Consider the following 72,089-nt stretch of genomic DNA (forward strand, 5'->3'; position numbering starts at 1 on the left):
ATAAGCGGTCGCTACAAATTTATGGCGATTCCAACCCAAAAAGAAACGCTTTTCAATCAAGTGCTAATTCTTGACACCCTTCAAATTTAAGACGCTATTTTAATCTAGCGATAAAACAATTATGTTTAAAAGAATAAAGGGATACAATAGAGCCTCCCGGCTTCCGCCTCAGGAGGGTGAATGGGAATGGTAGCATGCTAAGGAGCCACGGGCAGAAAGCCCTTTTATACCAGACTAGAGCGCCTCAGAGCACTTCCCTACCCCCAAGATGGCCGCTGTGGAGGCTTTGTATCCCTGGGAACACACCCTCAGTGTCTACACTCAGCTGAGGGTGAGCCCAGGCAGTAATAAGCGGTCGCTACAAATTTATGGCGATTCCAACCCAAAAAGAAACGCTTTTCAATCAAGCGCTAATTCTTGACACCCTTCTAATTTAAGACGCTATTTTAATCTAGCGATAAAACAATTATGTTTAAAAGAATAAAGGAATACAATAGAGCCTCCCGGCTTCCGCCTCAGGAGGGTGAATGGGAATGGTAGCGTTCCTCCCTATAAATGGAAGCAGCGTGGACTGGTCAAATGTACGCCACTCCAGCATAGGAGTGTGAATAAATAGGCCTGGTTGTGGGTGTGGTTCACTTGTGGGAAGGCCAACATGTCTGCCAGAATGGCAACTCTGACTCTGCCACTAGGCCACTGCTGTGACCGCCGACCTCCTCGACACAGGCCCCCTGCGAACCCAGCAGCACAGTACCGTTGAGTCATATCTGTACAGACTAATGCCTTTGATTTACACTGTGGACAACAGGTCTCACACTTCAGATCGAGTCGCTATTAAAGATGACGCAGTCCAGTAGGCAAGAGACATTCCTCCCAGTGCTGCCCACCGAGACCACGCATCATCGCAGGGTGCCCACATGCTGAGTGCTTCAGGTGCCACTAACTCAGTGCACCACAAGTCATCACCACGTAGCCTTATTAAGGCAGAAATCAGTAGGCAAAAGACATTGCTACCAGTGCGGCCCGCCAGGACCACACATCATTGCAGGGTGCGCACACGCTGAGTGCTTCAGGTGCCACTAACTGTGCAGCTCAACTCAACGCCATGTGGCTGTGGGCCCATCCTGACCGCTGCCTCTGGCCTACACTAGGGTTAGCATGGCTCACAATTCAAGATTACTACAGATGCAAATTGTGTAAGAGACTATAATAGGTTAAGAAGACCAAATGCTCCCAATCTGTGCAGCTCAAGTGAACGCCATGTGGATGTGGGCCCTTGCTGACTGCTGCCTCCTGCCTACACTGCGGACAGCAGGGCTCATAAATCAGATCGAGTCGCTATTGCAGATTACGCAGTCCAGTAGGCAACAGACATGGCTACCAGCGAGGCTTGCCCGTACTACGTTTCATTGCTGGCTGCGAACACACTGAGTGCTTCAGGTGCCACTAACTCAGTGCACCACAACTCATCACCACGTAGCCTTATTAAGGCAGAATTCAGTAGACAAAAGACATGGTTAGCTTTGCGGCCCGCCCCGACCATGCATCATCGCAGGCTCAGCACATGCTGGTTGCTTCAGCTGCCACTGTTAAAGATTGCAGGAATCTGTTAGCATGAGCTGAAAGCCATTTTGTTCTTGGCAGCCATCTTAGTTAACCATGTGCTTGCCATGTGCTTTTTCCTTCTTCCACAGCCTTGCACATGCTCAGAAAGCCAAGCTATTAGAATGCACCTGCTCCTAGTATACAACTGTCAAGCTATTCTTGCTGATGTAATGAGAAATGTCTCTCCTCCCACTTTGTTGAGCAAGCAAAATTTCTATACCCATATTAATCATTTTTTGCTGACTATGTAGCCTATGCATATATAAGGCCCCTGTTCTCTGTACTCCTTAGAATGCCTCCTACAGTCGCCTGAGGGTACTGTGTGACGCAATCCCCCTCATCTGAGGTTAATAAATGTGTTATTTTTATATTACAGCTTCTGTGCCAATCTCTCCTTTTTTTGTTAAAACGACCCAGGTGTATCAGTGAACCCCAATAGGAGGTTTATATTTCTTCACCACTAACTGTGCAGATCAACTCAACGCCACGTGGCTGTGGGCCCTTGTTGACCCCTGCATCCTGCCTACACTGCGGACAGCAGGGCTCCTAATTCGGATTGAGGCACAATTGCAGATGACAAAGTCCAGTAGGCAACAGACATTGCTACCAGTGCGGCCCACCCCGACCACGCATCATTGCAGGCTGCGCACATGCTGAGTGCTTCAGGTGCTACTAACTCAAGTGCACCACAAGTCATCGCTAAGTAGCCTTACTAAGGCAGAATTCAGTAAACAAAAGACATTGCTACCAGTGCGGCCCGCCCGGACCACACATCATCACTGTCAGGCGAATAACCAATTTCCACGGGAGCGAAGAAGAATCCCTACACCTCCAGGACACAGAAGCAAGAATGCGAATAGATACACACTCCTGTCTACTGTCCCCAAAAAGTATGAGGGAATTACCCAAGGAGTGTCCACCACTCTCCTCATACGAGGGGGTCGGCAGGGTACAGCAGGAGTCACAGGTGTATGTCCAGGCTAGAAAAAAAAATAGGCAATACACATAATATTTCCTTAATTCACTAACCTTCATACAGGAGACATTGACATGCGTGATTCTCCAGGTGTGCTTACCCCAACTGTAGGTCAGGTGGACTTTATCGAAGACTTCAGTAAAGGTAAGCAGGATACTCAGTATCGGGGTATGAGGAGTAGAACTCTCGAAGGACATTCACACCAGACACAAACGAAAACGAAAATGAGGGGATGTGAGGAGCACCGGCCGGCTGTGGTGGGCGGAAACAGCGGAGCAGCAAACACTCACGAGGAGAGACACCCGGCCCTAAAAGAAGGTAAGGGCGGAGCGCTCACTCTCACAGGAGGCACTTAAACAACTAATAATTCTCAAGGTACGTACCATTCATACAGCAGAAGTCAAGAAAAGAAAACGAGCGACCAAACGCCCACAAAATGTGTGAGCAAAGTAAGGGTAGTCGCGATAAACACACTCGCGTACAAACCAAGAATTGCCAAAGCTCGGCAAAAACACTCTCAAAGAGTAACAGCCCAGCTAGCTGCTGCAGGGTCAGGGAATGAAGAAATCAAGGAGGGAAAGGGTCCAAGGAGCCTCGAAGAAATCCGAAGGACGTCACAGAGAACTCGAGCAAGGAACCAGGAAGTGAAGAGGGGGCGTGGTACCGGAACAGTAAGCCAAGCAAAGGCTACGTTCTGCCGTGCCTCTTTTTTCTGTTAAGGGAGCGTCTAAAAATACATAGCTGTTTTTGGTTTTAGGGAACTGGGCAAAAGACCACATCCCAGCAATCTCGCATGTCAAGGTGTTTAATTCCTAACAGTACCCCTCCTCAAAGGTCTATTCAGAGGACCAGGCTTAGCAGGATGAAGTCTGTGGAATTGTTTAATCAATCTCGCTGCATGTATGTTTTCTGCAGGTTCCCATGACCTATCCTCTGGGGGGTATCCTACCCAATCTATGAGGTACTGGAGTTTGCCTCTTGTTTTCCGGGAATCTAGAATCTTTCTCACTTCATATTCAGCTTCTCCATCAATTTGTATCGGTGGAGGAGGGATTTCAGGGACAATAGACGGGATATATTTCTTTAACAATGAGCTGTGGAAAACAGGATGGATTTTTATACAAGGGGGTAGTTGCAACTTCAGGGTGACAGGGGATATGACTTTCTCTATTGGGAAGGGACCTATAAACCTGGGTAGGAGTTTTTTCGATCCTTCCATCTTTAGATTTCTAGTGGACAACCACACTTTCTCTCCTATTGTGTACATGGGTTCTGGTCTTCGGTGTATATCCGCTTGTCTTTTCATTGCTTCTTTGGCTTTACCTAACTCTGTCTTTGCTGTTTCCCATACTAGCTTAATTTGGGCATGGTGTTCATCTAGGGAAGGCACAGAGGAGTCCTTGGGAGGTATTGTAATAGGGATCATCCTAGGGTGTTGTGCCTGCACAAAGAAAAAGGAGAGATATGTGTAGCGGAATGGCTAGAATTATTGTAGGCGAATTCAGCCAAAGGTAAGGCTTGGACCCAGGTAGATGGAAGGGAAGTCAATAAACAACGCAAAAATTGTTCTACGGTTTGATTGGTCCTTTCTGTTTGCCCATCAGTTTGGGGGTGATAAGCAGTGGATAATCTGTGGTCTATACCCAGCATAGAACACAACCCCCTCCAGAACTTTGAGACAAACTGTGGACCTCTGTCTGAGATTATGACTGTGGGTAAACCATGCAATTTGACAATGTCTCTCAAGAAGACAGATGCTAGTTCTTTGGAGGAAGGGACTTTCTTCAGAGGGATGAAATGTCCCATTTTGGACAGTAAATCAACAACCACATAGATCAGGGTAAAACCTTGACAAGGGGGCAAATCCGTCATAAAATCCATGCTAATCGTGTGCCAAGGATGTGGAGGAATGGCTATGTTTTTTAAGAGTCCTGTAGGAGCACAATGCGATGCCTTTTGGCGAGCGCAAGTGGCACAAGCTTGTACATATGCTGCTACCTCTTTGAACATAGAATCCCACCAAAACCACCTGTTACATAAGTCATTGGTTTTCTGAATGCCTGGATGACCAGCCAAGGTGCTACTATGACACCATTCTATGATTTTCAGTCTCAACTCTGAAGCAGGGACAAACAATTTGTTGTCATGATAGAACAACCCTTCTCTAATGGTGTGTAGAGGATCCTTCAACCAGTCTTCAGTTGACAATTCTAAGAGAAGATGTTTGATTTGCTCAAGAAGGTTATGATCTTTTTCCCCCACTCCCAGTATTTTGTTTTCAGGTATTATAGGACGGGGTTGTTCTTGTTCCAAACATTGGTCATGACCCAGCCTTGACAAAGCATCAGCCTGTCCTTGTTGTATCCCTGGGCGATAGGTGAATAAAAAGTCATATTCTCTAAAGAATAACAACCACCGCATTTGCCTGGGCGTGAGAGGTCTAGCTGATTTAAAAAATTGAAGATTCTTGTGGTCCGAATAAATGGTAACAACATGTGGGGATCCTAATAAATGATGCCTCCACTCTTGGAAGGACAACTTGATAGCTAACAATTCTCTTTCACCTATAGTGTAGTTTCTCTTTGCTGGTAATAGGGTTTTAGAGAAATATGCTATAGGATGCATGTGTCCTGTCTCAGGGTCTCTTTGTGAAAGTATGCCTCCCACAGCGTATTGAGAGGCATCCGCCTCCACAAAAAATGGTTGAGTATTATCTGCGTGATGAAGGATAGGAGCGGAAGTGAACTGGGTTTTTAAGTCACAAAAGGCTCTTTCCGCTTCAGTCGACCATTGAAAAGGTACTCCTTTTTTCAGGAGTCGAGTTATTGGTGCTATAGTATCAGAGAAATGATTAATAAACCGCCGATAGAAATTGGCGAATCCTAGGAATGATTGGATTTCCTTCACAGAGTTAGGACTTTTCCAATTCACCAAGGCCTCAATTTTCTTGGGATCCATCTGCAGGCCAGTAGGTTTGATGGTAAAGCTCAAGAAGTCCACTTCAGTAGTGTGAAACATACTTTTGTCCAATTTAGCGTACAACTGATTTTCTTTTAGCTTGGTAAGGATCTTTCGTACGTGTTCCACATGGTCTTTCTCATTCTGCGAGAATATAAGGATGTCGTCAATATAGACGATAACAAAGATGTCGATATATTCACGTAGAATGTCATTGATAAAATACTGGAACGCAGCCGGGGCGTTGCACAGACCGAATGGCATCACGCAAAACTCATAGAGCCCAAAGTTGGTGCAGAATGCGGTTTTCCATTCATCGCCCTGTTTGGCGCGTATTAAATGGTACGCACCTCTGAGATCTATCTTAGTAAAGATTTTTGCTCCTTTTATCTGTTCCATAAGGACTGGAATCAGGGACAGAGGGTATTTGTTTTTTATTGTGATTTTGTTCAAGGCTCTATAATTGAGGCATGCCCTGAGTCCGCCTTCCCTTTTATCAATGAAAAACAAAGGAGAAGTCACGGGGGAAGTAAAATGTCAGATAAAACCTTTCGCTAGCATTTCATCCAGATAGTTTTTCAGATAGTCGTTTTCTGCGGGAGTTAAAGCATAAATCCGACTACAGGGCAAATCTGCGCCTGGTATCAAGTCAATTCTGCAATCGTAACTCCTGTGAGGAGGTAATTTAGTTGCTTCTTGTTCACTGAATACCTCTTCAAATTCTGAATATTGTTCAGGTAATTTCAGGTCTAGTCCTGTTTGGACGGCGCAATATAAGGGGAGTTCAGGTTCTCGGGCTTCTAAGTAGCAATGGGATTTACAATACGGGGACATCAAGGTAACTGTTCTTTTAACCCAGTCTATAACTGGATTGTGCACTTGTAACCAGGGTACTCCCAAAATAACACCAAAATTAGGAGCGTCTATGAGATCAAAAACAAGACTTTCTGAATGCCCATTATTAAAAACAATAACCATAGGCGGGGTTTGATAACTTAGCTTCCCTGAAGACAACTTGGACCCATCCACTGCCCACATGGATTCAGGCTGTGGTTTCGCAACAAAAGACAGTCCCAACTGTTTTGCGAGTTTGATATCAAAGAAGTTTCCTGTTGCTCCAGAATCAAGGAGGACAGACATGGTGAATTGTTTTTTACAACTGTACGTGAGTGTAATGGGTAGGGTGAAATGTTTGACTACATGTATTTTGTTGGTAGAGATCTGATGAGGGATGTAGCTTGAGAAAGTGACCTCTCTATTCCTCAAGCTTGCTAGTTTTCCGAACTAGAAAGACTGCTAGCAGATAGTCTTGGTGACTTAGAACGGACTGGACAGTCTTTAGCATAGTGGCCACCCTTTCCACAATACAAGCATAAGTTTAATTTTCTTCTCTTGTCTTTTTCCTCCGTGGATAAAGGACCGCGTATGCCCCCGATTTGCATGGGTTCAGGGACATCTTTTTGTACTGGTTTCTCAACTTTAGGTAAAAGAAATCTAGGTACAATGTTTCGTGTTCTTTCCCCTTTCCTCTCATGCAATCGATGATCCAATTTCACTACAAAATCAATAAAGGAGGCACAATCTTCCGGGGGGTTCACTATTTGAGAGAGTAAGTCTTTTAAGTCATCACCCAACCCACGATAAAACAAGGAAGTTCGCTTGTCGTCTGGCCAATGAGTTTCCGCCACCAAACAATTGAAACTGGTAATGTAAGACAAGAGATCTTTGGAGCCTTGTTTTAGATTAAGCAGCTCTGCATCACTTGCTTGCATATATGAATGTTTGGCAAAGAGTCTTCTCATTTTTTCCTTAAAGAGATACAAATCATATAGCGCTGAATCATTGTTCTGAACTAAGGGAACCGCCCATTCTGCTGCATTCCCTGCAAGATAGGAAATTATGAAGGCTACTTTGGCAGAGTCATCGGGAAAAGATGCAGTCTTACACAAAAATTGGAATTGGCATTGGTTCATAAATACATTATATTTAGTGCTATCCCCCGTAAATCGTTCAGGCATGGCTAGAGGAACAGGGTTTGGGGTATTTACTGTGACTTGAACAGGGGAGACGTGGGAATCACCGCTAGCCCCTTGGTCTGTTTCTGGGGGAGTTAAAGTGAACCTAGCGGGTTTTATATAGTTTTTTCTGGTTTTGGGTATGGTACCTGTGTTTCTCTCTCCTGTTCTTAACTGATGTATTTCAGCTAAGAGTCTTTGATTCTCTACCCCCAATCTACCCACTTCTGACTGAAGGGCTACTAAGGCTGCAGTAGTTTCTTCCATTGAATGGGCCTGGAGGTCTAGAGGACTTAACGAAGGGTCAGGATCCATCTTCGCTCAGGGGAAGTATAATTCGTGGGCTTGGATTTCTGTCAGGCGAATAACCAATTTCCACGGGAGCGAAGAAGAATCCCTACACCTCGAGGACACAGAAGCAAGAATGCGAATAGATACACACTCCTGTCTACTGTCCCCTAAAAGTATGAGGGAATTACCCAAGGAGTGTCCACCACTCTCCTCATACGAGGTGGTCGGCAGGGTACAGCAGGAGTCACAGGTGTATGTCCAGGCTAGAAAACAAAATAGGCAATACACATAATATTTCCTTAACTCACTAACCTTCATACAGGAGACATTGACATGCGTGATTCTCCAGGTGTGCTTACCCCAACTGTAGGTCAGGTGGACTTTATCGAAGACTTCAGTAAAGGTAAGCAGGATACTCAGTATCGGGATATGAGGAGTAGAACTCTCAAAGGACATTCACACCAGACACAAACGAAAACAAAAATGAGGGGATGTGAGGAGCACCGGCCGGCTGTAGTGGGCGGAAACAGCGGAGCAGCACACACTCACGAGGAGAGACACCCGGCCCTAAAAGAAGGTAAGGGCGGAGCGTTCACTCTCACAGGAGGCACTTAAACAACTAATAATTCGCAAGGTACGTACCATTCATACAGCAGAAGTCAAGAAAAGAAAACAAGCGACCAAACGCCCGCAAAATGCGTGAGCAAAGTAAGGGTAGTCGCGATAAACACACTCGCTTACAAACGAAGAAATGCCGAAGCTCGGCAAAAACACTCTCACAGAGTAACAGCCCAGCTAGCTGCTGCAGGGTCAGGGAATGAAGGAATCAAGGAGGGAAAGGGTCCAAGGAGCCTCGAAGAAATCCAAAGGACGCCACAGAGAACTCGAGCAAGGAACCAGGAAGTGAAGAGGGGGCGTGGAACCGGAACAGTAAGCCAAGCAAAGGCTACGTTCTGCCGTGCCTCTTTTCTCTGTTAAGGGAGCGTCTAAAAATACATAGCTGTTTTTTGTTTTTGGGAACTGGGCAAAAGACCACATCCCAGCAATCTCGCATGTCAAGGTGTTTAATTCCTAACAATCACAGGCTCTGTACGTGCTGGTTGCTTCAGTTGCCACTAACTGTGCAGCTCAACTCAATGCCACATGGCTGTGCGCCCTTGCTGACCACTGCCTCTGGCCTACACTGTGGTCAGCATGGCTCAGAAATCAAATTAAGTCTTCATTAATTGAAGAGTGCAGTAGGCAACTAAGTATAACGTCCCTCAAACCTACACAATATCCTTTTAGTATCCTTGCTTCAAGAACTTGTTTTATATCAGTTACAGCTTTACTACAATGACAAAATTCATCTTGCAAGTCCCAACGAACACTGAATGGCAGTCTACACTGGGGACAGCAGAGCTCACAATTTGAACTAAAATGTCCCTGAAACCTACATATTTCGACAATGTATTCCATACATATTTCATGTTTTCTTCCATACGCCTACACTTCAGTCAGCCGAGCTCACAATTTGAATTCAGTCTTGTTTTATTAAAGGCCGAGAGAATTGCGCTCTATGTCCTCGGATTTTATTAAGAGGATGTGACAAAAAGCATTCATCAATGTCTGTGCTGACTGCTGCTTTCAATCTACACTGCGGAAAGCAGGGCTCACAATTCAGATTGAGTCACAATTGCAGATGACACAGTCCAGAAGGCAACAGACATTGCTCCCAGTGCGGCCTGCCCGGACCACGCATCATCGCTGGCTGCGCACTGTCAGTAAGATTATGAGCTAACTCTTACCACAGCTTGCACAGGAACAGGTTGTTGCCTTTTCCCCAACTCCACCTCCAAGATACCGAGAGTCGTTATATTAAACTTGACCCTCCACGACCTCTGAGGGGGAAGGGGGAATGGATAAAATAACAAACAAGAGGAGACTGCTCCGGAATTTTCAATCTTGACTGATTTTAGGAATCCTAATGCATCGAGAGAAAAGAATCATCAATACCTTCCTTTTTCTTATCTCTTTTTCTATGACTACCCTGACTTGATCTTACCTAACACTCCAGAGATATTGCTGCTCTTCTATCTTTTTCTTCTTACGTTTGTCTCTAGAAATAATATCTGCAAAACATATATATATGTGCGTAAGTATGTTAACCTTGCTCTGCTCTGTGTTCTTTCTATCTTTTATATATATATTCTTTTAACTTTCGCTCTCTTACTTTTTCTAGAGAATGTTATCTAGTTGTATATTATCTAGTCTTTATTCTTAAACTTGTCTTATACGTTTCTTCTTGCTTTGCAGGTATGCACCAGAGGTTATTCTGCCACCTGGGTAAGTATTACTCTAATCTCAAAGTCTCTGATATTTTTTTTGTTGTATACACTCTCGTTGTCTATTAATGCTCTTCTTATTCTCAAAAGTTGTATCAACATTTTTTTTCTTTTAGCACTTATCTGAATGTATTTTCTTCTCCAGGAAACTGAGAACGTCGACCTTTGAACACTCCTGGTAGGATGCCCAACTCTTGACTAAACGGAAAACTTGCGCTTGGTATCTTTGAAGATGTTTTCAAACTGCTCGGCTACGCACTGCAAGGGCGAAAGGGAAAGGGCAGGGGATTTGAAGGAAAAAGTCTGCAATAAACAAACTTAAATTGAGGGAAAAAACGCTACGCTTTGGCCCGCGGGAAAACAAAGGTAACATGACGGACTCAACTGGGAACTCTGGTGAAGTGAGCACTTCAATCAGCGCTCACGCTTCACCTGCTGTCCGTGGACATAGCAATGGCAACAACTAGACCGCCGACTTGTCTTCCGAGTCGGCGGCCATCTTGGAATTCCGCTCGTGAGTAAGCACACTCCAGCGGCGGTTCCGGGATGCATTTCTCTTTCTGGAGTAGCTATTCTTCGTTTCCAACACACAAGCGGAGGGCCTTGGCCTCGTTAACGTTCTGGTAGGTCTGACAGTACCCCCCAACAAAGGAGGACCTTCCTCATTTGGTCTTGTTGGAAATGTTTTGTGAAAAGACTTCACTAAACGAGGAGCATGAACGTCAAAAGCTTTCTCCCATGATCTTTCCTCAGGACCATAGCCCTTCCAGTCAATCAAATAATACAATTTTCCTTTTAATCGCTTTGAATCTAGAATTTCCTTCACCTCAAAGCCACTCCTGATTCTAACAAAATGGGTTTAGGTGGTGAGCCTTTCCGTAATTCTGGTGATGCCTTTTTTAATAAAGAGATGTGAAAAACTGGGTGAACCTTCATCTTGACAGGTAACTTCAGACCATAGGTTACTGGATTTATTTGTTTTTCAACTGGATTGGGCCCTATGAATCTAGGAAAACCTTTCTATTACCCTTCAACCTCAAGTGTTTTGTATTTAACCAAACTTCATCTCCTTCTTTCCAATCTGGGCCATCTCTTGTTCTCTTATCAGCATAGGTTTATAATTCATTTTAGCCTGCTCTAAGTTCGGAGAAGCATCTTGTTGAACCTGTTTTAAGTGCCCAACTAAATCCTTAACTGCTGGGACTGAAAGTTCAGAGTTTTTTACAGTTGAATTTGGGTGTCTACTATAGTTTAAGTAAAACGGGGAATAGCCTGTTGAAACATTCTTTGCAATGTTGTGTCCGAACTCACCAGCCCACAAATAATCTGAACACTCTCCACCTTGCTTCAGTACGAATAATCTCAAATACTGTTCAAGTTCTTGATTAACCCTTTCAGTTTGCCCTTCTGTCTCAGGTTGAAAACTAGTGGAGTATCTAGCCTCTGTTCCTAAACCTCTCAAAAAGGCCTTCCAAAAATGGGACTTAAACTGCCAACCCCAGTCTGTTATAAAAACCTTGGAAATCCCATGCATTCTGACTATGTGTGTACTAAGGTGATCTGCCAACTGTTTTGATGTTGGTATCCCTTTTAATGCTAGGAAATGTGCCATTTTGGTAAATGCATCCACAACCACCCAGATAGTGTTATAACCCTGACTGGAAGGTAAGTCCACTATTAGATCCATTGTGATGGTATGCCATGGGCCTGGAGGGGTGGGAATTGGTTGCAACAACCCTTTTGGAGCCTGCCATTCAGATTTTCCCTGTGCGCAGATTTCGCAGGTTTTCACATAATGTTCTATATCTGCGGTCAGTGTGGGCACCAATAGTGTCGCTTAACTAGTTCCTTAGTTTTAGTCTCTCCTTTGTGGCTGGCCAAGAGGTTATCATGACACTCATACAGAACTTGATTCTGCAACTCTTTTGTCGGTATGTACAAGGCTCCCTGATGATAAGGTAGTTGATGCAGGCTTTCTCTACCCTCTTCTTCCGTTACCCATTTCTGAATGTCTTCAGGACTCATGACTCAAGAGATCTGTTCTCCAAATGTAGCTGAAGTAGTGGCACATATTATTCGTGAAGTTGATATGATGGGTTGACTTTCTTCAAATGATCTTCTCTCCTCCGTATCGATTCTGGACAGAGCATCTGCTTTTCCATTTTGAGCTCCTGGTCTGAAGGTGATCACGAAATCATATTCCGCAAAATACAATGACCATCTAAGCTGTGTTGGTGTTAAAGTCTTGGCTATTTCAGAAACTTTAGATTTCTATGATCTGTAAAGACTGTCACTTGATGTCTAGCCCCCATTAAGTTGCGACGCCACTCTTTGAAGGCGTCCTTTATCGCCAGTAATTTATTTTCCGTAATTGTGCAATTCTGTTCTGCAGATGTTAATTTCCTTGACCTGTAAGCTATGGGGTGTAGGTGGCTGGTTTCTCTGTGTCTTTGGGATAAGACTCCTCCTATAGCCTGATCAGAGGCATCTGTCTCCACATAGAATGGTTCCGATGGATCGGCATGTAGAAGTACTGGAGCTGAAGTAAAACTTCCTTTCAGCAACTTAAAGGCTTTCTCTGCCTCTTCAGTCCATTCAAACTTGACCCCTTTTCTTAGCAACTTAGTAAGAGGCAGGATTTTTTTGAGAATTCATCAATACATCTCCTGTAAAAGTTTGCAAAACCAATAAAGCTCTGCACTTCTTTCACGCCGGTGGGAGATTTCCAACTGACCACTGCCTGTATCTTACATTCATCCATATTCATGCCAGTCGGAGAAAGGACAAATCCTAAAAATTCAACCTTGAAAACGCTAAAGGCACATTTCTCCAATTTTACAAATAGTCCATTCTCTCTGAGTTTTTGCAAGACTTCTCTCACTTGCTCCTGATGTTTCTGAGTATCATCAGAGTATATCAGAATGTCGTCGATATAGACTATTGCGCATTGATTGATAAATTCTCTCAGTACGTCATTGATAAAATGTTGGAAGGCTGCCGGGGCGTTACATAGGCCATATGGCATGACCTGATACTCGAATAATCTAAATCTCGTCCTGAAGGCTGTCTTCCATTCATCGCCCTCCTTCATTCTGATTAAATGGTAAGCACCTCTGAGATCTAATTTGGTATAGATCTTTGCATTCTTTACCTGATCTAGTAAAACTGATATGAGGGGAAGTGGATAGCGGTTCTTCTTTGTAATCTTCTTTATTGCACGGAAATCAATGCAGGTTCTTAAGTCACCCTCCTTCCTTGGCACAAAAAAAAGGGACGACGATACCGGAGACGTGGAAGGTCGAATGAAACCATTTGCTAAATACTTATCTAAGTATTCTTTTGAATGTTGATTCTCCTTTTCTGTCAGGGCGTAGATTTTACTGCAGGGTAAATTCGCTTCAGGTTCCAATTCTATAGTACAATTATAGGTCCGGTGTGGAGGTAGTTGTTCAGCTTCTTTTTCACTGAATACATCTTCAAAGTCTTGAAATTCTTGGGGTATTTCTTGCAAGTTGAATACGCACACTGATGCACCCATCATACACAATGAATGAGCAGGATTAGAGTCATAGTCAACTTCTTTTCTTCCAACACAATTTTCTTTACAGTAATTTGAATCCATTGCTATTGTTCTGGCGCTCCAATCGATGGTGGGATTGTGTTCCGTAAACCAGGGTAACCCTAATCCAAGCTGGAATTGTGGTGCATCAATTAAATTAAACTGAATAACTTCTTCGTGCCCTTCGCTGGATTACATCAATATTGGTTCTGTGTGACTTACAATTGGTCCAGACGAAAGGTTTGTGCCATCTAAGCTCGTACAGGTTCACTTTTAAGTTTTGGTATGGCCTCCAAACCTATTTTTGCTGCAAATGTTAGGCCACAAAAGTTTCCAGTAGCTCCGGAATCCACCATTACTGACACGTCAGTATGCGTTGTTTGTCGGAATTTAATCATCATAGGTAGAACCAAACGGGGTGAAGAGGAATAGAGCGTATTCGCCAATTGATGTTCCTTTGGTGTTGATTCTTGATTAGCATCCACCGGCCCAACTCCTTCTACAGGTGGTGCTGCGAGTTTTCCTTCAGCTTGATCGAGGTTTTTGGTTTTTTCAGACAAACTCTCACAAAGTGTCTGTTCGAACCACAATACATACATAGGTTTCCAGCTCTTCTTTTTTCCTTCTCTTCTTTAGTCAAAGGACCTCTTATAGCCCCAATTTGCTTCGGCTCTGGGTTCGCTGGTCCCTCTACTGTTCGATTATAGTCTGACCGGGCTCTATCAAATCTGGGCACAATGGGTCTTTGGTCCTTTCTTCTTTCACCTTTTCTTTCTCCCTGACGAAAATCTATCTCTAAAACCAGATCCACCAATTCTGATATCTCTGTGGGTCAATTAGGTATTTGCGCTAGTACATCTTTTAATTCGTCTCGTAATCCACAATAAAAAATCACAGCCCTCTTGCTCTCAGGCCAATCCGTCTCCACTAACAGTTTATTGAATTGAGCTAAATACGACACCAAATCCCGATTGCCATGTCGCAACTCAAGCAATTCATTGTCTACTGCTTATGAAACCCTTCTCCTGTCGAAAATTCTGAGAAATTCCTTCTTAAACTCATCATAATTCTGTAGGATGGGATCGTCCCGAGTGACTAAGGGCATTGACCATGCAGCCCCGTCACCAATCAGGTAGGAAAGAGCGAATGCTACCCGCGACTGCTCATCTGGGAAAATAGAAGGGCGACACATGAAATGGAGCGAACATTGTGTGAGGAACATTTGTGCTTTTTGAGGGTCCCCACTAAAACGCTCGGGAGGGGCCAATGGAATTACTGGGGACAAGGAATGAATAACTTGTCTGGTTAGTCTGCTTGAGCCCTCGGCTGAAGTTCCTAAACCCTCCCTTCCTGCACTGAAAGGTTGCCCCATCCTTTGCGCTAATTCTGCGGTTTCTTTTCTTGATTTTATCACTTCTTGTTGAAGGTTTTGGTTTTCTTCCCTGACGGCTTTCAATTCTTTTTGAATGGCTTCTAGAACTGGGCCCAAGGTCTGTAGATTAATGCCTTCTGCCATCCTGTTCTGGTGCAATTAAATAACGTGGGCACTTCACTCTGTCAGTAAGACTATGAGCGAACTCTTCCCACCGCTTGCACAGGGAAAGGTTGTTGCCTTTTTCCCAACTCCACCTCCAAGATACCGAGAGTCCGTTATATTAAACTTGACCCTCAAGGACCTCTGAGGGGGAAGGGGGAATGGATAAAATAACAAACAAGAAGAGACTGCTCCGGAATGTTCTTTCTTGGCTTCCTAGGTCTTGTCTGCAAGTTTACTGATTTTAGGAATCCTAATGCATCGAGAGAAAAGAATCATCAATAATTTCCTTTTTCTTATCTCTTTTTCTATGACTACCCTGACTTGATCTTACCTAACACTCCAGAGATATTGCTACTCTTCTGTCTTTTTTTTCTTACGCTTGTCTCTAGAAATAATATCTGCAAAACATATATATGTGCGTAAGTATGTTAGCCTTGCTCTGCTCTGTGTTCTTTCTATCTTTTATATATATATAAATTTTTTAACTTTCGCTCTCTTACCTTTTCTAGAGAATGTTATCTAGTTGTATATTATCTAGCCTTTATTCTTAAACTTGTCTTATACGTTGCTTCTTGCCTTGCAGGTATGCACTAGAGGTTATTCTGCCACTTGGGTAAGTATTACTCTAATCTCAAAGTCTCTGATATTTTTTTTGTTGCATACACTCTCGTTGTCTATTAATGCTCTTCTTATTCTCAAAAATTGTATCAACAGTTTTTATTTTTATTTTAGCACTTATTTGAATGTCTTTTCTTCTCCAGGAAACTGAGGACATCGACTTCGAACACTCCAGGTAGGATGCCCAACTCCTGACTAAACTGAAGATTTGCGCTTGGTATCTTTGAAGATGTTTTCAAACTGCTCCGCTACTCACTGCAAGGGCAAAAGGGAAAGGGCAGGGGATTTGAAGGAAATAGTCCGAAATAAACTGACTTAAATTGAGGGTAAAAACGCGACGCTTTGGCCCACGGGAAAACAAGGGTAACACGACTGACTTAACTGGGAACTCTGGTGAAGTGCGCACTTCAATCAGCACTCGCACTTCACCTGCTGACCGTGAACATCGGGATGGCAACAACTAGACCGCCGACTCGTCTTCCGAGTCGGCGGCCATCTTGAAATTCCGCTCTCGAGTAAGCACACTCCAGCGGCGGTTCCGGGATGCATTTCTCTCTCTGGAGTAGCTATTCTTTGTTTCCAACACACAAGTGGAGGGCCTTGGACTCGTTAACGTTCTGGTAGGTCTGACATGCACACACTGAATGCTTCTGATGCCCCTACCTCAGTGTACCACAACTCATGGACACTTTATGATACAATGCTTTGTGTATTATTTCACATCTGCTGCCCCTACCTCAGTGTACCACAAGTCATAGACCCTTTACAATAGAATCTTTTGTGTATTATTTCACATCTGCTGCCCCTACCTTAGTGCCCAGATAGGTTACTTTCACAATCTAATGACCCACCTAGCAAACAAATCTTATGTGAGCACAATAGGAAGTACACCAAGGAATCATACAACATCGCTCATGGATCAAGAATAAAATCATGACGGCCCCATTGGTACCTCATTTCCTCCAAATGAATCACACTCCCAATGATTTCAAATGGACTATTCTGGCCATTGTAAAATCCTCCTCACCAGGGGGCAATCTTGATTTGCGGCTATCGCAAAAAGAGGCCTTTTTGATCTTGAAATTTGAAACATCAAGGGATTGAATGAACTTTCGGAACTGAGTGACCTGTGAGATTAATTTTTCACCATTTGAATATGGACAGTGCAGTCTGGCTTCGAACATGGCTGGTTGCAATCTTATATTTAATAAAAAAGGTCCCCTTCTTTGCTCAAAATCTGCATTTTTTATTCGATCTACACCGCGTCTCGGCTTTCAAACCACAAGTACCACTATTTCCGGGCGCTTGCTATTCTATTGTAAGCTGCCCCTTTAAATCAGCGTAACTATCAGCGTACTAGTTTCTCAGAAGCGCTACGGCAGAGGAACTGAGGAGCCGGATGCACGTAAACAACTCAGAACGGTACGCTTCAGACGCGAGGGCATCACGCTACTGCTTTCTAATTAGAAGCATGTGAAATGCCAAGCCGACGGCTGATTTTGCTCCAACTCTCCAACTTCGTGTAAATAAGGTATTTATGCTGTCTCTCTCAGTAGGATCGTTTGAGAGTGAAGCTTGAACATTGCAGCCGAGAGGGGCCCCCGCCATTGCTGTCAATTTCGATCTTGATTGAAACAAATGATTATCGAGGTAGGCTCAGCCCGCGAGTGGTTTCTTCTAAATTCCTGGCAAACTTCAGAATCTAGTTAGCAAGGAACTAATGAAAAATGTTACGTTTCGCCAGAACGTCACTTGAAACTACTTCACTTGAGCGCTTTTTCCACTGTTTCGAAATTTGGAAATATAAATCCATGCCTTTTACAGTGTGAGATAGGAACTTATACATTCAAGGTCTACTAATGCGATATTCAACCGCTAAGATCTCATATGCTGATTATTCCCAAACATGTGTTTATCTATCCACAGAGTTTCCATACTTTTCTGTGAATATTAAATCGAAATGTTGAAAGGAACATTCAATTACAGGTACAGCTAGGTGTCTAGGGTGAAGTCTCAGAGAGAATCATTGCAATAGAAGGTTCGGAAATACTGACACTTGTTTCCCCTTTGTTTGTTTGTATTTTACGTTTTACAGTGAAGGCCACTTCCAGTCCACGTCCTGATGAGAACCCTTAAGCAGCTTTGGGGTTTGAAACGTGTTGACCCTGTGCTGAAGCCAGAATAATAATGGGCATTACAGGGAATGACTTATAGGATATATTCCCCTTGTGAATTCGACCCTTTGTACCAATAGTCTTCAGCATAGCAAACAAGCAAGCCCTATTTGAACTATTTGTTGTCCGCTTGTTTATGTATATATCACATAAGGACTGGTGCCCTCTAAACTGGGTAGTTGGAGGCATTACACTTTGTATATGGTGTCTTTGTTCGATACAGATGTTTTGTCATTTATTTGTATTATGTCCCTTTGTTTGAATTTTGAATGTCTATGTATTGAAGGTGTGAAAAGTGTTACAACGGTGTTGTTGTTTTTTGGATATGATGACCTGCTTTGAAATATGTCAAAAGTAAAAATGATTAAATGAAAATTGTGCTCTCATAGGATTTGTTTGCTAAGTGGGGCATTAGATTGTGAAAATAATCTATCTGGTCACCTTTTGTAAGAGTGGTCCAGGCCAGGTAGTGACAGGACCCAAGCCTCTTTGTTCAGCCTACCTTAGCGCAGCACAAATCATTGACCCTTTATGATTGAATCTCTGTGTCTGATCCAATGATTACTGTTGTACTTGTTACCAGCACCAACCATTCCCCGGGGGGGTGGGGTGGCTTGCACTCACCCCACAGGCACCCAGCACAGACGTCACTGAACATGTGATCCTGGTAATAAAAAGCAGTTGAGAGCACCTGCCCGTACCCAGTTCCACTATCTATCTGTGTCCGTGTGTTCATTATGTATGCAAGATGCTGCCCCTGGGCACTACCACATTACATTGTGCTGTGGACAGTGTATGCAACCATGTTACCTCTGCCAGTGGGAAAACTTCAGTTATGTAACTTTCTCTCGCTCATTGTACTAGTACGTACGTAGAGACTGGATCAATAGAGTACTGCAAGAATAGTGTTTAGTGAATGTATTAGTGCTTGGGGATTAGCAGAGTGATTGGATACGTACATATGTTGGGGCAGCCTAACCCGAACACAAGCTTGGCTCTAATTGGCTGCCCTCCATGTGCCAAAAACTGAAAACTGAACTTTCCATGGCCCTGTATTGCTACAGCTCCAACACTCCACAGAATGTGCAATAAACATTCATATCCACAAAGATGTGTCATGTCGACCATCTTTCATGTCTGGAACTATGGATGAATGTACAGTCAGTCATTCCCGTACCTTCCATGTTGGTTTCCCTGCTCTTGCTTCCAAAATCCAAAGCAAGTTTGCTATGCCAGGGTGGAAGCCATGCGGCTCCCACCCTGTCATGGCAAACAGCAGTGTCCCAGGGGTTGGGCACCCTGGGACACTGCAGGAGCCGGCCCTGGGGGGTGGTGGCCCCACTGCTCCCCTCCCAACATGAGTGAAGCCCCGGGGAGGGGGTGGTCCCGGGGCTGCTGGGGCCCCCGCGCGCCCATGCTATTATTTTTTGAGAAATACCCCCGGACTTAACCCAAACAGGGGTCTCATTAAAATAAAACGTGGGAACCCCGCTTCATTGTTTTTTTAAAATTTCGGCAGAATTCGCGACCCCACGACGATTCCCTGCAAATTCTTTTAAATTGCTTGTTTGGCACTGGGGGTCCTTCTGGGACCCCCTGAGCAGGCCTAGCGTGGTCAGGGGATTTGTACCCTGCCCCCTTCTCTTGTTTTATATCTTTGTTTCTCTGTTTTATGGTGACTCGCTTCACAAGAAGGCTGCCAACACTTCCTGGTTTGGAGTGTTGACAGCCAATTAGAGTGAACCTCGTGGTCGTGGCAGACAATTAGAATGAAGCTTGTGTTCGTGACGGGTCTCGACTCCACCGCTGCCCTAGATATCTAAACTTTTATTTTTTTAATTTCTCAGCAACTACTGAACGGATTTACACCATTTTAAATGAAGGTTGCTTTCTAATTCACACACTAACTTTTTGTCAAATGTGGGGTAATTCCATTCAGCAGTTTCGGCTGTACCCTTGCCCAAAGTTATTTATGTATATATATATATGTACATATCCAAACACAACCTCCGAGCAGGGGGCCTTCAACCCTTCAGGGGGGGCCTCTCACAACGGGCATGAAGAAGCCCGTCACTTCACCTTCAATGAACACAAAACAGAGGCCCATTTCCGGAGGCAATTGCCTTTAATCGAGGACATGTAGCACATAGCTTCCCTCGGCCCTACATGTTTCGGCACTACAGCCTTGCTCACGGACAGGAAGCAGTCATCAAAGTGCATCTGTGCATCCATCTTTATAGTGTCTTTGGTCACCTGACTGAGCAAGCCTCCATCTCCCACAAGGCATCTTGGCACACAGGTAAGTACTGGTGTTTAAACGAAAGTTCTCATTATACTGGCAAAGATCGTGTATTAATTATCTTTAGCTTCATGATGCATATAATGTTTAATTAATCCAAATGGAACTCAGTCACAAGTCATGTAAACAACACGATGCTGAAATGTTCAAACCACCCGGAAAAAGGCTCTGTCTTTGGAATGATTGATGCACGAGGATTCCCTCCTCACCAAATCCCTTCCAGCACTGCCGTCTCTTTCGGTATTTAGCATATCCTTAAGTAGGTTGACACAGCAGTGTGTGGGTCATGCCCCCTTAATCAAATCCAAACACAACCTCCTTCAGGGTGGCCTCTCACAACGGGCACGGAGAAGCCCGTCACTTCAATATATATATATATCTATATATCTATCTATATATATATATATATATATATATATATATATATATATATATATATATATATATATATATATAGATATACATATATATATATATTGCAACAGCCAAGAAAAATAATTCCAATGCGCACTCAGAGAGCGAAAGGTTTCACCAGTTTATTCCACAATTATCGCTACGCGTTTCGACACCCGGCGGTGTCTTGATCACACGATACTTTTTAATGAAGTGATGACATGCATAAATAAAGTTTTCAACATACAGAGTGTAAACATAAACAAACTACTAATGCAATGTAATGTATCTGTAACTGAAAGCGCCATCTTGGAGTGGAGAAACGATGAACCTAGTAGGCACTACTCCTACAGCCCAGGCATTCTGCCATTTGCACACATGGTTCACGCTGGCAGACATGGTTTTAAGTAAGCCGTGTTTTCTACTTTTCTCTCCATGTAAATTATAATCGGGCAGAATGCAGAATGCACATTCAACATTCAAGTAATTTATTGCCCGCATAAGTTATTTTTCTCAGTGAATGTTAAAGGAAATGTATTCATTTATGCGTTCGCTTAAAACATTATACTTTGTGAAACCAATATTGCAGAAGGTACAACATCTCATGTAACGTGTATACACTGCATTTACTGTTACAAACCTCCCCTTTCTCCACTCCAAGATTGCGCTTTCAGTTACAGACATATGAGACTGACTCATATGCAAATGTATAAAAACGCAAATAGACTGATGTTTACAAAATAGACTTGCAATTGATCAACAAGTGTGCCAATCAAATTAAGACATAGTACTTCAAAACCATTTTATAATGATTAACATGTTGAAAAACAAAAGAAACTTTCAGAGAATATTGACATAGTGCCAGATAATAGAAAGACTCAAGAGTTTTCATGTAAATTATTTAAAAAGCATGTTCCGAATGTTGTGACATAGTGCCTAGATAATCAGATATATGTTGAAATCAAATTTATGAAATGTGCATTGCATATTTAATAGACTACCACTGAAATAAAAACCACCGGATAAATTTGAAGAGTCCCCACATGGGTCAATGATTTCAAAGTTAGTATATGATTGCATTACATAAAGAAATGTGCTGTCTAAAAGTACAGTGACCTGAAAAAAGTGCAGTGATAAATAATACGTAAAGAAGGCCAAAGTTGTTAAGGCTATGACCCAAAACATAAAAATTATTAAGAAAATTTAGAAAAAGAGCACAGCGAAACACGATGACACGTTAATGACAGCCTTATTCGATGTGTCCAAATAAAATGTAGAAATGGCAAGACAAATCAATGTATTGTAATAATCTTTCTACATTACTCAAAAATTACAATAGTCACCAGCCGGCGACTACATGTGAAAAATTGTACCCAAGCAGCAGGCCAAGATGTGAAAAATAAAGAATATAACAGCAGGTCAAACACCCTGAGGATAGTTTAAGGACTAAGTGAAATTTGAAAAACAAGTTTATAGAAAATTACTTAGATCTTCCGTCAGATTTAGGCCATTGGGAGCCTTAGTATCTAAGGACAGTATGAAATGTGATTCTTTCTGCCTGAGTAACTTCATACGGTCCCCACCCCGGCCGGGCTGAGGTACCGAACACAAAACAGTGTACTCGAAATCTTTGAGTTTTATATCATGCACCACCCGAAAATGCCTAGCTACAGGATAGTTGTTATCACTGTTCAAAATTGCGCGAATATGCTGAAGAATACGTTGATGTACAGGGAGCTTAGTGCTCCCGATATATTCAAGATTGCAAGTGCATCTCAGTTTGTATACAACGAACTCAGACCTGCAGGTTAAATATTCACGAATAGGTATCGGCATCTCACTAAATGCTGTAACATAGTGGGTACTATTTTTAGCGAAGGTACAAGCACGACACAAGGTGCACTTAAAGAATCCTGTTTTGTTAACAAAAGTTTTTTGGGGGGGAACTTCAGGCGCCGGCCTATCCAATGCATCATGCATGGAAGGCGCTCTTCTGAATGTTATAGTCGGTGTGCTAGACAACATTGGTCCAAGGATGACATCCGTGAGTATTATTGGCCATTCTGTACAAATGATCTTGCGCTCCTGTGCACTAAAGGTGGTTATAAGTCTCACAGTGCATTCAGAGATTGGCATGTTAGAAACCTTGGGTGCAAGAAGTGTTTTACGATCTATTGAGCATGCTTTCTGAAGGGCCTGTTCCAGAATGTAATTTGAGTAGCCTCTATTTAGGAAGCGCTGTTTGGACTCTTTGAGACAAAGATTTAATGAATCTTTGTCACTGCAAATTCTGCAGATGCGTACAAACTCCCCATAGGGGATACTGCTGATGGTATGAGCCGGATGAGCGCTCCGAGCATGCAAAATTGCATTGCCCGCTGTAGATTTGCGGTGGAGACGGGTTTCAATTTATATATATGAGAGAAATCCCCCGTCACAGGTTGTTCCCCAATGGAAAGAAGACTTGCACTCCACGGTGTCTGTAAATGCAGATTTACTGTACTGGCTGATGAGTTTTGAGCAAAAGCTCTTCTTCACAAGCCAACGTTTCACCACCGAGGTAGGACCATTCCAAATGGATACAATAGAAACAATACTATTGTCACTGTGGTAGAACACAGACTCCATGTCTTCGTATTAGATACATTTGACAGCGTGTTGGCAACAAATTAAATGTAACAAAATATATTCAAACGTTCATACATTTGCATTGTGCACATTGTAAATTAGCAGCGGAGTGGAGGGGGTAATATAGTAATGTTGCTGTATACAAAATTAAACTACGATCATTTTGTACTCAATATGACTGTCAGGTTGCTATTCAATTGTGGCCATGTTGTCAAAATTTAAACCACAAGTGATTCTTGCCCCTACATAAAGGAGGAGGGTCCAAATGTATGTACAATAAAAAAGAAAAAGAAAAAGAAACAATCCCTGTTAAACCACAAGTACTTGCAAGTGTCCTAAAATGTATTTTGAATGTCCGAAAGACTGAACATGCTATCACATACCATTGAGGGTATCCTAGTGGGATAGTGCCATCCTGTCAACAGCAAAGAAAGACAAACTATTAGCATTCTTGTCATGCTGTCTTAGCCAGTGTTTAGCAGTAGAGTAACTCAGGCCGCTATTCTTTATCGCTCTAATTTGTTCAAGAATCCTCTTCTTTACAGGGAAGACGGTGCTCCCTATGTACATTCTGTTACAGGGGCAGGCTATGGCGTAGACACAGTAGTCTGAATTACAGTTTATAAATCTAGAAATGTTCCCTGTCTTCCCTGCGGGCAGTGGGTACGTTTTTCTATTTTTACTTGTGCTGCAGGCTTTACACTTGCCACACTTAAAGAAACCCTTCTGCTGTTGTATCCAACTCTGTTGTTTGCTGGTACCCAGGTAGCTATTAACCAACATATTTTTCAGGGATCGGACTTTCTGTATGTGACCATAGGGGATTCGCTGACTCTTGTTCCTATTACTGGATCATTTTTAACAATGTACCAGTGTTTTTTTATAGTATCTCCAACCCTGTCAGACTCTACATTGAACTCTGTTATCATCCTTATCTTGTTTTCTCCACTCTTCGGCCCTGGTCTTTTCACCAAAAGGGATGCCCTGTCCTGTGTTTTCGCTAGCTGCACTAAGAATTTTGTCAGGGTAGCCTCTCTTCCTGAATCTGTGAATTATGGTCTTTCTCTCTCTCTCTCATAGCTTGGGGTGGTGTTACAATTATGTTTCGCTCTTATTAGCTCTCCATATGGTATGCTTCATTTGAGTTTGGGTGGATGGTGGCTACTGGCATGCAGGAGACTATTCCCTGCGGTGGCTTTCCTGTGTAGAGAGGCTGATAATCTACCTTCCGCCACTCACACACACACATCCAGAAAATCCATCTCTCTTTTGTCACTCTTGTGGTTAAAACGTAGATTGACATCATTATCACACAGTCCCATCAGGAAGTGATCCAATTCCAGTTTACTGCCTCCCCAAATCATGAATACATCATCGATGTAACGGGTCCAAAACACAATGTGTCTAGTTAGGCGTTCATTCACATCACACCAGACCACCTGCTCCTCCCACCATCCCATTAGCATACAGGCGTAACTCAGCACAAAGCAACTTCCCATTGCGTTACCCACCACTTGTTTGTACCACTTGTCTTCAAAAAGGAAAAAGTTATTGTTAAGGCATATGGTTAACATTTCAATGAGCATATCCGTTTGTTAGTACACAAACAATGACCTGTCTCTAAAAAAGTGTTTACAAGCATTGATGCCATCCTCATGCTTTATACACGTGTACAGCGAAACCACATCTACTGTCACAAGTCAAAACTTCTCCTGCCATGTTATTCTCTCTATTTTAATAATAAAATCAGGGCTGTCTCTTCAGTGGATGTATGCTTTTACATCGCATGCTTTTACATTGCAAGTTTTACAACGCATGCCTTTACAACGCATAGTATTGAGGGGTGCTGGATAGTTAATAGTATAATTTACTATTCCAACTCCAGTCCCCGTGGATAGTAGGGAAGGTGTTGGATAGTAAATTAAATCTATTCCCTATCCTAGATCGCCCCCCAGTGCAATGCGTTGTAATGGTTTGCGTTGTAAAAGTTGCGATGTAAAAGCACTGCATGGTAAAAGTTGCGTTGTAAAGGATGTTTCTCCTCTGCAGTACAAGGGGAGGCTCAGCACATATGGGAAGAAGAATGAGTCTAAAATATGGATGTGTTCTCTAAGAGACTCCCATTGGCAGAAACTATTGGTCTCCCCGGTGGGTTGGTGTTGTCCTTGTGTATTTTCGGCCGCATGTAAAAACATGCTACTGTGGGAAGTTTCGTGTACAGGAACTTGTATTCTCAGTCCCCCAGCAGTTATTGCTCTCTCCATTGGTCAAGTTTGCTGTAGAAATAGGTAGTGGCCTCATCATGTGCATTTTTACTGGATCTCTCATAGTTAACTGTGAGAGTGAGTTGTCTCATTGCCACCTTTCCGTATAGTTTGATATCTCACAGGACCACATTCTCACTCTTATCTGATGGTTTGATGATGAGGTTGGGGTCACTGTTGAGTCTTCCAAGCGCTACTCTTTGTTCAGGTGTCAAGTTATGTGCATGTTTGTTAAAGGTTTTATTCCAGATTCTCATTAGGTGTTTTATGACTACCTCATGAAAAGTATCTAGATTGTTGTGTGATAAGTTGGGGTTGAAGGTGGACCTAGGCCTGAAGTTGGTATGTACTGTTCCCCTAGTTTCTAACCCCATCTGTTCTATGATGTCCCGTTCATCTTCCCATTCATATATTTCACCTCCCAGTCTGCTAAGCATGCCAGGGCTTCAACATCTTTAAGGCATATGTGCTCTGACAGTGTACCATCTCTACTAGCATCTGCTGCCCTATACCTGTGGTCCACTTCTCTTTGTTTAAAAACATTTTCATAAATTTTAGTTTATGTACATATAAAAACATGTCAATTCTGGTCTCAATATAGTCTGTTGGAGAGAACGTAAGGCCCAGTTCAAGTAATGTTTTTTCTGCCTCAGCTAATTTGTGTGAAGATAGGTTCACAACTGTAAGATTTTCCTCACCCACCATCTCCGTTTTGTCTGCCTCGTTGTCCTCCCATACGGCATTGTGTCTTTTGTGCTTCCTTCCTCCCCTCCTTGTCGGTTTCCTCTTGTGCTTCCGCCTCGTCCTCTTCCTCTTCTCCCGTCGGGTGGTCTCACCCTCAATGTCATGTTTGTTTGTAAAAAACGGTATTCTTCTAGGGGTTTGAAGGTAAAGGGATCTCTTCCTTGACCATCCGGTGCCTCCTCTAGGTCCGAATATATTTCTGATCCAGATTCTGATGTGGCTGCTCCCTGTTGTCTCACGGTGCCCATTTGCTTGAACTGCTTGATTGCTCCATCATATCTTCTCCCAAAGGTCAGGATCCGCCCACTGGCATAGTATATATATATATATATATATATATATTACCTACTGGCGGTCGCCAGTAGGTAGTTATAGTTAGGATAATTTTCAATGTTAAATCTCAACATTCTATTTTGAATAACTTTGGCGCCGGTTGTCGAATCTGCCTGAAATTTTCAGGAAAATGGTCTCATGGCGGTCCGGTCCTTCCCTGAAAGTTTGGGGGGGATTCGTCAAGCGGGGGCTGAGATAAAAGGGGGGTCCCAAAACGCGTTTTCCCCATGTTAATTTCCATAGGGCGGTCGATTTCACTTTTAGCCCGAACGGCTGAATGGATTTCCACCAAACTTGGCAAAATTGTAGGGACTGGTAGCCCGATGTGCCTTTGCTATGTCTCAAGATATGTGCTTCAGTGGATTTTGAGAAATTAACGTTCAAAAAAATATATATATCTATAGGCGCTCTCGGGTGCGCGCACCCGTGAGCGCTCCCGGCGCGACACGCGACTTGCGCGCAGAAAGCTGGTTGGCTCTCAGTTGTCTGTAAACATTCTAAACAGTCCGGAGCGGCCGCCATCTTGTCTATCGGTAAAATCTAGTCATAAGAGGTGGCAAAAACAAAGGGTGGAATTGACCATAAGGGGGCAGGGTAGACCCCCCTGACCCCCTAGGTGTGATATGGGGGCCATTAAAGGGCCCCGCGGGGCCTCAAAATTTTTTTTTTTTTTTTCGATTTTCGCGGGGGAAGCGCCTGGTGCGCGCACGGGGGAGCGGGGGAAGCGCCTGGTGCGCGCACGGGGGAGCGTATCGGGGAGGGTACTATGGAAAAATAATCACTTCAAAAATTGTATGTTTATGAATTGTTTTTTTTTTTTATTTGTTTATACTTCATGAATTACATATAAAAAAGAATATTGTCTGATACAATTGATATTATTAAAGATAAATTTATTCCTCTGATTCTGTTTCATAATTTAATAAAATTTCTAACATAATATTGTCCGGAATTTCCTCATAATTATATGTACATGATTCAATTTCTTCCAAACATTCTATAAACTGTTCATCCAAAGAGTCATCCATGAAATCAACTTCTTTTTTTTCATCTTCTGGTTTTTCCACCTTTACTTTGATAGAAGTATCATTTGCCTTATTTTCTCCTTCCATTTTCTTTCTGTAAATTGCATATAAATTAACTATATTAGTAGAGCTAGTATACCAGAGAAGCCTAACTCAATCCATAACTATTACAGAGAAGTCTATGTCTATCTCTAACTATTAAAGAGGGATAGCATATCACTAACAGAATATTTTTTAAGAAATAAACTTAATGTGTACAATATACTTCCATAATTAGAAGTTACCTTAGAGAAATTAGTTGAAGTTGACAGTGAAATTTGTTTTCAAGTGTACTTCAGGAAGCAGTAGTCAAAATGGCTGTGTTTCCCTCTCTTCTTTTATATATATTGTTGTACTTAACCAATCAAACGACAGGAAAAAATCGTAGAAAATGAGAGATACTTTTTAATTGGTTGTAAATTCTAACATTACAAGTGTGTTTTTGTCATGTAATTTACCTCAGGATATTTAGACAGGCCTGTAGCCTAAATGTCTCAATGGAATTTCACCAAATTTGGGCAAATGGTAGGGACTGCTATGTAGTAGGGCGTATTCTATATTTGATGAAAGTGTCTCCATTGGGTTTTCCGTAAATTACTTTCCCACCTTTTTTTATTTTGCGCTTACTAGTGCGCGCTCCAGTACGCGCACGGGCAGCGTAACGGGAGTCATCCATTTTGTGTTTCGGAACAATCGAGACACAAGATGGAGGGTAAACAATGTTCGGAATGGATAGAAGGGGGAACTGTAGAGACTTCTTGACCCTCTAGGTTTTCTGAGGGGGGCTTAGGAGGCTCATAAACGAAAAAAAAAAAAAAAAATTCTTTAATTTTCCACGGGGGGAGCGCCTGGTGCGCGCACCTTTAAGCGTACTCGTACGCGTACTTTGGTGAAAAATAGTGAAAAAAGTTAGAAAAAAATAAACACTTTGAATGATCAGAGTTAGGGTAGCTCTGAAAAGAGCTTTTGGGTTCTGTGGTTGATTTAGGTACCTACAAGTAGGTTCCAATACACATTCTTAAATTCAGGAGGAATATTCTATTCCCCTCATCTGAGAAGTGCACTCCATCTCCTCTGTAGATGTCTTGCATGTTGTAACGCAAGTTATTATTGTATAATGAACCCATTCCATAGTCTCTCATGTAAGCAGAAACAGATTTATTTACATGTTTCCGTGCTTTCTCAAATTGTGGACCAAATTGGTTGGACCAGTTCCATTTCTGTCTTTGGCATATATTGGAATATACCAAGGCAGTGTGGGGAAAAAGTATCATCAATTGATGAAAGGTGTCCTTTAATAGCATTTCCAGACCTACCCCAGTTAATGTGCCTAGATCGTTTCCACCACAGTGCACAATTATAAGGTCAGGTTCTGGCAGATGCAAAAAGGTTTTCACCAATGGTATCAATTGGTGACATTTTAATCCTCTGTGGCCAATCCACTTGATTTCCACATTTGATAAATCAAGGTTATGAAAATTTCTGCTAGCTGCATACCTTTGAGCCCAGTGGATGTAGCTATGTCCAATAACCCAAACAGAGTACATGATGTGAGAAGGTTCTGGTCCAGTCAGATGAAGTGTGGGAATGAAATGGCAGTTGGAACAGTAGGAGTTCACAAAAAAATAATTGTGGAGTTTCTGTGCTCTTGAATCACTAGCAATGATTGGTGGATTCAGATAGTTGAAAACTGAAAGTTAGGGTGTATGGTTATGTTGTGTGAAAGAAGCAATTTGAATGGTTTAAAAAAAATCACCAAAAGCAAAAATACCCTGTATAGGCTGCTGTATTCACAGGTCAAACATCCTTGCTGAGTTAATTTGCAACATTGTAAGATAAACTTTTGAACCTTAGAGTTCAGTTAGGAGGGAGTTGCTATGGTAACAGATAGAAAGGTTTGAGAGGGGGATGGGTGTTGGTTTGAAAATAGTGAGGGAAGAGTTTTCATTGGTTGAATTAAGGCATATGTGTACAAAGATAGAGATTTTCTATGCCAGTCTTGGTTTCAGTGTATTGAGAGCACACCTTTTCCTCTGCTAAAGAAAAATTGGTGTGTGTGTCTGACACTGTTTTCAATCTCCAAAAGCATTTCTAAAGGTAAGTAATGATTCATTTAATTTAGATAGAGATTTATTTTCTCTATGGAGAATATTTGGAAGCAGATAGTTATGTTTTAGAAGTGAAATTGTATGTTAGTATATAAGTCCTGCGCAGTGTTTTTTACATGTTATTTAAAAATCGATTTTGGGTGCAAATGAATGGTATTTTTATTTGGCCTTTTTTATGATTGCCATGTGCAGTTGATGCATGACTTTAAACATGGGTAATAAGTGATGCACTGGTGGCGCCAGGCTTTTATAAATGAGGCCCTGATTTTGTTTGATGAGATTGAGTGGTTTTAGTTAGGTTCTGTGCAGTGTTTCTTACATGTTATTGAAAAATCGATTTTTGGGTGCAATTGATTGGTATATGTATTTGGCCCTTATTTATGAATGCCATGTGCAGCTGATGCATGACTTTAAACATGGGTAATAAGTGACGCACTGGTGGCGCAAGGCTTTCATAAATAAGGCCCTGACTTTGTTTGATGATATTGAGTGGTTGTACTTAGGTTCTGTGCAGTGTTCCTTACATGTTATTTAAAAATCGATTTTTGGGTGCAATTGATTGGTATATGTATTTGGCCCTTATTTATGAATGCCATGTGCAGCTGATGCATGACTTTAAACATGGGTAATAAGTGACGCACTGGTGGCGCAAGGCTTTCATAAATAAGGCCCTGACTTTGTTTGATGATATTGATTGGTTGTACATAGGTTCTGCGCCGTGTTCCTTACATGTTATTGAAAAATCGATTTTTGGGTGCAATTGATTAGTATATGTATTTTGCCCTAATTTATGATTGCCATGTGCAACTGATGCATGACTTTAAACATGGGTAATAAGTGACGCACTGGTGGCGCAAGGCTTTCATAAATAAGGCCTGACTTTGTTTGATGATATTGAGTGGTTGTACTTAGGTTCTGTGCAGTGTTCCTTACATGTTATTCAAAAATCGATTTTTGGGTGCAATTGATTGGTATATGTATTTGGCCCTTATTTATGATTGCCATGTGCAGCTGATGCATGACTTTAAACATGGGTAATAAGTGACGCACTGGTGGCGCAAGGCTTTCATAAATAAGGCCCTGACTTTGTTTGATGATATTGATTGGTTGTACTTAGGTTCTGCGCCGTGTTCCTTACATGTTATTGAAAAATCGATTTTTGGGTGCAATTGATTAGTATATGTATTTTGCCCTAATTTATGATTGCCATGTGCAACTGATGCATGACTTTAAACATGGGTAATAAGTGACGCACTGGTGGCGCAAGGCTTTCATAAATAAGGCCTGACTTTGTTTGATGATATTGAGTGGTTGTACTTAGGTTCTGTGCAGTGTTCCTTACATGTTATTCAAAAATCGATTTTTGGGTGCAATTGATTGGTATATGTATTTGGCCCTTATTTATGATTGCCATGTGCAGCTGATGCATGAGTTTAAACATGGGTAATAAGTGACGCACTGGTGGTGCAAGGCTTTCATAAATAAGGCTCTGACTTTGTTTGATGATATTGATTGGTTGTACATAGGTTCTGCACAGTGCTTCTTACATGTTAAACAAAAATCGATTTTTGGGTGCAATTGATTGGTATATGTATTTGGCCCTTATTTATGAATGCCATGTGCAGCTGATGCATGACTTTAAACATGGGTAATAAGTGACGCACTGGTGGCGCAAGGCTTTCATAAATAAGGCCCTGACTTTGTTTGATGATATTGATTGGTTGTACTTAGGTTCTGCGCCGTGTTTCTTACATGTTATTGAAAAATCGATTTTTGGGTGCAATTGATTAGTATATGTATTTTGCCCTAATTTATGATTGCCATGTGCAACTGATGCATGACTTTAAACATGGGTAATAAGTGACGCACTGGTGGCGCAAGGCTTTCATAAATAAGGCCCTGACTTTGTTTGATGATATTGATTGGTTGTACTTAGGTTCTGTGCAGTGTTCCTTACATGTTATTCAAAAATCGATTTTTGGGTGCAATTGATTGGTATATGTATTTGGTCCTTATTTATGATTGCCATGTGCAGCTGATGCATGACTTTAAACATGGGTAATAAGTGACGCACTGGTGGCGCAAGGCTTTCATAAATAAGGCTCTGACTTTGATGATATTGATTGGTTGTACATAGGTTCTGCACAGTGCTTCTTACATGTTATTGAAAAATCGATTTTTGGGTGCAATTGATTGGTATATGTATTTGGCCCTTATTTATGAATGCCATGTGCAGCTGATGCATGACTTTAAACATGGGTAATAAGTGACGCACTGGTGGCGCAAGGCTTTCATAAATAAGGCCCTGACTTTGTTTGATGATATTGAGTGGTTGTACTTAGGTTCTGTGCAGAGTTTCTTACATGTTATTCAAAAATCGATTTTTGGGTGCAATTGATTGGTATATGTATTTGGCCCTTATTTATGAATGCCATGTGCAGCTGATGCATGACTTTAAACATGGGTAATAAGTGACGCACTGGTGGCGCAAGGCTTTCATAAATAAGGCCCTGACTTTGTTTGATGATATTGATTGGTTGTACATAGGTTCTGCGCCGTGTTCCTTACATGTTATTGAAAAATCGATTTTTGGGTGCAATTGATTAGTATATGTATTTTGCCCTAATTTATGATTGCCATGTGCAACTGATGCATGACTTTAAACATGGGTAATAAGTGACGCACTGGTGGCGCAAGGCTTTCATAAATAAGGCCTGACTTTGTTTGATGATATTGAGTGGTTGTACTTAGGTTCTGTGCAGTGTTCCTTACATGTTATTCAAAAATCGATTTTTGGGTGCAATTGATTGGTATATGTATTTGGCCCTTATTTATGATTGCCATGTGCAGCTGATGCATGACTTTAAACATGGGTAATAAGTGACGCACTGGTGGCGCAAGGCTTTCATAAATAAGGCCCTGACTTTGTTTGATGATATTGATTGGTTGTACTTAGGTTCTGCGCCGTGTTCCTTACATGTTATTGAAAAATCGATTTTTGGGTGCAATTGATTAGTATATGTATTTTGCCCTAATTTATGATTGCCATGTGCAACTGATGCATGACTTTAAACATGGGTAATAAGTGACGCACTGGTGGCGCAAGGCTTTCATAAATAAGGCCTGACTTTGTTTGATGATATTGAGTAGTTGTACTTAGGTTCTGTGCAGTGTTCCTTACATGTTATTCAAAAATCGATTTTTGGGTGCAATTGATTGGTATATGTATTTGGCCCTTATTTATGATTGCCATGTGCAGCTGATGCATGACTTTAAACATGGGTAATAAGTGACGCACTGGTGGTGCAAGGCTTTCATAAATAAGGCTCTGACTTTGTTTGATGATATTGATTGGTTGTACATAGGTTCTGCACAGTGCTTCTTACATGTTAAACAAAAATCGATTTTTGGGTGCAATTGATTGGTATATGTATTTGGTCCTTATTTATGATTGCCATGTGCAGCTGATGCATGACTTTAAACATGGGTAATAAGTGACGCACTGGTGGCGCAAGGCTTTCATAAATAAGGCTCTGACTTTGTTTGATGATATTGATTGGTTGTACATAGGTTCTGCACAGTGCTTCTTACATGTTATTGAAAAATCGATTTTTGGGTGCAATTGATTGGTATATGTATTTGGCCCTTATTTATGAATGCCATGTGCAGCTGATGCATGACTTTAAACATGGGTAATAAGTGACGCACTGGTGGCGCAAGGCTTTCATAAATAAGGCCCTGACTTTGTTTGATGATATTGATTGGTTGTACTTAGGTTCTGCGCCGTGTTTCTTACATGTTATTGTAAAATTGATTTTTGGGTGCAATTGATTAGTATATGTATTTTGCCCTAATTTATGATTGCCATGTGCAACTGATGCATGACTTTAAACATGGGTAATAAGTGACGCACTGGTGGCGCAAGGCTTTCATAAATAAGGCCTGACTTTGTTTGATGATATTGAGTGGTTGTACTTAGGTTCTGTGCAGTGTTCCTTACATGTTATTCAAAAATCGATTTTGGGGTGCAATTGATTGGTATATGTATTTGGCACTTATTTATGATTGCCATGTGCAGCTGATGCATGACTTTAAACATGGGTAATAAGTGACGCACTGGTGGCGCAAGGCTTTCATAAATAAGGCTCTGACTTTGTTTGATGATATTGATTGGTTGTACATAGGTTCTGCACAGTGTTTCTTACATGTTATTCAAAAATCGATTTTTGGGTGCAATTGATTGGTATATGTATTTGGCCCTTATTTATGATTGCCATGTGCAGCTGATGCATGACTTTAAACATGGGTAATAAGTGACGCACTGGTGGCGCAAGGCTTTCATAAATAAGGCCCTGACTTTGTTTGATGATATTGATTGGTTGTACATAGGTTCTGCGCAGTGTTTCTTACATGTTATTCAAAAATCGATTTTTGGGTGCAATTGATTGGTATATGTATTTGGCCCTTATTTATGATTGCCATGTGCAGCCGATGCAAGACTTTAAACATGGGTAATAAGTGACGCACTGGTGGCGCAAGGCCTTTATAAATCAGACCCTGACTTTGTTTGATGATATTGAGTGGTTGTACTTAGGTTTTGCGCAGTGTTTCTTACATGTTATTGAAAAATCGATTTTTGGGTGCAATTGATTGGTATTTGCATTTGGCCCTTATTTATGAATGGCATGTGCAGCTGATGCTTGACTTTAAACATGGGTAATAAGTGACGCACTGGTGGCGCAAGGCCTTTAAAAATAAAGCCATGAGTTGCTATTGTATAAACTTAAATATGTTGCAATTTATTGTTTATATTGTTTGCTTTTTAACATTACTTTGTTGTTTGCTAATAGTGGTCTTTCATGTGTTTTTTTAACAGAACAACAGATTCAAATCAACTTCTGAAAAGCAAGCAAAAATGCCTTCAAGGCAAAGAAATATCAAAAATACCATACGGAAAAGGAGAACATCAACAACAGAGTTTATGGAATCCTCTTCAACAACTACTTCAAAAAACACCAGAAAAGCTTCTGGTAAGCCAATTAAGTCTTTTCTTCGTAACATATGTCGTAGGAAAAAAAATGAAATTGCTAATGTGAATATACAGAAAAAGTCAACAAATCTAAAAAGGAAAGAGAAGCCCACAAAAAATGTTTCCATTGGACCAGGAGAGAAGAGAATGGTTAGCAATAGAAGAGTAAATGTTTTTAGGGACATTCGTAGGCGAATGTTTCGCAATAGGGTAGTTTTAAATTTGCTAAAAAATGAAAAGAAAAGTAAACTAAAAGCTGCTTTTTACAAGAAAAAGAAAAGTGTAGAAAAGATTGTTGATCAGGCTTTTGAAGTTAAGAAAAAATTATTTATTTTAATAATCAATAGAATTAGGATACTTAATAAGGCAATGGATGTTTTCAAATCGAACAGTAGATGGAAAAGAATTATTAATCGGAGTAATTTTTGTGAAGTATTTTCTGGTGAATGGATGCATAGTTCAAGTTCTGAGCCTTTTTTTAATGAGGAGAGTTACTTTCAGGAAAATGATTTGGTGCATGCGGTTGACACCAGTGGTCGTGCCTATGAGGTGAAAGATAGTTGTGTGATGGAAAAAGAGAAACTTGTACCTAGAGATGCAGAAGAGGTGTTAGCTGATGAAGTTTTAGGGAGACGTACTAAGGGTCCAGTGTACACATGGAAATGCAGTAGTATTTGTAGTGTGCGACAGGAATCAATTGATTTGCTTCGAAATTTCTTACGTACATATAGTAAAAAAAGTCTCAAACAAAAAATGAAGATCCTGCAAGAGTTAGATCCTTGCAGAGTGAGAGAAAGCACAGGTTTGCAAGGGCATTCACTAGCATGTCTTTCTAGAAAAGTTTGTCGGAGTGTTTTTCATCATTTTAGGATGTTAGCAGTGCATCATAATAACGTAAGGAAATTAGTGAGGAAGTTGTATTATGCAAAAAGTCCTGCACTTAAGCTTAAACAGTTAAATAGTGCTCTTTTGCATGGATCTGAAGTGGATGTGAAGACTATTTGTGAAGAAATTGAGTTTTGTTATTTTGGGAACAAAGAGGACAGTGTAGAAATAGATATAGTAATGGATGGTAATGCAGAAGATAATGGACAAATTTCAAGTATTGAAAAGTTTGATGAGGAAATTATCAAGTTTAAGGTGAAATCAAGTGAGAGGCCTAATGTAACTTGTGTGTGTTGTCGACGGACTCATTATAAAATTCAGACTAGGTTAGTTGATTTATATGCAAAAAGTGAATTGGAAAATAATAGTGAATGGGAGGATTTTGTAAGTTATTTGTTGGTGGAGAATTCTTTTGATTTGAGTTTGGATCAGCGTATTTGCACTTATTGTTTGAAAAAATTAAATGAAAATAGAATGCCTGCAAGAGCAGTTTATAATAATCTTCAGTTGATAGATATTCCTTCTGAATTGATGGATCTAAATACTTATGAATCTATTTTGATTCAATGTGTCCATCCTTTTCAGGCTATTGTACGCATGGAGCCTAAGACAGGGAAATTGCCTCCATCAGATTTACTGAGAGGATTAAAGGGAAGAGTTGTTTATTTGCCTCTAGATGTAAAGAAAAATATTAATACAATTGGTGTAGAAAGAGCAGAAGAAGATCCTTTAGTTATTCTAGTTAATGGGGTTCCAACAAAGAGTAAGAAAATTTGGCAAGATTTAGTGGATGTTAAAAAAGTCAAGAAGGCAACGTTGTATTTAGTTAAAAACAATGAGTACTACAAACATGTAAGTGTTGGAGTTGAGGAAACAGCTACAGAAGAAGATAGTGATTCTTCAGTTGGTCAAATTGAAAAAGTTGATGTGTCTAGAACTGAAGAAATATATGAACATTATACTGTTCATCCTTTGCATTCCAAAGAAGTAATGGGAAATGCAATTGACTTGTTTCAAATGAAGGCAGCAAAAGGAAGTCCCATTAGTGTATGGGAAGAAAGTTTGGAAGCTCGTTGTTTTCCACAATTATTTCCAACAGGTTGTGGTGGACGATATGATGATCGACCAGTTCAAATTCCTGCAGCTGAATACCGGACTCTAAGATTATATGCAGAAGATCCAAGGTTTCGTCAATGCATTCCATATTTATTTCATCTACTGTTTGAAAGTGATTTGTCTGGGCTTTCTTATGCAGTTAATCATATATTAAAAAGTGGACCTCATTTGCAAAATGTATGTGCAAGGGACTTTATGGAGAAAGTTAATCTGCAAGACAGTATTTTGGAATCTCAGCTAATCAATCTCATGGCATGTCAACGTGGAACCAATGAGTATTGGTTTCGTCGTCATGGAGAATTGAAATGTATGCTAAGAAACTTAGGAACTCCTACATGGTTCCTCACTCTTAGCTGTGCTGAGTATGCATGGGACGATTTACTTCAATTTCTACGAGAGGCAAATGAAAACATACCAAATATAGAATTGAAAACACCAGGAGAACTGTGTTCTTTAGATCCAGTGAATGTTTGCAGATATTTTAATCATAGATTTGAAGCTATGATGTCTTTTATTACCAACAAAAAAAATCCTCCCCTTGGAGAGGTTTTGGATTTCTTTTGGAGGAAGGAATATCAAGCGAGAGGTGCTCCTCATATACATATGTTGTTGTGGATTAAAGATGCACCCAAATTTGGAACAGATTCAGATGAAACAGTGATGAGTTTCATTGAAGAGTATTCAACATGTGCTGTTCCAAAATCTACTGAAGAAAACAATTTAAGGCAACAAGTTTTACGTTTTCAATCTCATCGTTGTGGAAAGTACTGTCGTCGAAAATTTAAAAACAAGGAAAAGTACTACACGAAATGTCGTTTTGCATTTCCTCGACCAGTGATTTCTAAGGGAAGAGTAAATAATTTGATGTCATCTCTACGACATACTGTGACGAGAAAATCTCCCAAAAACACATATAATTTGAAAAGAAATGAAGAATCTAAGTACATCAACGATTACAACCCAGTGATTTTGTCCATGTGGAATGCTAACATGGATATTCAGTTCGTTGCTGACAACTCTATTGCTGTGGCTCGATATGTGACATCTTACATCACCAAAAAAGAAAAGACAGAACTGAAGGAAATGTGGGAGGACATTTCACATGAAAAGAGTCTAAGCAAGAAATTATACAGTTTCAGTCTGAAGATGTTGTCGCATCGAGAAATTGGAGCATATGAATGTTCTGATCGGTTATCATCAGCAAGTCTCTATGCCAAATCAAGAACAATCATTTGGGTGAGTCTTGGTCTTGCTGCCACACGAAACCGAGTTTTGAAATCTGTACAAGAAATTGAATATTTGGCGGAAAAAGAACCAAACAGTACAGATATTTTGAAGACAAATATGTTGGATACATACTATCCAAATAGAAGTACTCACCTTGAGAACACATGTTTGTATGAAGTTCTTCAAAACTACAGTTATAAGAGGAACATCACAGAAGATATCAATAATGGAAAATATGCACTCATTGGCTATGAAGGATGTCTAGTGAAGCAGAAAAAAGGCCATTTGATTAATCATCGAAAATTGAGTTGTGAAGTTCCAGACAAAAGAGAATTTTACTACTTAGCTCTTTTGCAACTCTTTAAGCCATGGCGTACAGAAGAGGAACTACTTGGAGATTTTCTCTGTTATGAAGACTCTTTTAATGCAACTAAGGATACCATAGAATGTCCTATTTTTCTAAATTATCTGCAAATGTTGAATGAAGAAATGGAGCAAGAAACCACGATTGCTGAAGAGATAGCTAAAAACAGTTCTCAAGATAGTCAGAGTTCTACTTCATTGAGCCAGGATCCACTAGGAGGACCAATTATCCAAAATGAAGCTGCCACTGCCATGGATGAGGTGGAAAGAGCTATGGAACAAGCTCAAGAGGATGGAGTTAACTTAGAAGATTTGGTAACGCAACTAAACATTGAGCAGAAAAAGATATATGATGAAGTCACAGAGCAGATTGAACATGGATTCAGACATGAGAAAAAAGAGTGCTCATGTATATTATTTGACCCTGTCCGACTGTATGTAAGTGGAGAAGCGGGGACAGGAAAAAGTTTTCTAATTAAAGCCGTTGCAAGTTATCTGCAGAAAAGGACTGATTCACCACTGTCTTGTGTTGTAACTGCTCCAACTGGTCTGGCAGCACATAACATTAAAGGGATTACTCTACATCGTTTATTGATGCTGCCAGTTGAACATGATAATAAATTGCATTACAACAAGCTATCTGGAGATGCGTGTTCTGAAGTTTCAAGAGTCTTGAAGAAAATGAAACTTCTTATCATAGATGAAGTAAGCATGGTCTCAAATCTAATGCTTGCTTTTGTGCATTTGAGAATGCAAGAAATTCTTAAAACAGACTATGATGTGTTATTTGGAGGAAAACACATTATTGTTTTTGGAGATCTATTGCAGTTGACTCCAGTAAAAGGACAACCAGTGTTTAAAATGCTCACGCATGAAGATACCAGGGAGTCCCTTGGAAGCATTGGAAATGTTAATATATGGCTAAATTTTAAATATGCTGAACTGCTTCAAAATATGCGACAGGCCAAGGATGAAGATTATAAAAATATTCTACAAGATGTAAGAATTGGAAAAATGACTGAGAAAGGGAAAAAAGCTTTGCATAGTCGATTAATTTCAAATTTGTATCCAAATGACAACATTCTTCCAGAGAATATTTTTAAAAAAATGACTGAGAAGAAATCTGGGATATGTTTGATGCCAACTCTGCAAGAATGTTCCATCTTCAACCAAAAAATGTTAGACTTAGAAAATGAAGAGATTGTGAAACTAGAAGCAATAGATAAAATAGAGCATATGGGTGCAACAATTGTTTTGTCAGAAAATTTGAAAATTAAATTGCATTCATTGGAGAAAAGTATTTCAAAAACAGCTGGTTTTGAAAAGACTCTGAATGTGTGTTTAAATTGTCGTATCATTTTGAGAAGGAATTTAAATGTTGAAAGCGGTCTGGTAAATGGAGCAATGGGTTATGTTGTTGATTTTGTGAATTACAGAAATAGAGATGGAATTGAATTTTTAAAAATAAAATTTGATGGCATTGAACAAGTACAACAAATAAGTCGTTGTTCTGCTAGATTTTTACTTGTAAAAGACTTATATGTTCGCCGAAAACAGTTTCCTGTTTGTTTGGCGTATGCAGTGACAATTCATAAATCTCAAGGTTTAAGTGTAGATAGTGCATTGGTGAACATTGGAAGATCTGTGTTTAAAGAGGGTATGGCATATGTGGCATTATCTCGAGTCAGAACTTTATCAGGATTGTATTTGATTGCGTGTGATGAGACAAAGATTTCTGCAGATCTAGATTGTGTTAAAGAATACAATAGGTTAAGAAGAGAGTATGCTCCACATTTGCCTCAATATCCTCTGTTTGAAAAACGTGTGGTAGGCCGAAAAAGAAGAAATGAGGATAATTGTAGTGAGGTAGTTGCAAAAAGACAAAAAGTAGAGAAAACTGTAATTGAAAACAGGAAGAAAAAGAATTGTGGAGAAAATGTTGTTGGATTTCAGTTTGAAAACAGTTCTGGTGTCAACTGCTATGCTAATGTAGTGGTTAATGTTGTTTTTTTTCTTAAAAGTTTACAAGAACAGATTGTTGAAAATCGGGATCAAAGATTGTGTGGTTTATTGAATTCTGTGTTTCAGAAATGTAGCAGTGTTACAGCACAAATAGAAAGTGTAACAGAAATTCGAAATATTTTAGATTTGTGTTCTGGTCAAGATAAATTTTCACAGAACATTCAGCAGGATTGTCAGGAATTTTTAATGTATATGTTTGGTGTTTTGGAAGATGAAGGTGTAGATGTAGATAATCTTTTCAGTCTTTCTTATCAATGGCAGCATGACTGCCACAATTGTAGTTTATCAAGTACTACTACAATAGACACTGAAAGATTTATATATTTGACTTTACCAGACTGTAAATCAGTGTCTTTTAAAAATCTAGTTAAAGCAGCAGATCATAATATGGTGTGTACCCAATGTAACTGTACAATGCTGTCCACATTATTTATACAAAGGTATGGGCAGTATATCATTTTAGTTTTCCAACGATGTAGACCTGATGGAACTAAATTGACAACTTCTATCAAAAATTTTGTGGCTTCTCAGTTATCAATTTCTGGAAGGACCTTTACAACTGAAGCTATTATTTATCATGATGGACCTTCGACCACCTCAGGACATTATACATGCTACTTAAAATCTGAAAATGGATGGAGTTACTGCAATGATTCTCATTTAACTTATAAACAACGTTTGCCTTATGACTCTACAAATTCTTATCTAGTGTTTTTAAAACCAAAGTTTTAGTAAAGGGAATTGGCCTTTGAGGACGGGAATAGTTAATAAAAGTTAGTTAGTTAGTTAGTTAATCTAATATTTGAAATTATTTATCTCATGTAGATACTTTAAGTGGATCTCAAAGTAAAAAATACTGATATATCTGACACAAATTGGCCGTGAGGAAAATGTAAGATATGATGTTGTTAGATCTTTTTTCATAGGAAGTTGATGAAATCGAAGTTATAGAGCACAGGAGACTTTTTTCACCAAAAGGATCTTCACTATCTGCAATCTCATGTAGATACTTTAAGTGGATCTCAAAGTAAAAAATACCGATATATCTGACACAAATTGGCCGTGAGGATTGTGTATGGTATGATGTTTTTAGATCTTTTTTCATAGGAAGTCGATGAAATGGAACTTATAAGGAACAGCAGACTTTTTTTCTACCAAAAGGACCTTCACTATCTTCTACTTGGCCTCATGGAAAAGTAAGTGAATCAAAGATTAGTGTACATATATGAGATGTATGTTTGAATGGGTTTTTTTAAACACAATCTTTTAGATTGTGTTTTTTTTTCCCCGCTGTTATATGATGAAGACTTTGAACTCACTAATTTAAGTGGAATTCAATATATTCTGAGAACAGCAAAAATAAATAATGTAACATATTGTAGAAGTTATTGTGTTGTTTGCTTTATGTAATTTATATTGTGTTCACATTATTATGCACTCATTTTCTTCTTCACCCTTATTTACCTCTCTTTACTAATTTACACTCTTTTTTCATTGCTGTTTCTTTACTGTACTTCATTCACAACTTCTTAATGTAATAAGAACTATCTGCATTTCCTCAGTTCCTTCCACCACTTTTTATCTTTTTTATATTCTCTTAGTACCACTGCTTTAGTTTCCTAACCCTCTTTCTCTTTCTCCATTTTTTTTTCTTTCACACTCATTGTACTGTAGTTCAGTTAGTTCTTCCTTTTGTCTTTCTGTGTACTTACTCTCTCACTCCTGTTTTATCCATCGTTCTATACTAACTTCATTCCTTTCATCCCTTCACTCTGTGACTTCACTTCACTCACTCTCAATCATCTTCTATTCCTCTATTTTATTTATAGTTTATCAATCTGACTTCTCTCTTTTTCAATCATTTTTCTTTTAGTTTCTTATCTTTACTCATTTTGTTTTGATATTTTACATTCTTTTAGTATCTTTTTTACCTTTAGGAATTTGATCTCCAACTATTTCTTTTTCCTTTTTTTTTCTTTCTACATTACTTTCTTTCTGTTTTTGTATCCTTTACTATTGCTTCATTTCTAAGTAAACTTTTGTAGATTTTTAAACCTCATGAACTGTTTCTTCTATTTTAATATACATTTTTATGTAATTATAACATGTTTTTTCCTTTATCTTTCACAGATACAAATTTGCATAGATTATATGGTAAGTGTGTTTGTAAAATGTTTTTTGTTATCACCTTTTGTTTTATTTTCACTATTTTTCTGTCACCCTACCGCACACCTATTTCCTTACTTTGCTTCCCTCACTTATTCTTTTGTTGCATGTTTACTTCCGACCACATTCAATTTCTTTCAGTACTTCTGCCTATGCACACTCCTTCACTTACCTTTTTTACTGGTTCACTTAGTCCCTTTGTGACAGTCCTTCTTTTACTCTCTCTCTTCTTTCTGTCTATTACTCCCCATGTGTTACCCTTATTCACTTACATGTACCCTCTTTCACCCCTCTTTACTTATATTCACTGATATTTACTTTCCCTCAATCACTGCTATTCTTTTCCTCTGATTCCGTCACTACCTGACATTCCCATACTTAACTGTCCTTCTTTTTACTTTCAACATCCATTTACATTCTCCCTTAACCTCTGCTTTAGTCTTCTTCCTATTTCTTCTTTCTTTTGCTCCATTACTCATTTTTCTTTTCTCAGTTACTTCCTTTTACAGTTTTTATCTGTCTTACTATCTATTACACAGTCCCTCCTTCATTTTTTTTTCTTTTTTTTTGTTAGTGCGCTGACGGTACGCGCACCAGTGCGCGCACCGAAAGCGCACCAAAGTGAAATATAAAAAAAAAATATTTTAAATTAAAAATATTATCGCAATATACATTATAGTGTTCATTTTTACAAAAACATACTTTAGCAATTCACTAAAAAACACATAGGTATGAGTATGAATAAAAAGTTAGGAATTAGCATTAAAAAAACCTATGAAATTCACTGAAAAAACCATAGGTTTCACACCAGTTATAGTTAGGAATTAGCATTTAAAAAACCTATGAAATTCACTGAAAAAACCATAGGTTTCACACCAGTTATAGTTAGGAATTGGCATTTAAAAAACCTATTAAATTCACTGAAAAAACCATAGGTTTCACACCAGTTATAGTTAGCTGGAAATTTTACTGATATAAAACCATTGAAATTCCCACGTTATAGTTAGTCGGACTCACTATAACTTGCGCGTGCAATGCACTGCTGATGACGTCACATATTACATCACTCATGACATGGTCAGTGACATCACTCATGACATCACTGATGACACCATCCTTGTGACACAGTGACAGACCTCCTCTCAGTGTAAAGTAACCCTTGAGACACATATTCAAAAATAGAAACTGAAATTTTAAAAAAATGGACATACCTATATCAGTTACAACAAGCAATTCTGTACTTCCACTATCTATATACTCATCCACTCATTCACCAACAGTTCTATATAGTCACTCATACATATACTCACTCATCATATGAAGAGATACACCTATACATTCTGTTACACACCGACATTCATCCAAAAGTTATTCACACACATATTCACACGTGCAAATAAACTATTGAACAACCATTTATTTGAAAATAGAGTTATACACACACTTCCACCTTACTTCTATTGAAAATTACACATATTTATTCTCTTAAACAATCACTTATAGAAACACATACTTATTTAAACAGGAAATCTTACAATCTCTTACTCTCACATATACTCAGTTATATACATCAATATTCATATATACTAGATTAAAACATATGTAGTTACTGATAAAGACACTAGTGAGACAGTCATTCACTCACTAACAAACACATATAGACACTCATCCACCCATACAGTCCTGTACATATGCTGTCTTCAAAACACATACAAACAAAGAGTCAGTCACTCATGCATCTATGTGCTAAGTAATACCTCCACCAAACCATATAGACACTCATACTAATACTAATAAAAATATCAAATAACCCATATACATACGCATGTAGCTACTTATCAACACATGTAGCCACTTATACACAAAGTGAAACACTAATATATGTATTTAAATATTTAAACATAACTCACTAATATTTATTTTTCAGAAAGACACATATTCACTGGATGGTGTCATCAGTGATGTCATGAGTGATGTCACTGACCATGTCATGAGTGATGTAATATGTGACGTCATCAGCAGTGCATTGCACGCGCAAGTTATAGTGAGTCCGACTAACTATAACGTGGGAATTTCAATGGTTTTATATCAGTAAAATTTCCAGCTAACTATAACTGGTGCGAAACCTATGGTTTTTTCAGTGAATTTAATAGGTTTTTTAAATGCCAATTCCTAACTATAACTGGTGTGAAACCTATGGTTTTTTCAGTGAATTTCATAGGTTTTTTAAATGCTAATTCCTAACTATAACTGGTGTGAAACCTATGGTTTTTTCAGTGAATATATATATATATATATATATATATATATATATATATATATATATATATATATATATATATATATATATATATATATATATATATTCAAGAAAACACTCCCAAAGCTACTTCCAATCCCCGCGGACTGGCGAAGCAATCACAGGAGACGGACCACAGGGTCTGGCCAAGTAGTTTTTTTTACTGAAACAGGTAAACAGCAATGACACGTTTCGGGCTCGTGGGCCCTGGATCACATGCAGAGCATATTACATCTTTTTTAGTTTATATAATGTGATGCAAAGTACATGCCCCCACAACAAACTCATGCCGGGTCAAGTGACCATAAACATAGTAGAAATACTGTCCGTAAAGGTTTTCAAAAGATACCATTCAGTTTGTAAATAGCTGTAAAGTGCAAAGTCGCAGTTTATAAATACATAAATGTACAACAACTATTAAACACTGGCAAGATTAAAACCCAAATTATGGTAACTGCTCTATGGATAGAGCTACTTGCTATTAAGAACAAGCACAAGTTCAATACCAGTAGATCATCGGTGAATAACTTCAAAAAGGAACAAAGAGATTTTATTATATCAATGTAATAAAAAAAAACATTGTGATCTGTCCTTCTGATAAAGGGGGGAACATTGTTTTATGGGACAGGAACATGTATATTAATGAGGCACACAGGCAACTTGATGATGCAAATTTTTACTGTCCCTGCAATACTATTGAATATAACGAGAGCATCACCTCCACATGGGGTAAACAGAATGAAAGGATTATCCCAAGTTACCTATTCTGTATCTTCTCCCAAAGATACATAAACATCCTGATATTCCCCTGGTAGGCCCATTGTGTCATCTGTAGGAAATGTATGTGAAAACATCTCCAAATATGTTAATCATTTCCTACGGGAATATGTTACCTCTTTGCCCTAATATGTTAGAGACACAAAAGACTTCCTTAACCAAATTGAGGGGATCTCATGGAATAAGGAGTATACCCTCATTACCCTGGACGTGAACTCACTTTTTACCATCATTGATCACGTCCAGGGGATTAAAGCGTGTCTGCACTTCCTAAAGATCAAAAATATAGAATATCTGGAACACACACCTTGTGGTATCTTGGAGCAGCGTTTGGTGGAAGGGAGTAAAGGAATTAATGTGCCATTTTGCCACGGCGGTAACAACGTGTGTGAAGAAAAGACACAGCACACATTTGTGAAAGAAAACAAGCAGTTGTTTACTCACTGTGGAAGACGCAGACCCGGAACTGGGAGTCATCCGAGGAGCTGGAAAGCGACGATGCGGTGAGTACACTGCATATGATCTTATTACCGGCTAACCACGAATAGCAACAAACGATAGTCCAAGCCGCAATATCGAACATTGTGTACTGCAGCATAGAATGTTTTCAGACACTGAAAGGGAGTAAGCGGCAGCGAGTCTTTTTACAAACAAAACTGAGCAAAGGAGTAAAAAAAACGAACAAGAGTAAAACGACTCCAACTACACTGAAAAGTCCGTATGTGACACTAGAAAAAACATACGAGAAGGAAATAAGAAAGTGGTGGGAGGCCACTAGTTTACAAAAATATCTGGATGTTGGTCGTGTCCCGAGAGGACTGCGAATTTTCATAGTTCCATCATATGAAAATCCTAATACTGCGCTACTACAAGAATGGGCTGAATTTATGACGGATGTAACCCAAGGAATGCTTAAAATATTGGTCAAACACGCATGGAGCAATAGAATTAAGCTACAGAAGAAGCAGATACGCTTGATCAACTGACAGGGGCAGAACTACAAGCTATTCAAGCACTGCATGACCTGGATGAAGAATCTGATTTCCATTCCGATCTAGAAATCAACCCAACCCAGATTTTGGAGAAAACTGGGATTTCACAACGAGGGTGTAAAAGCAAATTGAGAATAAAATCTAAATTCATTCCAAGGACGGCATATGATGCTATTGACACCTATCAAGAAGTAATAATTGAGGAACTAAGGAACCTGCAAAAAAAGAAGTTCAATAAAGGAAAAAGGAACCTAACAAAAGATCAATGGGAATCAATCAAAAAACTTAAGGAGGATGAGACTATAATCATCAAACCCTCTGACAAGGGTGGAAATGTAGTAATTCTTAACAAACTACAATATGAGGACGAAGCACTATCTCAATTGAAGAAGAGGAAGCACGACATACCAATCAAGAGGCAACAGTACCTTTAAAGTATCTCAGAATTCACCATCTTAATCACAAATTGGAAAGATGAAGGGATACTAGACCACGAAGATTGGAAATATCTTAAGTGTGACCACCCTCAATTAGCAACATTTTACCATCTACCCAAGGTGCACACAAGTTTAATTTGGCCACCTGGATGGCCAATTGTGTCAGCAAAGAACAGTTTACTGGAAAACACGTCCACATACAATGATCATTTCACCTCCCCCCTTGTGAAAGACCTAAGTTCCTACCTACAGGTCACAAAAGATTTTTTAAGAATCATTAAAGGAATAAGATGGGAGGAGGACATGGTATTATTCACCCTTGACATTACAAGCTTGTACACCTCAATAAGACATGAAGATGGGCTACAAGCTATTAATTTCTTTCTTGAAAAAAGAGTATTGAAACATCGGACACATAATCGCATGTTGATTGAATTACCAGGTTCTGTTTGAATAATAATATTTTTTTATTCGAAGGACAACTGTACTTACAACAACAGGGTACCGCGATGGGCACGTGTTTCGCCCCCAGCTACGCAAATTTATTCGTAGGCTGGTGGGAGAAGCACGTGGCCTGGGCGGGTACCAATGAAAAATGGATGGACAAAATTGCACTGTGGACCCGCTACATCGATGATCTTTTTATCCTGTGGCGTGGTACACAAAGTGAAGCTGAGGAATACATTAAGGTTCTTAATGATAACCAATACAACCTTAACTTCACCAGCAGCATGAGCAAGAATGAGGTTTTCTACTTAGATCTGAAAGTCTATGTAGAAGATAACAACTTACAAACTGCCTTATACCGCAAACCAATGGCAGGAAATACCATCCTGCATGCGCGAAGCTGTCATCCAAGAAGTGTAATCAAAAATATCCCTCTGGGTGAATTCCTTAGGATGAAGCGTAATTGCTCCACCCAAAAGGAATGTAAAAATGCAATAGTACAATCAAGAAAGAGATTCAAGCAAAGGGGCTTTTGCAAGGGTATCTTGGATCAGGCAGAAATTAAATGCTTTACAATCGCAAGAAATGAACTACTGCTAGATAAACCTAAGATCCAAGACCAGAAAGTGAGATTGATAACTAATTTCACAGAAAAGTCCTCAGAGGTTTTCCATATCCTGAAAAGAAATTGGAATATTCTCTAATCAGATAATGTAGTAGGGAAACTCCTATCTGAAAATCCTTTAGTAACATACAGAAAGGGAAACTCATTGAAAGACCATCTAGTGAATAGCCATTATGAGTCTAAACAGAAAAAGTGGCTTTGATCATGGGATTTTATCCTTACATGAAATTCAAAGCATGCTAAAACTGCCACAAAGTCAAAGAATATTTCACACCTTGAAAAGGGACCAAAACCCCCATCTCCAAATTGTTAAATTGTAACTCAGATTTTACAGTTTATTGTCTTATGTGCCCCTGCAGAAAACAGTATGTGGGGAGCACCATCAAGCCCACAAAAATTAGAATCTTGGAGCCATCAATAATAAAGATCATAACTATCCGGTTTTCTCGATACTTTAAAAAATAACATCAAAGTAACAGTAACCTACTCACTTTCCTCATCCTTGATCAGGTTGTAAAATCGGAAAGAGGGGGAGATTGGGTTAAAAGGCTCCGTACACTAGAATCCAAATACATCATTAAGCTCCAAACCAAAACCCAGAGAGGGCTGAACAACGAGGAAGAGATGTGGGTTCATATAGGCTAGATACCTATTCAATGTTAAGATGAATTTTTGATTCTTATGATATTGATGGAAAGTTTGAGAAATAGATGTAATAACGTTTTCTCAATTGTCCTCCACCATCTTTTCTGCATTCTTCTAATTCTATCCCCTGCCTCCCCCTTCCCCTTTCCCATTCTAAAATGTAAGATATGTTCAATGATAAGTGTCTGAATAAATGCCCATTCAGGGCGTGATTTATGTACTTGTTGTACATGGGAATCACACACCCATGGCCAGTATATATCACAAGTCTTTTCAAATCGCCTATATAAATATCAGCAATGAATTAATATTTGTTGTGAATTAACTCACAAATAACTTCAATTAAATTTAGCATATTGATGTTTGTAAACAAAGGGACTCTTATATTTGTAAATAATGATTATGTGAATAGGATGATATTCGCAATGTTTGCTTTGACTGTTCTAAGATGGCCGCCATAGTGATTCCTTGATTCCGTTTTCTATGTTTACAAAACACATCGTCACTTTCTATGCACATGATGTTTGTCAAGCATAACTTCATTTAATCTCAATCCTTTTTGTTTCGCGTGATGAAGGCGGCAACACCGAAACGCGTTTGTTAACTTTAATTGGCAGAATAAGAAATAAATATGGCTATATGGACTGCGTGATATGGCTTGGAGTGCTCTCTGTTTGAATTGGTCGAGAGAAATGGTGACCAAGTGTTGGGAAAAAGGTGTGGGTGCGCTTCGACCGCATGGCAGACAAACTAGATGCCATATGTGGGTGTCTAAGTCCCATCAGGGTGAAAATTGCAAAAAACACAGTTGATGGACAGAATGTAGAACAATGTCATACATTCACCCCAGTACAAGGATCTGGGCCTAAATCCATCGTTTTTTTGCACTCCACACCACCCTGGGTTAGACACTGGCTATATGCAAATCAGCTCTGACCCTGTGCCTCATGGGAACAGTCCAGTCCGAACTACCAAGCCATGTCTTACCCAGACCGGAATCAAGCATCCAAGGACCGGTTTCTGGCTATCAGCCTTCATCAGCCTGGATAGCTTACTCCAGTGGTGTGGAGAGCCTGGGACTCACGTCTGAGTATACCCAGCACACTCGGGGTGAAAATTGCAAAAAACACAGTTGATGGACAGAATGTAGAACAATGTCATACATTCACCCCAGTACAAGGATCTGGGCCTAAATCCATCGTTTTTTGCACTCCACACCACCCTGGGTTAGACACTGGCTATATGCAAATCAGCTCTGACCCTGTGCCTCATGGGAACCGTCTAGTCCGAACTACCAAGCCATGTCTTTCCCAGACCGGAATCAAGCATCCAAGGACCGGTTTCTGGCTATCAGCCTTCATCAGCCTGGATAGCTTGACTCCAGTGGTGTGGAGAGCCTGGGACTGACGTCTGAGTATACCCAGCACACTCGGGGTGAAAATTGCAAAAAACACAGTTGATGGACAGAATGTAGAACAATGTCATACATTCACCCCAGTACAAGGATCTGGGCCCAAATCCATCGTTTTTTTGCACTCCACACCACCCTGGGTTAGACAATGGCTATATGCAAATCAGCTCGGACCCTGTGCCTCATGGGAACAGTCCAGTCCGAACTAACAAGCCATGTCTTTCCCAGACCGGAATCAAGCATCCAAGGACCGGTTTCTGGCTATCAGCCTTCATCCGCCTGGATAGCTTGACTCCAGTGGTGTGGAGAGCCTGGGACTCACGTCTGAGTATACCCAGCACACTCGGGGTGAAAATTGCAAAAAACACAGTTGATGGACAGAATGTAGAACAATGTCATACATTCACCCCAGTACAAGAATCTGGGCCTAAATCCATCGTTGTTTTGCACTCCACACCACCCTGGGTTAGACACTGGCTATATGCAAAACAGCTCTGACCCTGTGCCTCATGGGAACAGTCCAGTCCGAACTACCAAGCCATGTCTTTCCCTGACCGGAATCAAGCATCCAAGGACCGGTTTCTGGCTATCAGCCTTCATCAGCCTGGATAGCTTGGCTCCAGTGGTGTGGAGAGCCTGGAACTCACGTCTGAGTATACCCAGCACACTCGGGGTGAAAATTGCAAAAAACACAGTTGATGGACAGAATGTAGAACAATGTCATACATTCACCCCAGTACAAGGATCTGGGCCTAAATCCATCGTTTTTTTGCACTCCACACCACCCTGGGTTAGACACTGGCTATATGCAAATCAGCTCTGACCCTGTGCCTCATGGGAACAGTCCAGTCCGAACTACCAAGCCATGTCTTTCCCAGACCGGAATCAAGCATCCAAGGACCAGTTTCTGGCTATCAGCCTTCATCAGCCTGGATAGCTTGACTCCAGTGGTGTGGAGAGCCTGGGACTCACGTCTGAGTACACCCATCAGGGACCACACACAGTCCCTAACAGACACCCACAGTCCACTCCATGCTCTCCAACGAACCATGGCTGACATTGCTGGAGCCCTGAGTCAGAGACTAGAACAACTGTCCAGTCAGAGTGGCTCTACCGATGTCACACAGGAGTTGGGAAACATGTGGAGATTAATGGAGACCATGGAGCGGGCCAATGCAGAGAGAGTGGCTGCCATGGCTGCACACCAGTGAGTGGTAGCTGGGTTCCTCAATGACCTCAAGACCATCCTCGTGGGATTACTGCCACAAGGCCTGGCTCTGATGCATGCTGCTGCTACCACTCCATCCACATCTCCGCCCTCTGAAGTGATGTACCAAAAAACTAAATAACCTACGGAGCTATACCTACCAATAGCTCCCAATACCAATTACCAATAATCATCAGTTGGCAGTGAAGAAGGTTCATTCATTTATTAACAAAGACTCTGACAGGGGAGCCTCTCCCGACCTCACCGCTCGAGGCTCGCAGAGAAGACTGCTGGCACATACTCAATAGCTTGCATATATACTGTTACATTCTCAAACCGTTACCCAAGAAAGGAAAAATACAAATTGGTACAAGTGGTTTCAAAAGAAAGACCATATATGGCACACAAAGCAGCATCAGAATAGCTCTGTTCATTATAGCAAGGTCAGAGAAGTTGACTCCCTTCTGCCTACCGTCCGGGAGGGCTCGCATGCCGCCTCCAGGAATGTACTTATCAGGCTCGCACCCACTTGCAACCTTGATGATCCTAACGAAGGAAAAAGTAACCCTTTCTCAGCTGCCTGTCTATAACTCAAATGCAGGGATGTTGCTTGTCGAACAGAAAGTTACGTTTTCCTAACCAAGAGTCGAGCTAAGGCCACAAAATGGCGTCAATGAGGCTCTGCTAACTATTCTAACATGAAAAACAAATGAAGATATATGTGCTATTATACAAAACTAATCAATCGATCTATTTCTCATCTAAATAAACTGAATATATAGATACATCATGCTAACAATTATAATTATTTGTGCCTAGGCCCGCAGCAAGGGGGAAATTCGGACTTCTGTCCTTCACCACCTCTGGCCCCTGAGGTGTCACTGTTACATAGTGCTGAATTAAGGCCAGCACCACCCACATGTGAGGCACATGGAACAGCAGAAGACGAAGATGTGGAAGAAACCACTGTTGTGGTAAGAAGGACGCAGTAGCAGGCATCTCTGCCATGTGGCCAGTTTCAGCTTGGCTCTGCCCTCTGCATCATCACCTTCCACTGTCACCCCGAAGCACCGTGCTCGACGCCATTTCCAACCTCTCTCGGGATGTATCCGTGTGGTGTGCATGTAGGCATAGGGAACTGCAACATCACATTCCGCTGGCCCTGAGGTGACAGGATGTTGTCCGCACCTCAATACCCAATCATAGAGGGTCAATGACTTGCGGGGCACAGACTTGGTGACACCGGATGCACTGCGGCTGGCACAGGTACACCACCACGGGATGGTGACTTTCGGTGCACTGAAGTAGGGGCACCTTAAGTGCTGAGTTGGTGTGCAGGCTGTGATGACGCCCCGTCCCAGCGGTCCGACTGCTCAGGTTTTGTATCTTATCTTATCTTAACATGTACTTATAAAGCGCACAGTCACCCCAGGGTTTCATGGCGCTACTCCTGCTTGAATAATTCTTCAGACCCTACTAGTAGGCTCATCCAAACAACCACATCTTGAGAGCCTTACGAAAGCCCAAAAGGTTGTCACAGATTCTGATTGTTACCGGGAGAGAGTTCCAAAAGGTAGGTGCCAGGTAAGAAAAACGGCAGCCTCAGGTCCGTTTGAGCTTTATAGTCGGGACAGAAAAGAGATGCAGATAAGATGCCCTGCTGAACCACAGTGTAGACCTGAGCCAGTGGATAGCGGGGGCCTACCCCATGTGGCGTGGCCTTGCTCCTCGCAGAGTTAGTGGCACCTCAAGGGCTGAGCAGGTGTGCAGCCTGCAGTGATGCCCTGTGCACTGGTATGTCCTCTGCCATGGCGAAATTAAGACCAAGTACCAAACGTGAGACCTGGTTGCCTGTGGAGCGGGGCTCCATGATGGGGAGGGTGCCATGTCCATGAGCCCCAGGCTTGGGGTTTGCAGCTGCATGTGGTGGGTCCTCTTTTCTACACGCTGTTGGCGGAAGGTGAGCAGGGAGTCCTGGGTGCGCAGGGGTGGGCATGCACCGCTGGGCGGTGAGAGGGGCTGGGGTGCAGCTGCCTTGGTGTGCAGGGGCAGACCGGGAATGATGTCATGTGCGATTGTATGTACTTTGCCATTCATGTATCTGGACTCTGTTTCAGATGACAGGTGTGTATCAGATGTGGGACCTGGTGAACTGCACTACATTCCGGCATGTGGTTGAAGACAAACCGGTGGCAGCAGGTGAGCAATGTGGCCTGGGTGCGCAGTGTCTGCACTGTGTCTCCCTGTCCATCTCTTCTGTTGTATGTGTCTCTCGCCCCAACTCTGTCCTTCCATCTGTCTCTCCCTCTCTCTGTCTCTCTCTCTCTCTCTTCCCCCCTCTCTGTCCGTCTCTCTCTCGCTCCCTCTCTCTGTCTGTGTCTCTCTCTCTCTCTCTTTAAGGGTGGGCGTAAATTCCGTTTCGCGGGCGAATTTGCGGATTTTCCGCGATTTCGCGATCCGCGAATCTCGCGAAATCGCGGTAAAATCCGCGAATCAGCGGGGACGAATTTTCAGCCAAGCAAGGGTTACAGCAGCAGGTGCTAAAGTTGAACCTAATTTCTTTGTAACCTTTTACAAAAGGGTTACAAACAAGTTAACTTCAACTTAGACACCTGCTGCTAATTGCTTCCTGGCGCCTCGTTGCCTACTTGCAACTATTCTCTGACCCTGCTCTGACATTTGAAGCAGGGTCAGAGAATAGTTAAAAGTAGGCAACGAGGCACCTGTCCAAGGAATTAAACCTCATCAGGAAGCACTTACAGATATAAAAAACAGGAAGAAGGGAGAGGATGGCAAATACACCCATTTTGAGTTGTCAGGAGGGGTTAAACTAAAAGAGACCTTTACAACACAATTTTCATATGCATTTTGCTAAAAATAAAATGCTGTATGTTCTGTAGGGGCAACTCAGGAATCTGGCCCTTCAGAGATTCAGCCTCACTTTCTTTCTCTCGTTCTCTCTCTCCCTCTCTCTTTCCCTCTCTTTCTCTCTCTTTCTATCTATCTATCTATCTATCTATCTATCTATCTATCTATCTATCTATCTATCTATCTATCTATCTATCTATCTATCTATCTATCTATCTATCTATCTATCTATCTCTCTATCTATCTATCTATCTCTCTATCTATCTATCTATCTATCTATCTATCTATCTATCTATCTATCTATCTATCTATCTCTCTCTCCCTCTCCCATAAACGAATGCATGGGTAACTTCGCTATGCAAGCGGCTCGTGAAGACGCAAAAAATCCCTGCGAACACGCAAAAAACCCCGCGAGCACGCAAAAAACCCGCGAACACGCAAAAAAACAAAAATCCGCGAATTCGCACAAATTCGCAAATTTTGCGGATTGCGAATTCGCAAATTCGCAAATTTGCGGATCGCGAATTCGCAAAATTCGCCCATGCTTACCTCTCTTTCTCTCCCTCTCTCTTTTACTCTCTCACTGTCCATCTGTCTCTCTCTCCCTCTTTCTGTCCGTCTCTCTCTCTCTTCCCCTCTTTCCGTCTATCGCTCTCTCCCTCTCATTCTGTCTCTCTCCTTCGCTCTTTCTCTCTCTGTCCCTTGATGTGCGCAGGACACGCCTTCTAATCATGATTTTTGTCTTGCTGGCTTTGACCAACGGATTGTCCAGAGGGGAGCTGCCATGTGTCTTCATTTCTGCTCTGTTGATTCGAAGGTGAATGTGTGATGCTCATTTTTGTGATGACACATGCATGTCACCAGATGTGATTGTGTGACGTCAGGTAGATTATTTGGTACATGATTACAAGTAGTTGAAATAGCATGTCTTTGGCAGGGGGGGAGGTCCATGGGGGGTCCTGGGGGTGTGTTGGTGGGTGTTATGGCTCTCTTGGGGGTCCGGCCTGCATGATCTGTGGCTCCATGGCATCTGTTGCCCTACAGGTGTGGCTCTGGCCTTGGCTCCCTTTTCTGGTGCAGGCTGAGGTCCGACTTTACAACAGGTCAGAGCAGGTGTTAGTTTCCTGCAGCTAACGTGCCTTATTGCATGTTTTGAGGTCGTATCGCAGATCTGTCTGGTTGTTGAGAATGTTGCTGGGTGGGTTTGTTGCGGCTTCTGGCACGGGAACGCCTACTCTGCATCTCATTTGCGATAGTTGCCGGGGTCATCTGTGGCAATGTTTTTTGCGGATGCTATGGCAGGTAAACTGGTGCTATGGGCTGTAGGCACCAGCTTTTGATACATTTATTGGCTGCGATAAAGTGCTGATAACTTGGCAACTTGATAACTTGGCAACATCTCCTTCAGATTTATGCCCCCCAATGTGTGGATAAATAGGAGGAAATTAATCTAACCCCTCAGGAGTCGCAGGGTAGTAGGGGGATAAAGGGTTTCACTATTGGATTCAGGTGAATCTTTTGTGACTGAGGTCAATAATAGGAACAAATATATCAATTGGTTCAATGGCAGTTCCAGTTTTAGTTCCCATGTGACATCATCATCTGTTATGTGATCCTATGTGACTTTTTTCCATGGAGCATTTTGTTTTTGGCTACCTTTCCGGGTGACATAATCGGACCAAGTTTCATTTTCAGGTTCACCTGACTTGCTCCATTGTTGATGTTTAGGGTCTCCTTTTGTAGGGAAGATGTTTTTGACACTGGTTGCTCTAGGGAGAAAAGAGATTGTTTGTACCCAGTTTTTATCCCCATCCCCTGAAAAAGCACGTTCACAATTGACATTGGTAGGGTCCTCTCTGCTGATTTCTTCAGGCAGCCCAGTTCTTTCCAGTTTAGGAAATTTTTATTTGGTTTTAAGAAAACACAATACAAGATAATAAAATAGTACATGAGAACCGAATGTGAAAAAACATGAGATATAAAAAAGACTATAAAATGACGGTTCAATAGGAAACGAGACGAGAAAGGAAAAAGAAAAGAGTGGAAAAGAGAAGAGAGAAAAAGAGACAGAAGGAGGAAAGAAGGAGAGGACAGTACAGGAAGAAAAAGAAAAGGAAGAGAAAATCAGTATTGGAAAAAAAAGGAGTAAAAGCAATAGGATAAAAGGGCTCAACAATCAGCCAGGAGAAGTGGACAAAAGATAATTAGAAAAAGGGAGCCAGAGAATGTCAGATTTAATTTTTAAAGAGACAGAAGAGGAGAAAGCAATAGAAATCCTGTGTTCATCACAAATGAAGTTCCACCATGTAAGGACAGATATTTTGGAGTTATCCTTCCAACAGAAGAGGATCACTTTAAAAGCAATAGCAATGAAAAGATCAAGTAATCGTGCACTAGGAGAAGCAATATCTATATCATCTGAATCAGAGCCTAAAAATATACTTAAGAATGATAATGGGAAGGAATAATGAAACATACGCATGCAAACATTCAAAACTGAGTTCCAGAAGGAAAAAATAGAATGGCAGTCATATAGTTGATGCATGAGCGTACTTGTATGAGAAGAACATGACCAACAGAGAGAATTGGAAGAAGGTGAAAATTTAGCAATACTTACAGGAGTGATACCAACTCTATGAGAAATAAAAAATAACGTTTGAGTAATACAAGCCGCTACAGAAACTTTAAACAATTTACACCAAATACAATCCCATACATCAACAGGTAAAGAAACGGACAAATCAGTTTCCCAGGCGATCTCAGTAGTTGATTTAGGTCGATCAATAACATTTGATAGTAGTATTTTATAGACAAGGGCAGCTTTGGGTTGGTGACGGGAGAACAGTGGGTACAGGGGAGTGGAAGGAGAAAAGGACGGAAGGTCACCAAAAGAAGGAAAGGTTGACAAATGAGAGGTTATAGCAGTAGTAATAATTGGTGTTAAAACATTCACAATCTTTGCTACATGACGTATTTTCTAAAGACTTATCTCCTCTTCAATGTTTTTTATCCTCTTGTATATGGTATAATAAATTCCTCAAGTATAAAGGCAAGTCTTTCTACTACAAGTATTGGAAGGAAAAGGATATTGTATTTGTTCATCCATTTTTTTCCAATGCTTCCATTCTCTCTTTTCTTGAATTGCAAACTTTGTACGACTTGCCTGCATCTTGTCTCAAAGAATACACAATTATTACTACTGCTATAACCAGGCAGCCCAGTTCTAATCTCTATTGATTTTAGGCTTCCCTGACCACTGCTTTCAGGAGCGCCAGATCCTGAACCTTAAAATTGGATGTTTGTCAGCTTGCATTTGAGAACAATTTAAAATATGACTGCCAGGGTTTGAGCCACATAATTAAGTGCTCCTTGCACTTATACATTAATCATAATCATTGTGAGATAACTATATTAATGTGTGTGCATCTGGTTAACCCAATGATAGTAGGTGGTTGCATTTACATGTAGTGAGAGTCACCTATATAACCAATTACAATCAATGCATTTATTCATGCTAAACTGTACCTAGTTGAATGTCATATTTTTCTCTTGCAGTTGACATCACTCGTTTCTAGGTCTGAGTCACTCAAATTGCTTCTTAAATAAACGCAGTTCAAGTTTAATGTTTTTCTTTCCCCTGCAGGTGCGTTATCGAAGAATGCTCATTTGTTAGAATAAGGTCTTGTTTAATATTGAGAAATGTTAGCTTAACCTTACCTAATTGAAATTTGGCCATGGACATGTAGAGTCTAGGTATCAGGCAGATCAAACTGTTGCTAACTTCGAGACCACACGGTTGTACATTCTTTGTTCGATGCAGAGACCCTTGTCTTCTAAATGGGCAATCCAGAGTGAGGTGGTGGAACTGAGCTTCCAGAACCTTCATCTGTGTGTTACCTGTGTGTTTCTTAGAATATTTTAGCAGACCCTGTCCTGATTTCATGGAGGGACCAACTCTATCCTAACTCTGCAGATACTTTTGCCCAGGGTGTTGAGCTTCAGGCTTGAGTACCCAAGCTTATTTCCCTAGGACAAATTTGGTTCTTCTGATGCTGACACCTTCCTGTTTGAATTTCCCCTTAACACTTTCAAAATTCTTTTTAGATTAGGAAAGTTCCATTATGGAACCTGGTATGCAGTCATAATAGCGATTTTTTTTATCGACCTACAGTAATATCGAGTTTTAAATATCGTAGGGACAGAATATCGAAGTCAAGAATATCCTTGAACAGAATATCGACCTTAAGGTAAGTAATATAGTTTTTTTATATCGAAGTAAGTAATATCGAAGTAATTAATATCGTTAGCAAAAATTTGATGTTAATAATATCGATATTTATATTAGTGTTATGTATTTTAGTATGTATTTTATATGTATGTGTTTAACATTGTTTGTGATGTTTTTAAATTATTTTTAAATATATGTATTAAATGTTTCGAAATTAGTCATATTTTTATAAGTAAACTTTGCATTTTAGTATCAGAGCGGGTTGTGGGTTTATAGGGGAATAGGGTGGGAAATATTTTTTTTAAATAATTAATTAATATTTTTTATTAATTTTGTATTAATGTATTGTTAATTAATTACTAATTGGTAATTCATTTGTATTAATGGATTACTTTATAATCATATTAATTATAATTAATTTATTATTATTTTGTATTTATTGTTCTGTTAATTTATAGTTAATTAATTAGTAATTGGTCAATATTTTGTATTCATTGATTATTAAACTAAATGTGCTATCTTTTATATGTAGTGGGTTGTGATTTTATAAGAGAATAGGGTGGGAAGTAATTTATTATAATTTAGTACATCTACATTTTTATTAATTAGTATTCATTAATTATTGTTATTTAATTATTAATTAGTAAATTATTGTGAATAATTGATTAATTGATAATTTAAATAATGTTATCTTTTTTGTGTAGTGGGTTGTGCATATATAGGGTAATAGGGTGGAAATTAATTTAACATTTTTTAAGTAAATATTTATTTATTTTTATTGGTATTTATTATTAATATGTTTGCTAATTATTTAATATTATGTTATTTAAAAACTTTTTTAATAAGTATGTTTATTTAACTCCTATGCTATCCTACATTTTACGGTCTGTTACACTCACTGGAGTGGAAATAGTCATTTTAACCCCTACGCTATCCAACACTTTCCCTACTGTTGCACTCACTGGAGTGGGAATAGTAATTTTAACCTGTACGCTATCCAACACTTTCCCTACTGTTATACTCACTGGAGTGGGAATAGTAATGTTTACCCCTACGCTAGCTATCACTTTCCCTACAGTTGCACTCCCTGGAGTGGGAATAGTAATGTTAACCCCTACACTATCCTACATTTTCCACTTTGTTACAATCACTGGAGTTGGAATAGTATTTTACCCCCTATGCTATCCAAAACTTTCCCTACTGTTGCACTCACTGGAGTGGAAATAGTAATTTTAACCCCTACGCTATCCAACACTTTCCCTTCTTTTGCACTCACTGGAGTAGGAATAGTACGTTTTTACCCCTATGCTATCCAACACTATCCCTACTGTTGCACCCACTGGAGTGGGACTAGTAATTTCACCCCTACGATATCCAACACTTTCTCTACTGTTGCACTCACTGGAGTTGGAATTGTAATTTTTACCCCTGCGGTATCCAACACTTTAGCTACTGTTGCACTCTCTGGGGTGGGAATAGTAATTTTTACTCCTACGCTAGTCAACATTTTCAATACTATTGCACTGTTTGGAGTTGGAATTGTAATTTTACTCCCTTGGCTATCTAATATTTTTGGAATTATTTTAGTTAATGTAGTATATAATTAATTTTAAAAATATTGAAAATTATTGTAATGTTTTTAAGTTGTTATATATTTGAATGAATTTATATTTATTTAGCGCATGGCTACCCTGAGGCCTCCCAGCGCTTGTGGACCGAACAGGCAGAGGAACAACAACGTTAGAGCAATGCCTTGAAGAGATGGGTTTTCAAGAGTTTGAAGAAGGCCAGCAGATTAGTTTCCTACTGCAGAGTGGGGGGAGAGTGTTCCAGAGATGAGTTGCATTAAAGTAAAAGGAGCGTCCGCCCCATCTAGTTCTTCATATTTTCTTTGGAGTAGCCAGAAAGGAGAGCCTTGAACGGAGGTTTCTGGGGGTGTGATAGGGAGTGACAAGGGAATGAGTGATGACCGAGCCAGTCTTCTGAATGGCTCTGTGAGCCAAGCACATGGCTTTAAACTGCATCCTGGCCGAGATTGGGAGCCAATGGAGGCCCCTTAGTGCCTGTTTTTTCGCAGGTTGCCTCCGGGGAATCTGGAGAAGTCGGCAGGCTTCGCAATTCTTGATCATTTGAAGTTTATGAATAGTGAATTAGGGAGCTCCCAGGTACAGGGCATTCCCATAGTTGAGGCAAGAAAGTATAAGGGCCCTGTACCATAATCCTTCTTGCCTGGAAGGGAAGGAGGGGGATTATCTTAAACAGCAGTCTCATCAGGTCATAGAAGGTGGCTGAGAGCTTAATGGCCTGGTGGTTAAAGCTGAGGGAGCTGTCGAGCCACATGCCAAGGCTCGTGAGCTGTGCCCTTCGAGACAGACCGGCCACAAGATAGCAAAGTTGGAGGAAGGAGGGTTCCTCAGGAGTATAATCTCGGTTTTGTCCCCGTTGAGCTTAAGGCAGGATAGTTCCATCAACTCGGCCACCGCCTTTAGGCAAGGACTTAGGGTACAAGATGACCTCTTGGGGTGGTTTATTGCCACTACGAGCTGAGTGTCATCTGCATAGGTGATGATCTTTATGCCGAATGGATGGACAATCTCCGCCAGGGGACCCAAATAGAAATTGATTAGCGTAGGGCTCAGGGAGAAGCCCTGAGGGACCCCACAGCTAAGAGGCAACCTGTTGGACACAACATCTCCTTCGGAGACTTGGAAGAAGCGATCACTGAGGAAGGACTGGAGCCAGGTTAGTGCTGTACCTGTCACTCCCATGTTTTTAAGTCGGCAGGCCAAGATGTTATGGTTAGCAGTGTCAAATGCGACACTGAGGTCTAGGAGGATGATTGCCGCCATGCCTCCCTGATCGAGTAACCTCTTTGCCTCCTCCGTTTCTGCTAGAAGGGCCGTCTCTATCCTGAGCTGAGGATGAAATCCTGTTTGAGAATCATGTTGTTAGATTCCAAATATTCTACAAGTGTGATGTTTATGTGTTTCTTAATCAGCTTACTCAGCCAAGGAAGAAGAGATATCAGGCGATAGTTGGCCAGATAAGATTGGTCCTGGTTGGGTTTCTTTAGGAGGGCCCTGACCAGCACATACTTCCAGGCAGGGGAACCATACCGGAGGTGATGGAAGAGTTCAAGAATTACCGGGCGGATGGAGTTAATAATTAACATGAGGGGCTGAGGGGGGGCAGGGTCAGAAGGCGAGCCTCTGGATACCCTGGAGATGGTTCAATCCAATAAGTCAGCATCCAGGAGAGGAAATTGCTCTAGAGAGCACTGGGAATTAGAATAACGACCCCTCGTTCTGGTGACAGTGGGCTCGATCTGTGTGGTAGGAAAGGACATACAAATCTTTTAAATTTTTGGGTGGAATAATTCTGCCAAATTGTTGCAATGAGTTAGTGCTTCCTCTGTTATCGGAGGTTTCTGAGGCAGGGTAGAGAGTGACTTGGCAATATGAAAAATCTCTTTGGGTGAGTTTGCAGCAAATGCTGTTTTGGGCAGTTTTAATTTCTGATTTTTATAGCCTAAGTGCTTTTCTGTAGTCTACTTTCCTTGCCTCTGAAAAGTTCTGTCTCCACCTTCTTCCTAGTCTTCTGCATGCCTGCTTTATATCCCTCAGTAGTTCAGGGCTGTTTTTTATCTGTTTTTCTTGTGAGTGGGTTTTTTGGGAAGTACTACATTAAGAGAACATTGAATCCATAAATTAAAATTATCATTAGCCAGATTGGGGTTGGGGGTCGCTAAATGGTTTTGTGGCTTAAAGAACAGAGGTACAGTGGTCGGTAGAGAGCTCAGACCATTTCCTTTCCAATGTCGGTATTACTCTTTGGGAAATAATAGGCCCGGAGGTCTCCCAGAATAGAGGAATCAGGAAATGATCCGTCCAGGGGAATGGAGTAGGGATGCCTACGACAAGGTTGTGCAGGTTGCTAAACACATGATCAAGAAGATGACCCCTGACATGCATGGAGGCGAATCCTTTCTGCCTGAGTTGGAGCACCAGGAGACTCATTGATAGCTCACTGGCTACGTGGTTAGAGGGGGTCATCTATGTGGATATTGAGATCCACAAGCACAGTAAAATTTGCTGGGACTACAACTAGATTGGCAACAGTCATGGAGAGATCTGTGAGAAAAGGCCCTTTGGCTCCAGGGGGGTGATAGAGCATTTAACCGGAAAAGGTGCTTGTTGGTGAAAATTCAAGAGAAAAGGTCATGCTCTCGCAGTCTGGTAACGTGTTCATGGTATTCCAGCAATTAAAAGTGTCTTTGAATATAATTGCTAAGCTCCCACCTCTGCCAATCTTGCGATCCGCACTGAGTATTAAATAACCCGGGGGAAGGGTTTGGATAATAACGGGATCAGCTTCGGCCTGAAGCCATGTCTCAGTTAGGAAAATAGCGTCTGGTTTAAGCTCATCTAATAGTAGCGCTAAATCAACTGAATGTTTAGAGAGCAATCGGCAATTTAAATGTATTTCATTTTTATTTATATTATTGTTTTATGTGTAGAGATGTATTTGTAATGAATAAGATATTTTTTAACAATTTATAAGTTAATAAAATAATAATTAAAAGATTTTATTAAGTAAGTATATATATGATATGTTATATGTATATGTTTAATTTATTTTTAAATTATGTATATTAGTTATAATTCTTAAACATTTTAAAAAACGTTTAACTATGTTTATTTTTATTATAAGTATTATTTACTTTTTTTACATTATTTTTGTAACTTTAAAAAAACTGTATTTTTAACCGATATTTTTGACATCAGTATTATTTTTTCGCTATTTTTGTACTTACTATAATGTAAATAGGATGTTGATATTTTTGACTTCGATATGTTTGTGTCGCTATTTCTGTAGGTTGATTTTCTGTCTTTCGATATTCTGTCATACCATCATGGAACCTATCTACTTTGTATTCTCTGCCTTGTACCTTACAATATTCTGAATCTTCTTCTTTATAGTATACAAATTCAGACTGCATAATCAAATTGATATGTATTTCCTTTGGATACATTGATTTTATGGATAGAGTGTTTTGTCATCTGTGCTAAATTGTACTAATAAACCTACATGGTTTGGACACCATCCTTTCTATCAGTGTTGCTGAGCCAAAATCAGATTCACTCTCACTGAAATATATCGATGATGCTAGTTCCTTTCATAAGCTTTCACGCAACAATCAATGGTCTAGGTCAGTGATACTCAAAGTATGGCCCGTGGAGCTCCATGCGGTCCTCCTGAACTTTATGTGCGGCCCCGGGTGAACACCAGCCCCTGGCTTTTGTTTACTCAACTCAGCACTAACAATAAAAATAGGTTAAGTACACAAGCAAAAGCAAACATTTATTTAAAAGTTAACTTCAGTTAAATAAAGGAAGTAACTAGAGTGCCCTTCACCACTTAACTTTAGTAACACCGTCATTTCTAAATACATCTTGCAGCATATGTGTAAAAATATGATAATGTCTCAAAATTCAAGAAGTTGATATCATTAACATGTCAGATTATATCAGTCCAATGAGATGATTTCTTTTTTTAAAGTAATAGTTTTCAAACATGAATTTAGAAACATTAATGCTCCCCGCTTGACACAAATGCTAAAGGTGAACTATGAGGCAAATCAGTTATGTGCACCCTTTGGGTGGCCAGGCTTGTTATTATACATGAACATTAGAGCTTATTAAATCAAACACAGCTCTCTTAATTTATGTTTATAGGTCTATTAAACTGGTGGTTTCATCTATGGTCTTTATGAAATTCTGCATATGTGCCTTGTGATCATAATATTAGCTATCTCTCCTTTCCCACTGTACACCTAAATCCTAAATGGGTTGCTTATTTTAAAATACTCACAGCTTTAGGCTTTAGGCTTCTCATCCCATATGGGGCCAGATTTACCAACATTTTTATGTTGTGGTTGCCCCAATTTAAATGGTGTGGCCATGAGGCAAATGTATTTATTTATTTATGTATACATTTCTAAAGCACCTGGTTACGCCAACCAGCATGTCCCTGCGCTGAGTAGACTAGCTAGTAGGAGAGCGATGGTATGGCATGTGTGGATTATATACGGGCGTATTGCTGCTGACTTAGTTAACATTAAGATGCCGAGGAGAAGAGCCACGTTTCGAATTTTTTCCTAAATGTAGTTTCACACTGCTCCATTCTTAAAGTTTCCGGGAGCTTGTTCCAATCTTTTGCTGCAAGGTATCTAAAAGACCTTGCCCCCATTCTTGTGGTCCGTATTCTTGGGACCTTTACCAATGCCCTTCCTTCTGATTGAAGATTGTGGCCAGGGATGTAATGTGTTATTAGAGGGTGCATGTATCGTGGGCCTTTTTTTGCAAGAGTTTTATAGCAGTAACACATTGACTTAAATTGTACTCTCTTTTTTACCAACAGCCAGTGTAAGTTCCCCAAGGTTTTTATAGCAGGGTCTCTATTTGGAAGGCTCAATACCAAACGAGTTGCCGCATTTTGCACCAACTGTAGCTTGGTTAACTCCCTTTTTGGTGCTCCCAGGTATAATATGTTCCCATAGTCTAATTGGAAAGTCACAAGAGCACACACTATGGATTTTCTTGCATTAGGTGCTAATATGCCCAGTATTTTTCTCAAGATTTTTAGGGTGCCAAAGCACTTACCCACTACCTTCAGTTTCTGAGTATCGAAAGACAGTTTGGTGTCCAGCCAGACTCCTACATTTTCGTGAATCAGGAGAAGTGCTCGCTGTGTCACCAACGCTACTGGAGTAGCTTGTATTGTGAGTCGCTGCTGTTGCTGCTGATACCTATTGCCCCAAAGACCTTGTTGCTTCTGTGGCCGCAGAGGAGAGAGAGGCGCCGGCCCCGGGACTGCGAGGACCAGCATTGACCACCTACAGCTGGTCCTCTTCCCGTGAGTGCCGCGCCCCCTCCCAGTGCCACGCCCTCTCTTCCCGTGAAACTATATAACTCTCATCCATCACGCGCATCGCGGGACGCGCGCGGGTCGGAGCACGGGGCGAAGCCCGGGCAAAGGGCGGGCCGTCTGTGGCCGTCCGTGGTCGACTGAGGACGGGACGGGCCACCCTACTTAGGATCACCATATCAGGATCCTGGTATTTACTTAGCCTTCACCGAAACTGATATTAATAGTGGTAAATATTCTTATCTGTCTATTGTGAGTCTACTGGGGACAACTAAGATTCTTTTACAACAGTAAAATCCCCAACGATATCAGAGACGCTATAAGAGATTCATAATCCCTGACGACAACCGGAGCACAAATGGGCTTTAAGAAACTGAGATCTCGGACAGTCTATATGAAAAGAATGGGAACTGAAAATGCAGTACGAAATACCACTGATAAAGCTATAAAACAAGGTCGTTTAACTCATACACCAGCCATTAGTGCTTATTTCTCTGCACTCTTGCCCAAAGAGAACCAAGATATACAATCGCTAAGTAAAGATATTAATCTCAACGTAACTGACTCTGCTGGGGAGATTAAAAATCCTTCAACAAAACCTACTCCAACGAAACTTAGCTCACAACTCAAAGAGGAATGTTTGGAATTAGACCTAAGCAACAAATTATCAAGTACTCCGAAAGACTTTCTTCCTTCATATCATGAAGCGATCAATCTGAAAACTGTATCACCTATAAAAAGCAGAGGGAGCGTAACTTTATTCGATGATACAAATAATAGCAAACAAAATATTGCGATAGAGAAAAAGGATCTAGGAACAACTAACAGTATCCAGTCAAAAACCTCTTCACCTATCGCTTTGTTTGATCCCTCCATGGACTCCTACAACCTTAAAAATAACAATAACACTGCTGATAACGCTCCTCCAATGTCTAAAGCTCTATTCTCCCTACAAGAGATATTGGAATCTGTTCTTTCATTTCTTGGAAATATTCTTGAAAACTCTGATCAAACATTGGACGTCCAAATAGGCATCTTAAAGTATTTGGTAGAAGAAAAAAAGAAAAAAGATTTCCACGAAGTAGATAAAATCAATATGTTACATAAAACTAATCTTGAGCAACATAGTATATCAAAATATCACAAAAAAATTCAGGAGAAAAAAACGCGTGACCTTGGTACTCAAACTGTAGACATTCAAACACAAGAAAACCATAAAATTGATAACTCGAATGATTCAGTGATATATTCTTTAAAAAACTTATTTAAAGAAAAACATCAACAGAAAATAAAACACTTTCCAATATTTACAAAAACTCATGGAACGAATAAGTCTACTAATACAAACGTTCCTGAAACGCAGGAAACAAGAATAAATATCAGTAACGTATCGAGTGAAGGAAATGAAGAAACGCTCACCAACAAGAATCAGGAAAAGAACATTGCAGTTGGGAAAAAAAGGTGAAGAAAGCCAGAGAGAAGGATCCAAAAACGGAAAAATCGTAAACTAAAATTCCAAAAATCTGTAATTTCTCATAAATCTGAAGAAAAACAATGTGACATCAAAATAGTGTCTCAAAACTTTGAAAAAGGTATAACCAGTAATAACTATGAAAATATGGTGCCTCAACTAGATCCGACAGTAAAAGAGTATATTCCTACCAAATACCCCAAGCAATCAGATCAAAGTAATAACATCTTTATAGAAGAAAACAATAGCTACTATAAAAAGGGGGAAGGGCCTTCTTCCAAAACTCTTCAAATCGAGGAACTTTTTCCTATCGATTCGGCACCACTCAATAGAGGAAGGATTATAAATTTATTACGACATATAAGGACCTTACATACAATGACTAGTAATGAAATCGATCTTGTGTCCTTTCCCAAAAAAGAGAATAATAAATTGACAATGGTAACCTTTTGGTCAACAGTCCTTCCGGGCATAATACTAAAGGAGAAAGAGACACTACACAAGCACGGATATGATGTAATGGAAATAGAAGAATTAAAGGATTATAATACCCCCAATGGGTATAATGCTCAAATACAGGCTATCACCAACTCTCAAGTCAATAAATACCAGCGAAATAATGGCATGACTGAAGACCGAGACATCACAAATCTAAAAATTCTGGTGAATAAAGGTCATAGGGCAGTTTGGTACAAAGCTGACAAGGAACCTGAAGAGCATACTACTACCGAGTCCTGGGCTTGGGTCTCCGAGACTTTGAATAGCAACAAAATCTCTAACATCAGACAACATTCTGTTTAGCACGGGACTAAGGATTATATCTTGGAACATCGCTGGCAGAATTAAAAACAAACTGTCCATGGTTATGAGAAATCTCCCAGACATATTGCTTCTACAAGAAACATGGGATACCGTATCTTTCATTCTTAAAGGGTACTATGTATATGAAAACTTAGCACTATCCACTAATCGAGGTCATGCCAAAGGAGGGTTAGCCATATTGCTAAGGGAAGATCACCTGTGGGAACAGGAAATAATAGATACAAAATCTAACAACTTGCAGTGCATTCAAATTTTTGCAAAAAAACACAGCACTGCTTCACCACAGGCAATCTTACTTTTCAATGTCTACGCTCCCCCTGGGAAAGAAAACGACATTACATTTTTGGATATAATAGAAAAGATTACGCACATAACGGAAAACTATACATATTCATCCTTTTTAATTGCGGGGGATTTCAATAGTAAAATCTCCAACTCTGAAATTAATAGGTGGGCAAATCTATATGCAGAAGAAGATCAGGAAATTATAATTCCACAATTCCCCGAGGGTATATTAACCGATAAAAGAGGCAGATTGTTATTATCAGCAATAACTAATCTTAATGGACTAACATTGAATGGGGCTGTTGAGGGTGATATTCCAGCAAAGTACACCAGGCGAGGCAATGGGACTCTATCCATTATAGATTACATCATAAGCAGTATGGATCTGCTTGATACTGCTTTGTTTTTATCTAATCATTTTTGTCTGGAGAGTGATCATGCGATTATGCAATTAACAGCAGATTGGATACCTAAACCTTCCCAACCTAGCCACATCATTTACATTGAAAGTACTGTACTAATAGAAAGTGAACGGAGACGCATCTTCTGGAATTCCTCGACCCTTGATAAAATCATGACAAAGATTGATCATTCTAAGCTTCTGGAGCAGAGATTCTCCAAAAATCCTATAGAAAACTTTGAATTCATAATTAAGGATTTTAAAAAACTTATCCTAAGTATGATATCATCGGGTGCAAAAGGCAATATTAAAAAGAAGGGAGGAAAAAATGTATGTACCCACAAGAATTCAGAAGTAAAGAAACAATTAAATAAACTTATACGCGCCCAATACATGAACTTTTCAGCAAGTGTAAAGAAGGAAATAAACAGATTGAAGAACCAACTGAGGCGCGAGAACCAAAAGGAAAAAAGAGCTATAGAAGATCGAAACTGGGTCGATATTCAGATTGCTGCAAGTAAATACAATCAACGTAAATATTGGTCCTTAATCGCGAAAATAACTGGTACAAAGAAAAATCTACAAACCATCCCGGTTCCCCCGAATGACTGGGAACTATACCTCTCAGATCTTTATAAAGTAAATTCAATAAAACCAAAAGTAAGCAGTAAAGATATGAAACATGAAAAAGATGAGAGTTCTCTAACACAAACTACAGTCATTTTGGTTGAACTCAACATACGCAAAGCAAGAACTACAGGAGCCTCTGGACCAGATCAAATTCCGATTAAGGCGTTACAAGTCGCACCGAAAGAATGGAGCAAGTTGTTATGCCCTCTCTTTAATCACATCTTTGAGAGTGGACATGTTCCAAAATCTTGGCAGGGAAGCATAATTATCCCTATCCATAAGAAGGGAAGCAAAATCCAAGCTGGAAATTACCGACAGATCGCACTCATGGATGCCTTTAGGCAAAGTGTTCGCGGCAGAGGTACTAGATCGCCTGAAAGAATGGGCCTTTTCGTCAGGTCTGATACCCATGTGTCAAGCAGGCTTTAGGCCTAAGCACTCGGTAACAGATAACATAGCAGTTATTCAGGTTATCTTCGACAAATACATTACTCAAAAAGCCCAGGTAGTTTATGCCGCATTCATCGATTATTCAACGGCATTTGATCGGGTTGATCGATCAACCCTATGGAAAAAACTTAGGAGGCTTGGAATCCAAGAACAATTGCTACAAGTAATAATAAGCCTCCACACCAATACCTGGTGCCAAGTCCAGATGGGGGGAGAAAAAGGACTCACAAAAAGAATCCAAACAGAGAATGGACTAAAACAAGGGTGCCTTTTAGCCCCGCTCCTTTTTTCCCTCTACTTAAGTGACTTGCCTCACCAATTGCAAATTGGTTCTAATCTACCGCCGAAGATCGCCCAGCAAAGCATAATTTCATTACTCTACGCTGACGATATAGTATTATTAGATCTAACCCCTTTCCGACTGCAGGCATCATTGGACATTCTGTATCAATATTCGAAGGAAAATTATCTAGTACCAAATATACAGAAAACTAAAGTGATAGCTTTTTCGGGAAGAAAACAAAGTGCCAAGTATACCTGGAAGATTGGTGAAGAAAAAATAGAAGAGGTAGACAATTATCCTTATCTCGGAAGGATTCTCTCCAAAAATTTGACAAACTCAACACAGGTATCAAACTTACAAAGGAAAGCTGATATACATGCCTCTGCTCTCTTGAAACTTTACAGTGCAACAGGGAATAGACACTTCTCTGCACTGTTAGGCACATACAGAGTAAAAATACCACCCGTATTATCATATGCGACGGAATACATCCCCATAAAGCAATGGGTTTTCATGGATCAAAAAGAGGGGAAAATCTTAAGAAGGATCATGAAAGTTTCTGATGCTGTACCTGTTCAGGCACTGAGACTAGAACTATCAATTATAAGCTCTTATGCTATAGCTATTGCCAATGTAATAAGGTGGGCCTACAACCTGATACACGCGAAGGAGAACACTCTAAGGTCAGTGTTGAAAAAAGAGTCTTTTGGGGTAGAGCCTAAAAAGCAAATCTTTCTGGAAAATTTGGCTGTAGCATATCGGCTGGCACACATTAATATAGAAATGTTGAGTACTTGGTCTCCAGCACAATTAAAATTGTTCTTAAAAACTTTTACCCCTAAATTGAGCTACTAATTGGACTGTTTACACTGCAATAAATTAACCATCTACAAGCCATTTGTGGAAAAACTTGAATACAAGCAAACTCGACCTTATATTGGGTTTACCCTGACACATGGTGTAAGGAGAGCGATCACTATGTACCGGTTGGGCATCTTACCACTATTAGCATATACCTCCAGATGGCTTCCAGGAGGATCTCCTCTGTGTACTTTGTGCGCAGGGGGTGACCAAACTATAGAACATTTATTACTCGTGTGTCCCAATCATAAAGTAACCCTAGCTCGTACAAGATACCTCAATCCTATATTCCGCTCCTGCAGAATTACTAAGGGGAGAGAACTTTTAGTTATGTGTGGTCAACCTTTGAATGAATTCATTTGTTACAATTTGTACAAATTTTTAAAACAATTTTTATCCTTGTACTAATACTGTTGCATTTTTATACATGTAAAATGTAAATAATTTCTTTTGTGGTCCTCTGTTGAGTACCAATACAAATAAAATTTTTGACTTGACTTGACTTGGCTCCTACATTTTTAACCTCTGTTTTTGGTGTAGGAACGGGGCCCATTGTTTCTGGCCACCACGTAGAGGACCATATATTTGGGGTTTTACCCACTATCATCACCTCTGTTTTATTCCCGTTCAATTTCAGGCAGTGATTAGACATCCATTTTGCCACGTCCTCTAAGCACCTCGAGAAAATTGAGCACTGTCTGTTTGTTTTTTCCCAACAGTGTTACAATCAGCTGAGTATCATCAGCATATGATACGATATTTACCTGATGTTTTTCCACTAGCTCTGCTAATGGTCCCACATATAGGTTGAAAAGTGTGGGGCTCAAGATTGATCCCTGTGGGACTGCCTGGGGCAGTAAGATACTGTTAGATATTTGTGATTGCTGCAGTACTTGAAAACTTCGAGACGATAAAAAGGATGTCAGCCATCGTAATGCAGTGCTTTCCACACCACATTCCTCTAGTCTTCCAACAGCAGCCCATGTGAGACTGTATCGAAAGCTGCACTTAAGTCCTATAGGATTATTGCAGCTGTCTGTCCCGCATCCACCCATGGCTACTAGATATTTACAAAGCCATTCAAGGGGTGGACTGCACCGTCTTCTAAGACTATGTAAAGAAGTGTAGCGGCACGCAGCAGCTTGCGCTGCATTGTTAAATTTTGTTCTTGGAGGCTTTCCATGGGTGGAGCATGGGTGTTCTCATGCATCCACCCACGGATTTCACGCAACCCCATATTTAAATAGGTTTTAAACCTGGGATTGCCTGAAATAGCTATGCCTCCAATAGGATAGCACAAGGAGGATAACTATTTTTTTCTCCTTG

General features: G+C 40.4%; 1 protein-coding gene across 1 annotated transcript; it reads left to right on the forward strand.

Moving 5' to 3' along the window:
• The first annotated feature begins 29,774 nt into the window (after window positions 1-29,774).
• LOC147671997 (uncharacterized) lies at window positions 29,775-47,200 on the forward strand. Its single transcript, XM_086948065.1, has 3 exons — window positions 29,775-29,879; window positions 34,767-38,241; window positions 46,764-47,200. Exons 2-3 carry the CDS (start codon window positions 34,806-34,808, stop codon window positions 47,198-47,200), a joined length of 3,873 nt encoding a protein of 1,290 aa, XP_086804191.1. The 5' UTR covers window positions 29,775-29,879; window positions 34,767-34,805.
• The last annotated feature ends 24,889 nt before the right edge of the window (window positions 47,201-72,089 follow it).

This window comes from Lissotriton vulgaris, unplaced genomic scaffold (genome assembly GCF_964263255.1).
Source record: "Lissotriton vulgaris unplaced genomic scaffold, aLisVul1.2 SCAFFOLD_4662, whole genome shotgun sequence".
NCBI classification, from domain to species: Eukaryota; Metazoa; Chordata; class Amphibia; order Caudata; family Salamandridae; genus Lissotriton; species Lissotriton vulgaris.

Bases quoted from the DNA above. Each gene is read 5' to 3' on its own strand.
- LOC147671997 (XM_086948065.1), top strand. From the start codon at position 34,806: ATGCCTTCAAGGCAAAGAAATATCAAAAATACCATACGGAAAAGGAGA. The intron at 38,242-46,763 runs GTACAGATATTT...ATCAACTGACAG, and splicing joins GGCGGAAAAAGAACCAAACA to GGGCAGAACTACAAGCTATT.